Source organism: Staurois parvus, unplaced genomic scaffold (assembly GCF_062004578.1).
Source record: "Staurois parvus isolate SC_StPar_1 unplaced genomic scaffold, SC_StPar_1.0 ptg000232l, whole genome shotgun sequence".
Classification (NCBI taxonomy): Eukaryota; Metazoa; Chordata; class Amphibia; order Anura; family Ranidae; genus Staurois; species Staurois parvus.
In genome coordinates this window covers 7,756,865-7,828,953 of record NW_028318028.1, presented here as the reverse complement: position 1 = coordinate 7,828,953, position 72,089 = coordinate 7,756,865, and the positions used below count along the sequence as shown (strand labels likewise).

Below are 72,089 nucleotides of genomic sequence, written 5' to 3'. Positions count from 1 at the left end.
TTGGGACTGGTCTACACTCACCAGAACAAAAGTATTAATGTGCATGGGTTATACACATCGCACATCTGGGGGTGCAGCGGTATGCTGGCAGCTATGGGTTAGTCATCCAGCTCCATCCATCCATCCATCCATCAGGGTGGGTGCCCAAATGGTCCTGGGGAGGAATTAGCTCAGCCACAGGAGCCAGAAAGGTGCTCAATAGTGTAGTACACTATCACAGGGGTGGATGACCTTTCACGAGTTCATGCACTACTGTTCGTGGTTATATTTATCTTGTGTAATACCATTTTACTAGTCTATATCATTTGACCAGCGCTCGCTTTATCAGTTTTAAACAATGTAACTATTCTACATATTCTAACTCAAACTGTGTCTCCCACAGTGGTTTAGTGGTTAGAGCTCAGAACTTACAGCACTTGGGTCATGGGTTCTAATCCCAGTCTTGGCAACATCCCAAAAAAATGGAGATCACTTTTCTGGGTTGTGGCAGGAATATTGATCAATCAATTATGATTTTGCCTAATGACTAGAAAGTGGATGAATGTTACTTGCGTACTGTTCTTCTGCCAATTAGGTCATGTGCAAGTTTCATGCCGTGTATATTTCATTGTAACTTTTTTCTCTTTTAAATCTGTCTCCTTATACAACTTGACCCCCTCCCCCACCTCATCATCACCTGTCCCATATGCAAATCTATGGATCACCGACCCACTCTTTAACTATCTATTTACTGATCAAGTGAATGTGTCTCATTTTCTATCAGCTACAGCTCAGATCTCACATTATTATACAATTGCTGATTGTATCTCACCACTAGTCTGATTGAATTCACAATTCCTGGTCAGTCCTGTTCCCTGACCTCTAATAACCTTTAGGGCCAGTTCACACTACATGTGTTTCAGTTGCTTTTTCAACATCACAAACGCACAGAAAGAAGGTTATATGGTTGTCAGTGTCATAGTTCACATCAGCGCTTGCATTTTCAATGCATTGCGGGTGCTGTAAACAAAGTTGACCACGCTGCATTGTTTCTGCACAGAACTGTACTGGAACACATTAAAACGTCCTTCAATGTACTAAAACGCACATGTCCCTAACTACATTGAATACAAAGAAAATAGAAAAAAATAAGTGGAAGGGATACAAAAATGCAATGTAAACATGTCCAAAACGCATCCAAAATGTACTGGAACACACTAAACATGCATGCCAAAAGGGCATGAAAAAAACCCATCAGGAACACATCTAGACTGTTTCTATAGTGTGAACCAGCCCTTAGGACTTGTTCACACCATTGGTGGTGCAGAAACGCATGCAAGAACACACATTTTCCAGCACAGCAAAGAAATGCAATGCCCTATGTAGATGTGCGCAGGTACCATGATGAAAACGTTGTTGCACCTACACACGTCTATTAAAAACAGCCCCATTCACAGCCACAAATACGCATGGCACCACACTACTGTGCGGTTAGGTGTGACACACTTGGAAAATAACATAAAAATAAGCCAACATGGCTAAAACATATCTTGAAAATATGGGGACTCTGATATCCGGCGACAGTCCGTTTACGAACGAGAAGCATTTCTGCACCCTAAAACCAACATAGAGGAAAGGGATGGTCAAATTGCTGTGCTGCTTCCAAACCACCTCTGGCATGCCAGGGTCATTATGCACTTCCTCGATGCCAGTTCTTGCCTGCGGCCACAAAATATCCACTGGCCACAAGTGAAGGTGAGTGGAGGACGTGAAGGTGGATTTCTACCAGCTTCAACCGCAAGCAGTACCACTCCTGAAAAATGAGAGCAAATAATCATTGACACGTCATCATGACAGTCAATTCTCAGTGCAGGCTATCTAGAGTGTCTTTCCTTTTTAACCATTTCAAGAGTTCAAGGAAACATTCTTGGAGCATCTACTGTGTTTGGAAAGGCCAAAGGTCCCCCCTTCCCCCAGGCACACTAATGCTTATGCAGGCCATAGACGGGGAGAAAAACAGCCGATTTTTCTTTTAAAAAATGAAAAATCGGTTGTTCAAGCGGCCGACGTTACCAGCAATGGTAAAAAAAAAAAAAAATCGGCCGATTTTCATCCCGTCTACAGCCGGCAAAAAGTGTCCCTGCAGAGAGCTCCGCTATTTCTTTGACAGTTCTTTGACATTTATAGCGGTTGCAACATTGTATTTGTATCCATTTCGGATACAGATGTTTTTATTCGGAAACAAATAGATACAATGTTGCAACCGCTGTAAATGTCAAGGAACTGTCAAAGAAATAGCAGAGCTCTCTGCAGGGACACTTTTTGCCATACTGGAATTCCTCTCATTTTTCATCCTTCTTCCTCTTCTTCTTCATCATCATCCTCTTCTTCTTCTTCATCATCATCCTCATCCTCTTCTTCTTCATCGTCTTCATCATCATCATCATCATCCTCTTCTTCATCATCATCCTCTTCTTCCTCTTCATCATCTTCTTCATCATCATCCTCTTCTTCCTCTTCATCATCATCCTCTTCTTCATCATCTTCTTCTTCATCATCATCTTCTTCATCATCTTCTTCTTCATCATCATCATCCTCTGCATCATCATCCTCTTCTTCATCATCATCCTCTTCTTCTTCATCATCATCATCATCCTCTTCTTCTTCTTCTTCTTCGTCATCATCCTCTTCTTCATCATCTTCATCTTCTTCTTCTTCATCATCTTCATCATCATCCTCTTCTTCTTCATCATCATCCTCTTCTTCTTCATCATCATCATCATCTTCATCATCATCCTCTTCTTCTTCTTCATCATCCTCTTCTTCTTCTTCATCATCATCCTCTTCTTCATCATCATCTTCTTCATCATCCTCATCATCCTCTTCTTCTTCATCATCCTCATCTTCTTCTTCATCATCTTCTTCATCATCATCATCATCCTCTTCTTCCTCTTCTTCTTCTTCATCATCCTCTTCTTCCTCTTCATCATCATCCTCTTCTTCCTCTTCATCATCATCATCATCCTCTTCTTCTTTTTCTTCTTTTTGTCTTCCTCTTGCAGGTCACTGCTCATGTGCAGATTTTTTATCAGTAAAAAATCGACCGATTTGCCCATCATTGCCGCGAAAATCGGCCGATCGGCAAATTCGGCCGTTTTTTCCAACTTTACCGAAAAAAAAAATCTGCCAAAATACCGAAAAACGGCTGAACAAATAGCCCACTAACGATCCGAAAATCGGCCGATTTTATTTTCGGCCGAAAAATCGGCCGATTTTCGACCCATCTATGGCCTGCAAAAGATATGGTGTGGCCCTAGGGTCAATGTGTGTTTAGAATACTTCCAAAATGCACATACAAAAACACTCCATCCAAATGCATGTTGCATTTCTATAGCATGTTAAACAGAAGAATAACGCACTTCCATAATGTTAACATGCGCAAGTAAAAATAGACAAAATCCACATCCTTTTATTCTGGCTTCACATACATGCATTGTGGTCTAACACCGCACTCCTGGGCAAATCACATGCAATTTGTGTGCGTTGCAATTAGAGACAAACATTTTGCACACCTCAAATTGCACCGCATCCGGGCCAAAAATGTGCAGGACCCTTTTTCAGGGTATGCACATGGGTGTGAATAGGCATGCCATCCAATTTGGCAAATCGCAATACGCTTTGTGTACCAATATTGGTGTGTTGGTAACTTCACCTAGAAAGCCGTAGCAGGTGGCATGAAGGGGTTGCGGTTGTATTGGGGTGCAGGGCTTGCACAGAAAACACTGCAAATTTCACATCGCATCTGTGTGACACCAGAATGTGCCAATATGTGGCTTGACAAAACACAGTGGTCAGTGCAGATTATTTTCAATCCATGTTTTTTTACACTTTTCATTCACTGGTTTAACTCAGGTGATCGTTAATCACAATTATCTCCGGAGATCACATGCAGCCCCTCAACCATCTACACATATCTCTGGAAATCTATACAGATCTCCTTGAAAAAAAGTCTCCTCTCTTCTTCGGAAAACAATTGTCCTCCACCTCATAAACAGGGGGACAGAGAAGACTTCTCCTTGATAACTAAAATCAGATGAATTATCTGTGCTTAATAAACATACACCAATACTGCAAATGCATTGTACTGTCCAAGGCATTGCACACTAACGCATTGCACACTAGAAATGTCAAATGCGTTAGTGTGTACAGTGCATGAGTGTAAAATGCTTTAGTGCACACTGCAGTGTACAACACATTGCGCACTATAATACACTGTACAATGTAATACCGTGTACACCCACACATTGTAGACTGTAATGCACTGTACTCTGTCATGCAGGATGGAGCAACGCATTGCACACTGTGATACCGTGTACACCCACACATTGTAGACTGTAATGCACTGTACACTGTCATGCAGGCTGGAGCTACGCATTGCACACTGTGATACGCTGTCCACTGTCATGCAGAATCCAGCAACGCATTGCACACTGTAATACCATGTACACCAACACATTGTAGAATGTAATGCATTATACGCAGTATACATGTCCAGATATTCAAAGATTAGCCATGAAGGCCTAGCTGGTTACCTATTTGGCGACCGCAGATAGCCGAATAACGCTACACTGCATCCAGGCAGCTCTGGGAGGGTGTCATATGACATCCTGGCAGAACGCGTTCTCCGTGATTGCTGTGTCTTAAGGACAGAGCTGATCACGTGATGTGGTAAAGACCAATCACAGCGGCTTTTTACCATGTGATCAGCCATGTCCAATGACACGCTGATCACCGGGAAATGCATTTGCCGGGTCTTGGCTGCACTTTCATCACGCTGTCAGAATGTGTGGAAAGTACTGCCGAGAACCAGCAGTTATCAAAGCAGGGGTCGGCCCCGATGATCAGTGCCCACCAGTGCCACCCAACAGTTCCGCCCACCTGTGGCCAGCAGTGCCACCCACCAGTGCTGCCTCATCAACGCACATCAGTGTTGCTAAATTACCAGTTTACCAAATGTTATAATATAAACAGACTTTTATTCATTATGAGCTATTTTGTGGTTTATCGAGCAAAAAGTAAAACTCACAGCAGCAAGTCAATACCACCCAAAGAAAGCTCTATTTGTCTGAAAAAACTGATACAAATTTAAGATGGGTACAATGTGGCATGACCGCACAATTGTCATTCAAAGTGTAACAGTGCAGAAAGATGAAAATTGGCCAGGACAGGAAGGGGGTATGAGTACCCAGTAGGCAAGTGGTTAATATCATTGACCCATCAATACCCAGGAGCTAATGTACAGATAAGTAGCATGTGCACCAAGTGAGATTCTGCTAGGCCCCACCCACAAAATTGCAATTACCTGTCCCTCACATGTTATGAACATATTTGCAATGGCCACAGTTACTTTACATATAAGGATCATCTCCTCAGTTGAGAACTGTGCTCTCGCCATGTCCAAATGCCAATAAAGTTATCAAAATTTTCAACCAACACAAAACCTCCAACCACTTCTCATCCACTTACACTCCCCACAACCACTTCCGGGTGCGCGCGCACCAGATGACGGACTTCCGGGAGGATAGCTGCTCGTGCGCCATGGGGGACACCTGTTTGGCGTTTATTTGTGCACGATCGCGCATATCTATGCACGATCGCTCATTTCTATGCACGGCTATGATAGCTTTCGCGAATGTGTGTTTCTTAGTGATTTTTTTTTTTTTTTAAACCTTGGCTAATATATATTTGTTGCCAAAGGCCAAAAATCAACATACAGTGGGGACTATTTTATTACTGTAAATCAAATTGTAGAAAACCTGTAGCTGGCTGCACAGTGAATGTGACATTCATTAGTACATAACAATATTGTGGTGCAAGCAGGTTTTTTATTTTTTTTTTTGGTTTTGAAAAAGCCAGTTTGCACACACTTGCATATTCACACTCTTACAAGCTACATTTGAGCAGATTATATAAGTATACAAAGTAACTATTAAGGTTGTTCATATATTGAACATAAAATAAACACAAAAACATTGGTGAAACATTTATTGATCAAATATATCTTCATTTATTTGGTCAGCAGGAACAAGTAGGTACAGTCAATATCTTGGTGAGTCACAAAAATAGGATTGATGTGGCAAAAATAAAACACTCCTGCTCAGAAGAGCTTACAATCTAAAGATACTTCTACTGAACTGTGTGTGCTCAGGTTATAGCAGGAAACAAAGGGGAAGATGAATCAAGTAACATTTTCGTGCACATAAGGTTTACTTAAACAATCACTTAGTATAAAGATCCATTCACAAAAAAAGTCTACACATCAAAATATCAAGAAAACAAGACATATGTGAAAACCCCTCCCACCTCTACAAATCCCCTCCCACCTCTACAAATCCCCTACACATACATTTGTCAGCAGGTTTGTAAGAAAAATGCATTGGAGTCTAAATAAGCAAGCAAAATTAAAACAAGGGCAGATTTTAAACAAAACGATTGACATGTGTGAGGCTTTCAATGCAAAGAGAAAAAACACAATCATTGTGCAATAACACACAAACACTTTACAAGGCCAAAAATATGCAAACATTTCCAGCCCACTTCAAAACACAGCCTGAGTGGTTCCTGGGGCAATTCAGCACAAAATCTCTTCCTCCCCCAAACCACTACAAGCAAGGACTTAGTCACAAACCACCCGGCCTAGTAACAGGCCAACTCACTCCCTACTGCACATCTTTATATAAGCTAGGTTGTATTTGGAGCGCGCCAAACAAGGCCCCACACCCAATGAAGCCACACCCACCACTGACCTTAGTTTGGTCAGTGAAAGTGTTTTCACCTGATGAATCCTCTTCCTACCTGCATTAACCCTTGGTATACAGGCCCCACAAATCAGAAAGATATATACAGTGAAATGTACGTGTGCAGCATACCACAGAACATTGAGCAGGGATGTGAAAGGGAACCCCAATTGGAACCGTTATTGCTACTATGGTCACAATTCCCTCCAGATTCTCGCATGAGTTAAGACAGTCACATGACCACATCTTGTATGCAATACTGAAAATGACAAATCGATTTGACTAGTATGGTGAATTTCCCATCAATTGGTAAAACACTCCAGAAATCAAACATCACCAAACATTACACTCTGGGCAAAGCTGATTTACAAATCATGCGACTTACAGTAAAGTTGACCATTTCAATGCAATTTTCAAGACATCTGACACAGATCTCTATGCAAATTGCCACTAAAGTAGTACATGTACTACTATAGAAATCAGTGTTTGAAACGCACCCATGTGGTCACTCTAATAGCAGACAATAGGGTGCGACTTTGCAGATGATTTACAGCTTGCATGTTGTGCAAATCACATGCCAAGTCCCACTCAATGTGCACGCTATTGGAGCGTTCATACTGTTGTGGTTCAAACTTGGTAGGAGCCGCAAGTAATAATAGAGTAATGAATACACTACTTTTCATGCAATTTGCTGAGAGATCGATGTCGAATGTCTTGCAAATTGCACTTGAAATCACCATGTACCCCGACTTTGAAATCATGCAACTTCTATGCAAGTCACATGATGTGACTGTGGTGTCAATAACACCACTTAGAAATCTGCTTTAATGTGACCGGGTAGCCCCCAGTAACATTGTTTGCGATTGCCATGCAATTGGCATGACAGGCGACTTGCAAATCGTAGACCAAGTCGCACCCTATTGGCCACTGTAGGCTCTGTTCACATCCAATTGGATTGTGAACTCGTGCAACTTCACTGTAAGTTGGACAATTGCCGCATCGGATTAGATGTGACAGTGGTGTTGGCCCCCAGTAACATTGGGTGCAATTTGCCATGCAAAGAGCAAGCTGCTGGCCATGCCAATCACATGACAAGTCACATCCAGGGTGTGCAATTTCAGGTGCGATTTGTGCATTGACATCGTACCTGATATTGGATATAATGAATGTGAGTGTATTAACATACACCATTTGTTGCAGCGAGAGTTCAAAAGGTATTTGAGAATTGTGGCCATTTATTAGCAATTTAACATCTAGACTCAAATAGAAATCGCAATGCTACACACAATTGAAAACACAACTAGTTAGTAATTCTCTAGAAAACACAGTAAAATTGGCAACTTAAAGAGTAATTTTCAATTGCATATAGTGTGAGCGAAGCAGGAAAATCAACAAAGGAAATAAATCTTTGAAGGCGTGCGGTACCTGCCTGCTGGGATAAGGGTCTGCTATGCATTTGGGGGAAAAATGCACGCCAGGATTTGTGACAAGTTTGATGTGTGGATTCACCAACCAAGTCTTTTCTCTCTCGTTCACTCTTCTGAATGTCTCTCTTTATCACTCTTCAGTATGTATCTCTTGCTCACTCTTCTTTGTCTCACTGGCTCGCTCTTCTCTCTCGCTCGCTCTTCTCTCTCGCTCACTCTTCTGAATGTCTCTCTTTATCACTCTTCATATGTATCTCTCGCTCACTCTTCTTCGTCTCACTCTTCTCTCTCTCTGTCAGCTCTTTGCTTGCCAAATCCTTCACAAAAGTGGGTGGAGTGTAAACCATCATTATCAAATCTATTAGTGATTCAGGCCCTTATCTTATCCCATTGTATGACATTCACATAAGGTGCAGCTTTGAAGGTGTTTCAACAGACAAGGCCTCATTCTAATTCACATTTTAGGGATCATTTAGACAGAAAGCAAAGATGTTGCCAGAATATGTATGTGAAGACAGCCACACACGGAGATCATGCTACTACCTCGCCGGGGTTGGGATTCAAACCGACAATCCTAGAGTTATGAGGCAGTAGTGCTAACCACTAATCCACGGAGCTACATTGCTAACCCAGCCTGTATTTCTGTGCTGTGAATCAATCCTAGGTCCCTGGGCATGGTCAGTATAACTAGCCAGATATCTCCAATGTGACACAAATGTTGTGCTATATTGCCAATTCAGATGTATGATGGTTCTATGTATCCCAATACAAAGGATTGCAATACTAATACAGGCGTACCTCGGTTTACCAATGCCTCAGGGAACGTCATATTTGGGGTACAAATGTCAAACCATTTCAGTTAATTGGTCTGTTTACAAATGTTTGAATAATTTGGTATGGGCATGTGGCCTGGTATGGTTCAGGAGGGGGGGGAGGCGCTCGCTCGTCGTCGTCCCCCCTTTCCTGACCTGCCGGGCTGCATACTCGGATAAGTATGTGTTATGGATTTAGGGGGGTACCCCATGCTGTTTTTTATTTAATTTCAGCGTGGAGTTACCCCTTAACATCCATACGAGACCCGAAGGGCTTAGTATGGATGGGAGGGGGGACCCCACGCCAGTTATTTAAAGAACTGTTTATAAATCACTGCAATACTTTGACATTCAACTGTCAGTGGGGAAATCCGCCGACAGCTGAAACATGAGCGCTGCATTGGTTTTCATTACTAAAACGCCGCATGAGTTGATAACATAACTCATGCGGGATTGTAGGAGCGACAGCCATGAGTTAATGTTTCAGCTGTCAGCGGGGTTCCCCACTGACAGCTGAATGTAAAATAATTCCCTTTATTGCATAAATAATAAAAAAAAAAGCGTGGGGTCCCCCCTCCCATCTGTAAAAAAAACACAGTACAGGGTCTTTGACAAGTCCTTTATTAGAGCAATGTCCCCCGAAGTAGATCCAACGTCAATCGCGGCGGCGGCGACCCGAAAAAAGGAAAAAAAAAAAAAAAGTTCCACTCCCGTCCAAGGCTTCCAGCCTAGTGAAGAAAAGCCTAGCTGACATTTCTTATATAGGTATGGGGCGGGGCCAGCCGGGAACAGCAAGCATGTGACATGGGGCGGGTCACTGGGATGATGTCCCCGGCTGGCCCCGCCCATACCTATATAAGAACTGTCAGCTAGGCTTTTCTTCACTAGGCTGGAAGCCTCGGACGGGAGCAGAACCTTTTTTTTTTTCCTTTTTTCGGGTCGCCGCCGCCGCGATTGACGTTGGATCTACTTTGGGGGACATTGTTTTAATAAAGGACTTGTCAAAGACCCTGTACTGTGTTTTTTTTACACCACACTTAGTTTTTTTGTGAATGAGTCTGCGGACCGTGTACCGCAGAATCATTCACGTAGGGGGGGGGACCGGGATCTGGGGGCCCCCTTGTTAAAGGGGGCTTCCAGATTCTGATAAGCCCCCCGCCCGCAGACCCCCACAACCACCAGCCAGGGTTGTGGGGAAGAGGCCCTTGTCCTCATTAACATGGGGACAAGGTGCTTTGGGGGGGGGAGCCCCCCCTGCCCCAAAGCACCCCCCCATGTTGAGGGCATGTGGCCTGGTATGGTTCAGGAGGGGGGGGGGCGCTCGCTCGTCCCCCCCCTTTCCTGACCTGCCGGGCTGCATGCTCGGATAAAGGTCTGGTATGGATATTGAGGGGGACCCACGCTGTTTTTTTTTTTAAAATTTCAGCATGGAGTTCCCCCTTAATATCCATACCAGACCTGAAGGGCTTGGTATGGATGAGAGGGGGGACCCACGCTGTTTTTTTTTTTTTTTTTTTATTGCGGACCTTTATTTTTACATTCAGCTTTCAAAATAAATATTATCTAGACCTTCAAAATAAGTAAAATCATAACAGAAATAATTATAAAGGATAAGAAACAAAAATAGAATCACTAGAACTAAGGAAATCTAGCTAGATTACATGAAGATATGCCGAGTGCTGTTTATTGAACACAGTAGTCACGACCGAGTGCCGGCTGTCAGAGGAATCCACAATCAGATTCACTATTAGTCAGTGGCTAAAAAGCAAACGCCCATGGCAGAGGTCTAAAAGGTGTTCTGCACATGCTCAGTTCTATCTGCCAAAGACACTGCACGGGCATCTAGATTTTTACTGTGTCGATTTCCTTGAAAAAAAACATTTTTAACACATTCTTAATTTTTTTGGAAATAGCAGATATTGTTTAAAGTGAAGTCCTGATATTTGGCAGAGCAAATTTCTAAGTGAACATGTCTCTACAGTGATTTTTCATGGTGTTAGACTTGCTTCTTAGCAAGTCTGCTTTTGTGAGTCTGATTCCGGGCGTGTGTCTTTTTGTGAATTAGATTGGGCGTCTGCTTATGGGCTCTGCTCAATAGTGAATTAGGTTGCAGGGTAAAAAATGGACGGACGCCCATGAAAATTGGGCTTAAGCCCATAAATATGCGCCCACGCCCAATAGTGAATCAAGGCCATAGTGTCTACACCTGCTAAGATTTGCCCTATCAACTTGTAAGGTACGGAACTGTGAGCTGGGTGCAGACCAAGTTCCAAGAGGAGTATCCATAAATGAGGAAAAAAGAGAGAGATGAGGGAGAAAAACACATGGGCTCTACAGGGATGATGGGACCTCACAGTCTAGGAACCTAAACAGTTACTTAATGCAAATTCTAACATATATTGTTCACAAGTACCAGGCTTACAGAAAGGGTGAAAAACAAAATTGTTCATTTAGACCAGGTTTATGTGTCGCACATTTGCAATTCACCTATCCTTGACATGAAGAATTTTCAGGTCGCAGTCAATTGATATTGATAATAGTATGCAAAATACCTGGCTACCTAGCCTTTCAGATCGTCTGTTGAAATATCATATACTGTAGGTGGTCATATATTTTTTTCAACCAACACTGTTTTGTTTTACCCACCTCAAGTTTGGTGCCACTACATGCGGGGATGACAAAAATAGCAAAATATCATCTACAAATAAGCAGATTTTGTGATGACAACCACCCATTTCAATGCTGGTGACAGTGTGGTCAGCTCTTATTCACTGCACCAAAGGTTCAATTAAGAAGAGCAAATAATAGTAGAGAGAGTGGCAGGGGCGGACTGACAACAGGGCAGTAAGAGATAATGGGGCCTCCTGTGCCCCTGCCTACACTCAAGGCACACCCACACAACACCCTACCTAAATATTGCAGCTCAGCTGCATAGAAGGGGCATTTAAATATTTACTGCAGCAAAGCCTGCATGAATGTTCCTGGCTTATTTCTGTAGAAGCCACTGGGCACTTCCAGGTTTAAAGATGGCTGCCATATGGGGGAAGTGGAAGAGAGATGGGAGTGAGAGGGTGAAAAAGAGGAGGGGTGTGGGAGAGAGAGAGAGAGAGATGAGGAAGAGGAATGAGAGAGAAAGGAAGGGATGAGAGAGGAGGGGTGTGTTTTAAATTGCGCTAAAAATTGGACATGGCTTAAAAGGGGTGTGGTTAAATAGTGTCTGAGATGACTTATATAGTGCAGAATGAGTTAATGTTAAATAGGGAATGTACAGCGTGGTGTGTATGACAGTGGGTAGTATGTACAGGGAGAGGAGTGTGGAGTGTATGGCTGTGGGTAGTATGTGTAGGATGGTGTCAGTAGGCGGTGTCAGTAGTTCTTCATTTTTATTAGTATTATTTTATGATTTTTTTTTTACAAATGTATATTTTATTATTTTTATCATTTTTTTCAAAATGCTTTTGGGTGGCCAGTGGATGGTGTCAGTAGAGCAATGGTGTGGGTGTCAGCATTTTTTCATTTTTATTATCTAATTTTTAATTATGTTTTACAATTTATTTTTGTATTATTTTTTTCACAATGATTTTGTGGGGGCAGTGGACAGTGTCAGTAGAGAGTGAACAGGAAGCACTAGTATATGTTGGGCTGTCATTAGATTGGGATGAATAAACAGAACATGTACCCCCTTATATCCCGGGGATGACTGGATCTGATGACAGTGTTACAACTGGGCTCCACTGACGACAACACAGGGAGCTAAAGAAAAGAAACTCATGAACCTGAGCCATCTACTTCAGCAGATACTGTGCAGGGCATACCTGCTACCTCACTGGCCAAACTAGGGAAGTTTATAGAGTCATAGAGGAGTGACAAGTGGCATACAGTATGCTTCAATGGATGGCATAGTGTAGACCCTGTCCCAATTGGCTCAAACCCAAACCGTGATTCAACAGTCCTTTTGCAAGGTTCACAAGACAGTAGGTCAAGTCATGGAGGCTCATGTTGCTATGCAGAAGGCATGTCAGAAATAGGGCAAACTTAATTGAACAAGCTGAAGTTAGAAGCTGATTGACTCCCATGCACAGATGCACCAGATTTTGCACTCTCCTGTTTTATTAAATAAATCCTGTTATATCCTCAATGGAGAATAAAGAGACAAGAGGTTCCTTAATGCTTTTGCTGCTTTACCTTCTAGAATGAGATAAAGGTGGTCATTTAATGGTTTTGGTTTGGGGACCATTGACACATAATTATGGCATCATTAATAGCAGCCCTTTGTTATGTTGGTTTAACTTGATGGATAATTAGATATTTGTCTTTATGCAGCCTAAATCAGTCTAAATGATTGCAGGTAAAAGTGAATCAGTAAGACTTCAGAGAAAAAGAGAGAGAGACCTCATCCCATACATATACCTGCATGCGTCCTAATGTAACAGTAGCATTATAAATGACCAATGGCAACATTGTCCCTACTCAGGACACATGCAGTTTGGATATGGAAATAAAACATTCATTTATTTATACATTATTTTAAAAAAAAGATTAGCATCCATTCTATTATTTAAACCAAAAAGGGACCCTAGTATTAAGTGTATGGATCCACCACACTTCACGCTTAAGTAGGGTGCGGTATACATCACCTCCTCTTATAGGGTTTTACATGTTCTAAGCCAAAGAAAGAGAAGAAGTCAAGGTTCCCACCATACTTCTCACTGAAATGTTTAGAGACATTAGAAATATTTTTAGCATGTGAATTGTTAGTATCATTGCAGTGTTCAGTTATTCTAACTCGTAATGAATAAATAGTAGATCCAGGGGCAGACTGACCATTTGGAAACTCGGGCACTGCCCGAGGTCCCGGGGTCAGTAGGGGGCCCCATGAGATGCCCCTGGTACCATTTTCATAGGATTTTTTGAGTTTGGGCCAGGACACAGGGCTCCATGATCCCCTATTGCCCGGGGGCCCCATGAGATGTCAGTCCGCCCCTGAGTACATTCCACATATTGAAGACTAAAAACACTACATGCTATAGTGTAAACAACCATTTTAGAACTGCAGTTAATACAACCTTTCAAAGCATATATTTGCCCTGTAGAGAAGGAAGTAACTGCAGTCCTTTTTTTTTATGTCTTTTGCATTGTCTACATGTGTTTGTGCCACATGGATAAGAACTCTTAGTTCTTAACCATTCACTGCCTTGACGATGAGTTCCTGAACAAAACAAACTTGGTGATAATAAGGTACCTAAAGTGGGAGCTCTCCTACTGGAGAAATTGCATCCATTTTTTTTAAATCTCATACAACACCTTATCAGCATAAAGAATTGGTAAACATTTATTGAAATGCCGACAATTTGATTGTATTGCATAGAATACGTGGTGACAAAATAAACTTTATGACATGATTTGCATTTACAAGATTCACCTTTCTTTAGGGATTCTATGATTAAATTTTCCCAATGTTTTTCTTGAGCTGCAATCCTTCCCTAATCTACCAGATATTTACTATAGCTCTCTAAGTCTATTTTAAACTATATAACATTCTTTTAGAAAATCAGATTCAGTGGAACAATTCCTTCTCGCCCTCACAAACTCACCTATAGGTAGTGCTTTGATGGCATGTGTTGGATGACAGCTTGAGGTGAGTAATAGGGAATTGTCCATGCACTGTTTTCTATAAGTTTTAGTAGTGACTTTTCCACTATCCACATGTCCTGTTAAAGTCAGATCCAAATAATCAATAGTGGTCGGATGACAGTTGTATGTTAATTTCCAAATTGAAATTATTATTATTCAAATATGTAATAAAATGTTTTAAGTCCGAAACTGTACCAGTCCAGACCAAAATCAGGTCGTCAATGAAATTACTGTAACAAGCAATATAACATCTATATATGTTGTGAGAAAATAAAAAGTCCTCCCACCATCCCATGTATAGATTCGCTAATGATGGCGAGAACCTAGCTCCCATGGATGCCCCTTGACATTGAATATAATATTTCAAATCAAATATGAAAAAATTCCACCAAAAAGGGGGAAGTTCCGCTTTAAGCCTTTGTCCCCTGCTCCCTATTAAGGATTGGCACCTTTGGGGAGCGAGGGGGGAGCGGGTACCTGAATTTGACAGGTACCCACTCCCACTTCTGCTGCAATCTCCTGGGCAATCGTAAGCGGAAGTTGTTCTCCCCCCTCCCTCCCCGTAATATTCTGGGACACATGACAGGTCCCAGAAGACAACGGGGCAATTCACAAAGTGCAGCACTTGTCGTGCATGCGCAGTGGGCACCCGGCTGTGAAGCTGCAAGCTGTCACAACCCGGTGCCTACACTGAAGATGCTGGAGCCAGGGAGAGAAGATGGCTGGTGAAACCAGCGGTGGTGAATACACCGGTGGACCGAGGGACAGGTAAGTGACTATTTTAAAAGTCAGCAGCTACAGTTTTTGTAGCTGCTGACTTTTATTTTTTTTTTTCTAGGTGGAACTCCACTTTAAGCAAAAATTCAACTGCCATGCACAAAAATTCCCTTAATTGCACACTACATGTACTATAACATGTCAAGTAGTGTTCAATAGCTAATAGGGCTAGGTGATGTGGTATGCTTGAATACAGTGCTCTAACATCTATGGTGAGCCAATTTTTTGGGGTGTGTGTGGGTTAAAAGATGGCCTGTGTCCCTCAAATATCCTGGTAACTGGGTAACTAGGGGTTGGAGATGTTCATCAACCCCTTCACTGAGCCTTTCCAATAAAGATCCTATTCCTGCCACTATGGGATGTCCCTGGACAGGAGGAAGCTTTTTGTGTATTTTTGGGAAATGATGGAAGATTGGAATGATCGGATTATCAACGATCAAAAAATCCATCTTTTTTGATCATAACTCCCATTTCTTTACCTGTGTTCAGAAGATATCACATCTTTTCTTTGAAGAGCAGGGTAGGGTTGTAATCAAGTACACAATAAGTGCTTATATCATTAAGCCGCCTTTAAGCTTCTGATATATAGCTATTTGAATCAAGGACTACTACTGAACCCACCTTGTCTGCCCGATGAATAATAATGCCAGTTCTTGCTTTTAATTGCTTAAGCGCCAAGTATTCATCCTTATTTAGATTAAATTTACCATGAAGATCTTGTAATTTTAAAGACTCCTTCAGTTTGTTCAATTCTATTTCTAAAATGTGTTGAAATGAATCTGCAGCTTTACTCTGAGCCTGGACAGGATAGAAGTATTTATCTCCTATAGAGACAGAACTTTTAGCAATGCCACATTGGCCTATACCAGACTCAGACTGAAAGCTGTCCAAAGTAGAGACCATAAACAAGTGCTCAAAAGAAAAAGATGATAAACTATCTTCAAGCTGCATAGTATGTGGTGTACTATCTATATCAAACACATCTTCATTAAAATGTTTTCTCAACATAAGAGTTCTCACAAATCGATTTCTAACAAACAGGAAAAAACATCAAATTGACAAATCGGAGCAAAGGATAGTCCTTTAGACAAAAGGGAAAGCTCATAATCAGACAATGGTGTAGATAGTTTCAAATAGATTTAGAGAGCGGTGCTATAGTAAATATCTGGTAGATCAGGGAAGGATTGCAGCTCAAGAAAAACATTGGGACAATTTAATCATAGAACCCCTAAAGAAAGGCGAAACTCGTAAATGCAAATCATGTCATAAAGTTTATTTTGTCACCACATATTCTATGCAATACAATCAAATTGTCGGCATAGTCAAGAAATGTTTACGAATTCTTTATGCTGATAAGGTGTTGTATGATATTTAAAAAAATGGATGCAATTTCTCCAGTAGGAGAGCTTCCACTTTAGGTACCTTATTATCACCAAGATTGTTTTTTTCAGGAACTCATTGTCAAGCCAGTGAATGGTTAAGAACTAAGAGTTCTTATCCATGTGGCAGAAACACAAGTAGATAATGCAAGAGACATAAAAAAGGTACTGCAGTTACTTCCTTCTCTACAGGGAAAATATATGCTTTGAAAGGTTGTATTAACTGCAGTTCTAAAATGGTTGTTTACATTATAGAATGTAGTGTTTGTCATCTTCAATATGTGGGATGTACTATTCGTTCATTAGGAGTTAGAATATCTGAACACTACAAGGATACTAATAATCCACATGCTAAAATATTTCTAATGTCTCTAAGCGTTTTAGGGAGAAGCATGGTGGGAACCTTGACTTCCTCTCTTTTTTTGGCTTGGAACATGTAAGAAAACCTATAAGAGGAGGTGATGTATACCGCACCCTACTTAAGCATGAAGTGTAGTGGATCCATACACTTAATACTAGGGTCCCTTTTAGTTTAAATAATAGAATGGATGTTAATCTTTTCTTGAAATAATGTATAAATAAACAATAGTTTTATTTACATATCCCAACTGCATGCGTCCTGAGTAGGGATATTGTTGCCATTGGGCCTTTATAATGCTGCTTTTACATTAGAACGCATGCAGCTATATGTATGGGATGAGGTCTCTCTCTCTCTCTTTTTCTCTGAAGTCTCACTGATTCACTTTCAGCTGCAATCATTTAGACTGAATGATGATTTTAATTAAGTATGTACCAACCCTATTCATTGTGGACTGTTATGTTATATAAGTCTGTATTTTAGTCTTTTTTTTATATAAGCTTTGACAAAGGCTGTGGCCGAAACGTGTCAGCTTTTAAGGATTCCATATTTTCAACTGTGTGCCAATACAGTCGAAATGATAAGGATATGAGTTGCCAGCTACCCTGTCGTATATTTTGGATCTAATTATCAGCCTGAGCACCAGCACCCAACTCACTTTTTTTTTTTTTTGGATGAGCAGTAGAGCTTGGGTGAGTTTTTGTATATACCTTGAAAGATTTGATCATTGAAGCATACACCAAAAAACATTCAGAATAATATTATAACAATCTTTTTTTGTTCTTTATATTGAAGGATATTAGAAGCAATTGGATTAAACTATAAATGGGTAAAACTGACCTAACAGATCTGTAACACATATTCTGTGTGCCTGAAAAGATTTTAAATCAAATTGTAATGCTAATAATCAAAAGCTAACAAATGTTTCTCTTTGCAGGTTCAATATTTTCTCCAGTGTTGGTGACGGCTCAAGGTACGTAATACATACCTACAGTATAATACTCAGTCACATCTGTTCTTTCTACACTTTCTGACATCATATTATTTTCCATGTTTCACATACCATAAGATATAATATGAGCCAATCCCCAATGGTGAGACATGCAGGTGTGTGAACCTTATATGAATGGTCATCACTGACACCACCCATTGCGTTTTATTCTGCATAGTGCTGCAGAGAGAATACATGATTGGAGGAAGGACCTGTCACATGACTTTGGTGAGTCATGTGACCAGGCTTAGTACACAAGTTTAAAGCACACTGCTGTACATATATATACATATATATATATATATATATATATATATATATATATATATATAGTATGTATAATGTTATTTTTTTTTAAAACAGTGGTATGGCTGCAGTAAAGACAAGCTACATTATTATACATTGATCTTTTAGTGAATATAGTACATTTTCAGCCATGTTGAATACCCAGTCACTGAGTGTAACTTGAAGCACTAGGAGTAGCTTGGACTGCAGTATCCTGCTATAATGTGGGTTGCATTTTGGTAATAGAGACACAAGATGGCAGTGTCCAGAAATTCAGTGGCACTCACACTCTGTAGAACAGCCCCATGGACCTTGTATTCTGAACCGCAGGACTTTGCTGGGGAGCAATGCACCAGAGGACTACATTTCCCAGGGGAAGTTGGCATGTGGATGGGGGCATTTATATACATAAGCTCCAGAGACTGGACAGGAAGTGAGAGGGGAGAGAGCTGGAAAGCAGAAGCATAGAAAGTTGTGCTGATTGCCAGGGAACTGGACTAGAGCTAGAGAGAGGGGAGGAAAGGAAGAGTCTCTGACCGCTAGCCTTGCCACCCTGTTCGGAGAGACAGTATGCCAGCAGGTGACCCAGTGTGCAGTGACCGGATGGAATGCTGCAAGTGAGGCAAGAGAACCTGTCAAGGCCCCCCATCTGTTGACAAAGAAAGGCAGCCAGGGCCTGCTAGAAGCCAACGATCAGGTGAGATGGTCCCATGCACCAGTTAAACGAACTCTGACATTCTCCTCATATCTGCTACTTTTCCTGCACACAGTTGTGGACATTGCATTCAGTTAACACATGTTGCAGCCTAGTTTTCATAGTTGCTACTGTTGAACACATTTGGAGCATAGTCCAATCATCAGAGCTGATTACAGTACATGCCTTCTGCAGGCCGGATCACACCAGTGCTCCCTTAGCCATTGGCCTACCCTCTTAAAGGAACTTCTGCCACCATTGCCATTGGTTACTGCAGCCCAGAGTGGAGTTCCCCATTGCCAACAAGCCCTATTGCCAGTTTGACACCTTATTTGCAAAAGCTGCCCTTTTTCCCAATGCATTAAAGGGGACAACACCCAAGTCATGTTCCACTTAAAAGGGAAAGATTTTGCTCCTCTTTCTTCCTTTCTTTGCATTAATCCTTCGAGGGCCTCAGATTGGAGGTATTAGGTTAACGTCTGAAAAGCAGGCCTGCTAACACTAATTGAGTTTCTGCTGTATGTTTTGTTTCTTTGCTTAAAGTTGCCAAGGCTGACAATTGCTATTACACTCACCTATACTATTTTGTGCTGTTTAACCAAGCTTATATTGAAGTCTAATATAAACATCATACCAGTTTAATCTATTCTGTGTGTGAGTTTACTTTCTGGTGGTAATTTACACTGGTTAAAAGAGTTTTGTGGTGTCAGCAGGGGTTTGGATTTCATAGAGGGGTCCAGAACGTCAAGGATCCTGAAAATAATTCAGCGACTCCTAAGGGGGCAGTGCTACATGTAGGGCTCATCTGAGATATCCCTGTCCAGAGAATCTGTGAACTCCAAGAAGGAAGCATGGTGCCCTCTAAGATCATTGTGTGGTTCAAAGAGGAAAATGGAAGACCAGAGTGGTGTGTGGTGCTGAGCCTTCCCGGGGATGACTGGACTGAAGAGCAAGTTGAGCAGATGCTGATCACTTGTATCCCTGACCAGAGGGTGAGTGTCCTCGATATCAGAAGTAATCGAGATGTACCCAATGTGTTGGTACTGACTGAATGGAACAAAGGAATTCCTCTTTTGCTTGAAGGAGAGAGTATATACTTGTCTGACACAGTGATGGCACAGTGTTACAACTGGGCTCCACTGACGACAACACAGAGTTCAAGAAAAGGAACCCCTGAACCTGAGCCATCTACTTCAGCAGATACTGTGGGGGGCATACCTGCTACCTCACTGGCCAAACTAGGGAAGTTTATAGAGACTCTACTGAAGAACTCTATCTCTATCATCAGACATAACTACCGAAGACTGAGGTACTTCTCTGGTAAGGCCCTTACTTCCCTGGGGAGGATGACTTCAACACTTGGGTTGACCAAGCTCTACAGGCCATAGAGGAGTGCAAGTGGCATTTTCTGTGAAGAGACAGAGGGTAGTGGAGAGAATATGGTCTCCCACCTCTGACATTGTGCAAAATTTAAAATGGGATAAGCCAGGCTGTACTGCCCGCGAGTGCCTTGAAGCCCTATGGGAAGTACGTGGACAAGTCAAGAACTGTATAGAATTGACCTATTTATTTGAGCACACATATCAACAAGAAGGAGACACATTGTTCAACTGTGTACAAAGGCTGGATAAGATCTTGCACCATGTGGTTGTCCAGAGAGGAGTGAAACCAGAACGTGCCAGCAAGGCCCTCTGCAGAAGGGGATTCAACCACTTGATCAAATTGCGCAAAAGTTCAGGGGCAACTACTCCTATGGTTCTGTGACATATTCAAAGCTGTTGAAGACTATTAGAGAATAAGAAGCCTTGATGGCGGCCAAAGCCAGAAAGGCAGAAGTCCAGGATGGAATCCAGCTTAAAGCCTCCTCTTGTGTCACTCAAGCTATTCCGACCATGGAGGAAGTGCCCAAGGCACAGGCCATAGCTTCAATGGATAGCATAGTGTAGACCCTGTCCCAATTGGCTCAAGCCCAAACCCTGATTCAACAGTCCTTTTTCAAGGTTCAAAACACAGTAGGTCAAGTCAAGAAGGCTTATGTTGCTATGCAGAAGGCCATGTCAGAAATAGGGCAAACCTAATTGAACAAGCTGAAGCTAAAAGCTGATTGGCTACCATGCACAGCTGCACCAGGTTTTGCACTCTCCTGCTTTATTAAATCAACCCAGTTATATCCGAGATGGAGATAAGAGAGGCAAGAGGCTCCTTAATACTTTTGCTGCTATACCTTCTAGACTGAGTTATAGGAGACAAAGTGGTCATTTAATGGCTTTGGTTTGGGGACCATTTACACATAACTATGGCATCAATAATAGCAGCCCTTTGTTATGTTGGTTTAACTTAATGGATAATTGGATGTTTGTCTTTATGCAGCCTTATGTACTGTAACTATATATATGCAACTAGAAGACACTTTATGGCACCTGCATTTAACAATCAGCACTGGTTTATAAACTCTGCAAGCCTTGACAGATTTGATCATTGAAGCTTAAATCAAAAAACATTCAAAATAAAAGTGTAATAATGTATCTTTCTTGTGCAGTAAATGCATTGGAAATTTCACGAACACTGAATAATAAATATGCTTTAAAATGTGCACTGGAATATTCCCAATATATCAACTAACGCTTTTTTTGTTTATTTCTTTTGCAGCTTTAATTACAACTGTGGCTTTAACAACTGAAGTAGTACCCAATACTACTGCGGTCCCAACTATTACAGCAGCACCCAATACTACTTCAGCCCCAACTACTACAGCTGCACCAACTACAACTGGGGCAGCAACTACTACAACAGCACCCACTACTACTGCAGACCCAACCACTACAGCAGCACCAACTACCACTGCAGTCCCAACAACTACAGCAGCACCAACTACCACTGTAGCCCCAACCACTACAGCAGCACCAACTACCACAGCAGCCCCAACAACTACAGCACCACCAACTACCACTGCAGCCCCAACAACTACAGCAGCACCAACTACCACTGCAGTCCCAACTACCACAGCAGCCCCAACTACCACAGCAGCCCCAACTACCACAGCAGCCCCAACTACCACAGCAGCCCCAACTACCACAGCAGCACCAACTACCACAGCAGCACCAACAACCACAGCAGCACCAACAACCACAGCAGCACCAACAACCACAGCAGCACCAACAACCACAGCAGCACCAACAACCACAGCAGCACCAACAACCACAGCAGCACCAACTACCACAGCAGCACCAACTACTACAGCAGCACCAACTACCACAGCAGCACCAACTACTACAGCAGCACCAACTACCACAGCAGCACCAACTACTACAGCAGCACCAACTACTACAGCAGCACCAACTACTACAGCAGCACCAACTACCACTCTAGTCCCAAATACTACAGCAGCACCAACTACCACTGCAGTCCCAACAACTACAGCAGCACCAACTACCACTGCAGTCCCAACAACTACAGCACCACCAACTACCACTGTAGCCCCAACCACTACAGCAGCACCAACTACCACAGCAGCCCCAACCACTACAGCAGCACCAACTACCACTGCAGCACCAACAACTACAGCACCACCAACTACCACTGTAGCCCCAACCACTACAGCAGCACCAACTACCACAGCAGCCCCAACCACTACAGCAGCACCAACTACCACTGCAGCACCAACTACCACTGCAGCACCAACAACTACAGCAGCACCAACTACCACTACAGTCCTAACAACTACAGCAGCACCAACTACCACAGCAGCCCCAACTACCACAGCAGCCCCAACTACCACAGCAGCCCCAACTACCACAGCAGCACCAACAACCACAGCAGCACCAACAACCACAGCAGCACCAACAACCACAGCAGCACCAACAACCACAGCAGCACCAACAACCACAGCAGCACCAACAACCACAGCAGCACCAACAACCACAGCAGCACCAACAACCACAGCAGCACCAACTACCACAGCAGCACCAACTACCACAGCAGCACCAACTACCACAGCAGCACCAACTACCACAGCAGCACCAACTACCACAGCAGCACCAACTACTACAGCAGCACCAACTACCACAGCAGCACCAACTACTACAGCAGCACCAACTACCACTCTAGTCCCAACTACTACAGCAGCACCAACTACCACTGCAGTCCCAACAACTACAGCAGCACCAACTACCACTGCAGTCCCAACAACTACAGCACCACCAACTACCACTGTAGCCCCAACCACTACAGCAGCACCAACTACCACAGCAGCCCCAACCACTACAGCAGCACCAACTACCACTGCAGCACCAACAACTACAGCAGCACCAACTACCACTACAGTCCTAACAACTACAGCAGCACCAACTACCACTGTAGCCCAAACCACTACAGCAGCACCAACTACCACAGCAGCCCCAACTACTACAGCAGCACCAACTACCACTGTAGCTCCAACCACTAAAGCAGCACCAACTACCACAGCAGCCCCAACCACTACTACAGCAGCACCAACCACCACAGCAGCCCCAACAACTACAGCAGCACCAACCACCACAGCAGCCCCAACCACTACTGCAGCACCAACTACCACAGCAGCTCCAACCACTACAGCAGCACCAACTACCACAGCAGCCCCAACTACTACAGCAGCACAAACTACCACTGCAGTCCCAACAACTACAGCAGCACCAAGTACTACAGCAGCACGAAGTACCACTCTAGTCCCAACTACTACAGCAGCACCAACTACCACTCTAGTCCCAACAACTACAGCAGCCCCAACAACTGCAGCAGCACCAACTACCACTGCAGTCCCAACAACTACCACTGCAGTCCCAACAACTACCACTGTAGCCCCAACCACTACAGCAGCACCAACCACTACAGCAGCACCAACCACTACAGCAGCACCAACCACTACAGCAGCACCAACCACTACAGCAGCACCAACCACTACAGCAGCACCAACCACTACAGCAGCACCAACTACCACTGCAGTCCCAACAACTACAGCAGCACCAACTACCACTGCAGTCCCAACAACTACAGCAGCACCAACTACCACTGCAGTCCCAACAACTACAGCAGCACCAACTACCACTGCAGTCCCAACAACTACAGCAGCACCAACTACCACTGCAGTCCCAACAACAACAGCAGCACCAACTACCACTGCAGCACCAACAACTACAGCAGCACCAACTACCACAGCAGCCCCAACTACTAAAGCAGCACAAACTACCACTGCAGTCCCAACAACTGCAGCACCAACTACTACAGCAGCACCAAGTACTACAGCAGCACCAAGTACTACAGCAGCACCAAGTACTACAGCAGCACCAAGTACTACAGCAGCACCAACTACCACTCTAGTCCCAACTACTACAGCAGCACCAACTACTACAGCAGCACAAACCACCACTCTAGTCCCAACAACTACAGCAGCACCAACTACCACAGCAGCCCCAACAACTACAGCAGCACCAACTACCACTGCAGTCCCAACAACTACAGCAGCACCAACTACCACTGCAGTCCCAACAACTACAGCAGCACCAACTACCACTGTAGCCCCAACCACTACAGCAGCACCAACCACTACAGCAGCACCAACAACTACAGCAGCACCAACAACTACAGCAGCACCAACTACCACTGCAGTCCCAACTACCACTGCAGTCCCAACTACTACAGCAGCACCAACTACTACAGCAGCACCAACTACTACAGCAGCACCAACTACTACAGCAGCACCAACTACTACAGCAGCACCAACTACTACAGCAGCACCAACTACCACTCTAGTCCCAACAACTATAGCAGCATCAACTACCACAGCAGCCCCAACAACTACAGCAGCACCAACTACCACAGCAGCCCCAACAACTACAGCAGCACCAACTACCACTGCAGTCCCAAAAACTACAGCAGCACCAACTACCACTGCAGTCCCAACAACTACAGCAGCACCAACTACCACTGTAGCACCAACAACTACAGCAGCACCAACAACTACAGCAGCACCAACAACTACAGCAGCACCAACAACTACAGCAGCACCAACAACTACAGCAGCACCAACAACTACAGCAGCACCAACTACCACTCTAATCCCAACAACTACAGCAGCACCAACTACCACTGCAGTCCCAACAACTACAGCAGCACCAACTACCACTGCAGTCCCAACAACTACAGCAGCACCAACTACCACTGCAGTCCCAACAACTACAGCAGCACCAAGTACCACTGTAGCCCCAACCACTACAGCAGCACCAACTACTACAGCAGCACCAACAACTACAGCAGCACCAACAACTACAGCAGCACCAACAACTACAGCAGCACCAACAACTACAGCAGCACCAACAACTACAGCAGCACCAACAACTACAGCAGCACCAACAACTACAGCAGCACCAACTACTACAGCAGCACCAACAAATACAGCAGCACCAACAACTACAGCAGCACCAACAACTACAGTAGCACCAACTACCACTCTAGTCCCAACCACTACAGCAGCACCAACTACCACTCTAGTCCCAACTACTACAACAGCACCAACTACCACTCTAGTCCCAACAACTACAGCAGCACCAACTACCACTGCAGTCCCAACAACTACAGCAGCACCAACTACCACTGCAGTCCCAACAACTACAGCAGCACCAAGTACCACTGTAGCCCCAACCACTACAGCAGCACCAACTACTACAGCAGCACCAACAACTACAGCAGCACCAACAACTACAGCAGCACCAACAACTACAGCAGCACCAACAACTACAGCAGCACCAACAACTACAGCAGCACCAACAACTACAGCAGCACCAAATACCACTGCAGTCCCAACAACTACAGCAGCACCAACTACCACTGCAGTCCCAAGAACTACAGCAGCACCAAGTACCACTGTAGCCCCAACCACTACAGCAGCACCAACTACTACAGAAGCACCAACTACCACTGCAGTCCCAACAACTACAGCAGCACCAACTACCACTGCAGCACCAACTACCACTGCAGCACCAACTACCACTGCAGCACCAACTACCACTGCAGCACCAACTACCACTGCAGCACCAACTACCACTGCAGCACCAACTACCACTCTAAACCCAACAACTACAGCAGCACCAACTACCACAGCAGCACAAACTACCACTCTAGTCCCAACAACTACAGCAGCACCAACTACCACTGCAGTCCCAACAGCTACAGCAGCACCAACTACCACTGTAGCCCCAACCACTACAGCAGCACCAACTACTACAGCAGCACCAACTACTACAGCAGCACCAACTACTACAGCAGCACCAACTACCACTCTAGTCCCAAAAACTACAGCAGCACCAACTACCACTGCAGTCCCAACAACTACAGCAGCACCAACTACCACTGCAGTCCCAACAACTACAGCAGCACCAACTACCACTGCAGTCCCAACAACTACAGCAGCACCAACTACCACTGCAGTCCCAACAACTACAGCAGCACCAACTACCACTGCAGTCCCAACAACTACAGCAGCACCAACTACTACAGCAGCACCAACTACCACTCTAGTCCCAACAACTACAGCAGCACCAACTACCACAGCAGCCCCAACCACTACAGCAGCACCAACTACCACTCTAGCCCCAACAACTACAGCAGCACAAACTACCACTGCAGTCCTAACAACTACAGCAGCACCAACAACTACAGCAGCACCAACAACTACAGCAGCACCAACAACTACAGCAGCACCAACAACTACAGCAGCACCATCAACTACAGCAGCACCATCAACTACAGCAGCACCATCAACTACAGCAGCACCATCAACTACAGCAGCACCAACAACTACTGCAGCACCAACTACCACTGCAGCACCAACTACCACTGCAGCACCAACTACCACTGCAGCACCAACTACCACTGCAGCACCAACTACCACTGCAGCACCAACTACCACTGCAGCACCAACTACCACTGCAGCACCAACTACCACTGCAGCACCAACTACCACTGCAGCACCAACTACCACTGCAGCACCAACTACCACTGCAGCACCAACTACCACTGCAGTCCTAACAACTACAGCAGCACCAACAACTACAGCAGCACCAACAACTACAGCAGCACCAACAACTACAGCAGCACCAACAACTACAGCAGCACCAACAACTACAGCAGCACCAACAACTACAGCAGCACCAACAACTACAGCAGCACCAACTACCACTGCAGTCCCAACAACTACAGCAGCACCAACTACCACTGCAGTCCCAACAACTACAGCAGCACCAACTACCACTGCAGTCCCAACAACTACAGCAGCACCAACTACCACTGCAGTCCCAACAACTACAGCAGCACCAAGTACCACTGTAGCCCCAACCACTACAGCAGCACCAACTACTACAGAAGCACCAACAACTACAGCAGCACCAACAACTACAGCAGCACCAACAACTACAGCAGCACCAACAACTACAGCAGCACCAACTACCACTGCAGCACCAACAACTACAGCAGCACCAACTACCACTCTAGTCCCAACAACTACAGCAGCACCAACTACCACTGTAGCCCCAACCACTACAGCAGCACCAACTACCACTGCAGCACCAACTACCACTGCAGCACCAACTACCACTGCAGCACCAACTACTACAGCAGCACCAACTACTACAGCAGCACCAACTACTACAGCAGCACAAACTACTACAGCAGCACAAACTACTACAGCAGCACAAACTACTACAGCAGCACCAACTACCACTGCAGCACCAACTACCACTGCAGCACCAACTACCACTGCAGCACCAACTACCACTGCAGTCCTAACAACTACAGCAGCACCAACAACTACAGCAGCACCAACAACTACAGCAGCACCAACAACTACAGCAGCACCAACAACTACAGCAGCACCAACAACTACAGCAGCACCAACAACTACAGCAGCACCAACTACCACTGCAGTCCCAACAACTACAGCAGCACCAACTACCACTGCAGTCCCAACAACTACAGCAGCACCAACAACTACAGCAGCACCAACAACTACAGCAGCACCAACAACTACAGCAGCACCAACAACTACAGCAGCACCAACAACTACAGCAGCACCAACAACTACAGCAGCACCAACAACTACAGCAGCACCAACTACCACTGCAGTCCCAACAACTACAGCAGCACCAACTACCACTGCAGTCCCAACAACTACAGCAGCACCAAGTACCACTGTAGCCCCAACCACTACAGCAGCACCAACTACTACAGAAGCACCAACAACTACAGCAGCACCAACAACTACAGCAGCACCAACAACTACAGCAGCACCAACTACCACTGCAGTCCCAACAACTACAGCAGCACCAACTACCACTGCAGTCCCAACAACTACAGCAGCACCAACTACCACTGCAGTCCTAACAACTACAGCAGCACCAACTACCACTGTAGCCCCAACCACTACAGCAGCACCAACTACCACTGCAGCACCAACTACCACTGCAGCACCAACTACTACAGCAGCACCAACTACTACAGCAGCACCAACTACTACAGCAGCACCAACTACCACTCTAAACCCAACAACTACAGCAGAACCAACTACTACAGCAGCACAAACTACCACTCTAGTCCCAACTACTACAGCAGCACCAACTACCACTCTAGTCCCAACAACTACAGCAGCACCAACTACCACAGCAGCCCCAACCACTACAGCAGCACCAACTACCACTCTAGTCACAACAACTACAGCAGCACCAACTACCACTGCAGTCCCAACAACTACAGCAGCCCCAACTACTACAGCAGCACCAACTACAACTCTAGTCCCAACTACTACAGCAGCACCAACTACCACTGCAGTCCCAACAACTACAGCAGCACCAACTACCACTGTAGCCCCAACCACTACAGCAGCACCAACAACTACAGCATCCCCAACAACTACAGCAGCCCCAACTATTACAGCAGCACCAACTACAACTCTAGTCCCAAAAACTACAGCAGCACCAACTACCACTGCAGTCCCAACAACTACAGCAGCACCAACTACCACAGCAGCCCCAACAACTACAGCAGCACCAACTACCACTGCAGTCCCAACAACTACAGCAGCACCAACTACCACTGCAGTCCTAACAACTACAGCAGCACCAACTACCACTGTAGCCCCAACCACTACAGCAGCACCAACTACCACTGCAGCCCCCACTACTACAGCAGCACCAACTACCACTGCAGTCCCAACAACTACAGCAGCACCAACTACCACTGCAGCACCAACTACTACAGCAGCACAAACTACCACTCTAGTCCCAACAACTACAGCAGCACCAACTACCACTGCAGTCCCAACAACTACAGCAGCCCCAACAACTACAGCAGCACCAACTACCACTCTAGCCCCAACAACTACAGCAGCACCAACTACCACTCTAGCCCCAACAACTACAGCAGCACCAACTACTACAGCAGCACCAACTACTACAGCAGCACCAACTACTACAGCAGCACCAACTACCACTGCAGTTCCAACAACTACAGCTGCACCAACTACCACTGCAGTTCCAACAACTACAGCAGCACCAACTACCATAGCAGCCCCAACTACTACAGCAGCACCAACTACCACTCTAGTCCCAAATACAGCAGCACCAACTACCACTGTAGCCCCAACCACTACAGCAGCACCAACTACCACCACAGCACCAACTACCACTCTAGTCCCAACAACTACAGCAGCACCAACTACCACTGCAGTCCCAACAACTACAGCAGCCCCAACAACTACAGCAGCCCCAACAACTACAGCAGCACCAACTACCACTCTAGCCCCAACAACTACAGCAGCACCAACTACCACTCTAGCCCCAACAACTACAGCAGCACCAACTACTACAGCAGCACCAACTACTACAGCAGCACCAACTACTACAGCAGCACCAACTACCACTGCAGTTCCAACAACTACAGCTGCACCAACTACCACTGCAGTTCCAACAACTACAGCAGCACCAACTACCATAGCAGCCCCAACTACTACAGCAGCACCAACTACCACTCTAGTCCCAAATACAGCAGCACCAACTACCACTGTAGCCCCAACCACTACAGCAGCACCAACTACCACCACAGCACCAACTACCACTCTAGTCCCAACAACAGTAGCAACAACTACCACTGCAGTTCCAACAACTACAGCAGCACCAACTACCACTGCAGTCCCAATAACTACAGCAGCAGCAGCAAGTATCACTGTAGCCCCAACCAATACAGCAGCACCAACTACCACAGCAGCCGCAACTATTACAGCAGCCCCAACTACCACTGCAGTCCCAACAACTACAGCAGCACCAATTACCACTGTAGCCCAAACCACTACAGTAGCACCAACTACCACAGCAGCCCCAATTATTACAGCAGCACCAACTACCACTGCAGTTCCAACAACTACAGCTGCACCAACTACCACTCTAGTACCAACAACTACAGCAGCACCAACTACCACTGCAGTCCCAACAATGACAGCAGCACCAACTACCACTGTAGCCCCAACTACTACAGCAGCAACAACTACCACTGTAGCCCCAACCACTACAGCAGCACCAACTACCACTGTATCCCCAACCACTACAGCAGCACCAACTACCACTGCAGTCCCAACAACTACAGCAGCACCAGCTACCACTGCAGTCCCAACTACTACAGCAGCAACAACTACCACTCTAATCCCAACAACTACAGCAGCACCAACTACCACTGCAGTTCCAACAACTACAGCTGCACCAACTTCCACTGTAGCTCCAACCACTACAGCAGCACCAACTACCACTACAGTCCCAACTACAGCAGAACCAACTACCACTGCAGTCCCAACAACTACAGAAGCACCAACTACCATTGCAGTCCCAACAACTACAGCTGCAACAACTACCACTCTAGTCCCAACAACTACAGCAGCACCAACTACCACTGCAGTTCCAACAACTACAGTTGCACCAACTACCACAGCAGCCCCAACTACTACAGCAGCACCAACCACCACTCTAGTCCCAAATACAGCAGCACCAACTACCACTGCAGTCCCAACAACTACAGCAGCACCAACTACTACAGCAGCACCAACTACTACAGCAGCACCAACTACTACAGCAGCACCAACTACTACAGCAGCACCAACTACTACAGCAGCATCAACTACTACTGCAGTCCCAACAACTACAGCAGCACCAACTACTACAGCAGCACCAACTACTACAGCAGCACCAACTACCACTCTAGTCCCAACAACAGTAGCAACAACTACCACTGCAGTTCCAACAACTACAGCAGCACAAACTACCACTGCAGTCCCAATAACTACAGCAGCAGCAGCAGCAAGTACCACTTTAGGCCCAACCAATACAGCAGCACCAACTACCACAGCAGCACCAACTACTACAGCAGCACCAACTACCACTGTAGCCCAAACGACTACAGCAGCACCAACTACCACAGCAGCCCCAACTATTACAGCAGCACCAACTACCACTCTAGTCCCAACAACAGCAGCACCAACTACCACTGCAATTCCAACAACTACAGCTGCACCAACTACCACAGCAGCCCCAACTACTACAGCAGCAACAACTACCACTGTAGCCCCAACTACTACAGCAGCAACAACTACCACTGTAGCCCCAACTACTACAGCAGCACCAACTACCACTGCAGTCCCAACAACTACAGCAGCACCAACTACCACTGCAGTCCCAACAACTACAGCAGCACCAACTACCACAGCAGCCCCAACTACTACAGCAGCACCAACTACCACTGTAGCCCCAACTACTACAGCAGCAACAACTACCACTGTAGCCCCAACTACTACAGCAGCACCAACTACCACTGCAGTCCCAGCAATTACAGCTGCACCAACTACCACTCCAGTCCCAACAACTACAGTAACTTCAAGGACAACTGGGGCTTCAACTACTGCAATTGCACCCACTAGTACTGCAGCCCCAACATCTACAGCAACACCAACTACCACTGCAGCCTCAACAACTACAGCAGCACCAACTACCACTGTAATCCCAGCCACTATAGCAGCACCAACTACCACTGTAGCCCCAACCACTACTGCAGCACCAACTACCACTCTAGTCTCAACTACTACAGCAGCACCAACTACCACTGCAGTCCCAACTACTACAGTAGCCCAAACTACCACATCAGTTCCAACTAGTACAGCAGAATCAGTTACCACTGCAGCTCCAACTACTACATTAGCATCCGCTAATACTGCAGTCCCAAGTACTACAGCAGCACCAACTTCCACAGCAGCCTTAACAACTACAGCAGAACTGATTACCACTGCAGTCTCAACAACTACAGGAGCTCCAACTACAACTGAAGTCCTAACAAGTACAGCAGAACCATCTACAACTGTGGCTTCAACAGCTACAGCAACACCAACTACCAATGCAATCCCAGCAACTACACCTGCGGCTCCAACATCAACAGCAACACAATCTACCACTGCAGTTCCAACAACTACAGAAGAGTCAACTACAACTGCAGCTTCAGCATCCACAGCAGTACCAACTACTTCTGCAGTCCAAGCAACTACAGCAACACCAACTACCACAGCAGCCCTAACTACTGTAACAGCACCACTTAGCCCTGAAGCCCAAATAACTACAGCAGCACCCACTACCACTGCAGTCCCAACAACTACAAAAGCTCCAACTCCAACTGGGGCTCCAACTACTACAGTAACCGCTAGTGCTGCAGCCCTAAAAACTACAGCAGCATCATCCACCAATGCAGTTCCAGCAACCACAGAATCTCCATCTACAACTGGGGCTCCAACATCTACAGCAGAACCAACTACCACTACAGTCCCAACAAATACAGCATCACCTACTACCACAGCAGCCCTAAGTTCTACGGCAGCAACATCCACCACTGCAGTTCCTGCAACTACATCAACTCCAACTACCACTGCAGTCCAAACAACTACAGCTCCAACTACTACTGGAGAACCAACAACTACAGCATCACCAAAAACTACAGCAGCCCCAAGCACTACAACAGCCCCAACCACAAAAGCATCAACCGCTACAGCAATCCCAACTCCCACAACAGCCAAAATTAATACAGCAATCCCAAATACTTCTGGATCCCTAACTACTACAGCTGCTCCACCAACTACAGGAGTCCCTTTTGTAGTACCACCAAGCACAGCAGTCTCAACTACAGCATCCACGTCAGTGTCCTCGAATACAGCTACAGGCACAGGTACTAATATATAACCATCTCTTACATCAGAATGTACATTTATTACACCTCAGATTGCGAATGCAGAAAACTGTGCTCAAACATCTGCAGTCACTACCACCACTTGTGCAGCAATCAGGGGCGGACTGACCATTTGGAAACTCGGGCACTGCCCGAAGGCCCGGGGTCAGTAGGGGGCCCCATGAGATGCCCCTGGTACCTTTTTCATAGGCTTTTTTGAGTTTGGGCAAGGACACAGGGGCCCCATGATCCCCTATTGCCCGGGGGCCCCATGAGTTGTCAGTCCGCCCCTGGCAGTAATAACCACTCTTTACTACTTACTTATCCTGACTATCACTTTAAATCATGTATATATGTGATTTTGCACTGCTGCCATAGGGGGGCAAGTGCGCCATTGGTGGATCTCTTCTGCTGGGAACACTCACAGCAGAAGCCAATTTGCGAGTTCCAGTGATGTCCACCGGCATATATATATATATATATACACATACACACACACACACACACACACACACACACACACACATACATATATACATACACACACATACATACACACACACTGTATGTTGAAATGCGTTTTTTATATATTAAAAAATATATGAAAAATATTTTCAAAAATACATTTTAACATGTATCTCTTTAAAAATACATTTAATCTACATTTTTGGAATGCATTTATATGTAAAAATGTAAATTTAATTTTTTTGATAATACATGTTAAAAGATATTAGCGTAGGCCAATGTATTGTAAATATATGTCACCTATATAATTTTTTTCTAAATATATTGGAAATATATTTCTCTTCCATGTGGGTTAATAGAGCTCTGCCTAGCTAAACAAGGTAGAGTTCTGTTTTGAAAGAGGGGAAAGAGTAGGGTCCCCTAGTAAAAGCACCACCTAGTGTACACCAAGCACATAGCTAGGTACACAGTTAACCCTTTGATCACCCTAGATGTTTAACCCCTTCCTAGCCAGTGTCATTAGTACAGTATCAGTGCATATTTTTAGAACTAATCACAGTATTAGTGTCACTAGATCTCACATGTCAGTTAGTGTAAAAATGTCTGCCACAATATCGCAGATCTTTATCGTCGCCATTACTAGTATAAAAAAATTCCAGTATATGTCCATTTGTTTGTAGACGCTATAGCTTTTGCGCAAACTACTCAATATATGCTTACTGGGATTTTTTTTATCAAAAAATATGTAGCTTCATCGCTCACTTTCATGACTTCTGCACCATTTGCCACTTCTATTGCTCATTTCTAATTTGCAGAATGCATCTATTCTAATGCCACTTCTGATGAACACCCAACTTTTAATACACCCTCAACTTCTGGTGTACTGGGTACTTCTAGCATACCTCACTACATCTCTACCTATGGAATCTGCTACTTCCAACTTTTTTCTGCATTAAGCAGTTCTAATACCCCCCAAAGTTCTGCAGAACTGATCATTTTCAGTGCTTTTCCACTTTTGCTTCATCTACTATTTCCAACACTTTTATAATTTCTGCTGCTCTCAGCACTTCTGAAGACTCTGCTACTAATGCCACACTGGACTCTTCTGTGTTTCCTCTTTTTCTGTATCCTACAGCAGTGTTTCTCAACCTTTTATCAGTCAAGGCACCCTCTAAAATTAAGGACACTCCTGAGGCAACCTTTAAAATTATGAACAGTCTGGAGGCACTCTATTCTAAAATGTCAAAAACTATTTTAATAGTTTTATTTAACGCAACAACATCCACACACGTAGAACACCCAACGTTAGAGGTGATTTATTCTTCCAAAGTAAATGCACTTTTGCACACTGGTACTGACTTATATTCCAATGTTTCTCTTCTCCATCAGTTTTTCTCCATCACTGAGCTAATGTGACCCCAGCACTGATGGAGAGGGGCAGGGGAGGGTCAAACAAGCATGCTGTGCAAATGGAGAAAATGACAGTGAGCGCACAGGGAAGGATTAAGCAAGAACAGCCAATAGCACAAAAAGGACAACCCTCTATATCTCCAATAACAGTAAATCAGAAAAAAGTGCAGCGCTAAACAGATATCATGGAGGAAAATGACTCTCTACACTTTCACGTTATACAAAATGACAATAAATAATGAGTGGCTAAAATGAACAAACAGCAATGGATAATGCAATCAGTGAAGCGCTCTATGGCGGCTGTTCTGTCTCTCCAATCTAAGCATTGAAAGTGTGATCTCTATAACTTACAGTTGTGATGAGATAGCGATAACTCCAATCTTAGTTGAATATCACAGGCAGTGACTCAATACAGAAAACATCTAGTAGATCTTGTGAAGTTTATTCCATAAACTGAGAGAATCTTTCAACAAAGAACATCTGATAGGTCAAAAGATCATAATGTGACCTGCTTCATGACATGAGGCTAGAAGCTGCAAGGCCTTACTGGGAAAAGGGTCGGGCTATCTATACAGCATTAACTAAAGCAAAGGAAAGGGAGGAGCAGAGACAAAATATAGAGAACACTTAAAGGCATATGACAGTCATGTGAAACATGACAGCGGCACTATAGTGAAGTAAAAACCATTAATATGCAAAAATATATTGTGGCCTTTAGATTGCAGCGTAATGGTGACAAATATTGTGACTGTAGTGATGCAAATCAACAAATGAAGCAAGATTAAGCAAATCTGAAACAAATTACAAAACCAATAATCAATAGTGTAAATAAAGTCCAAAAGAAGATCGTGACATCCAGTGATAAGTGAATCTGTAATAAATTCTTCTTTATGATGCACTCACCAGAAGCGCATAAAAAATGCGCATAGAAAGCAATGGTAATAATATCCTCCAAAACAGGTCAGCCTATTTCACCATCAGGTACAGGTATGAAGCTGTCATACATTTGAAATGGGAGATGCCTCCAAAAGAACATTTGTACTCGGCATTAGAATTAGCCACACCTTGAAGGGAAAAGCTCACAAAAGAACCCAGAGATAAACCTCTGATGGTGTAGTATTTTTATTAAGATAATAAAAGCATCCACGTGGAGCATAAAACAATGGTAAAATCACTTACAAAGATGGCCGCCGGACCATCGTATGGATACAGAGGTGTAACATCAGCACATAGGCTCCTTCCTGACATGTTTCGTGCACACGCACGTTATCAAAGGGATCCGCCTCCTGACGCCATTAACATACAGCCTTTAAATAGCCCCGTTTGTGTTCCCGAGGCTATATAAAGGCACGTCCCCTACCCGGAAATGCAAAATCACGTATATATATATATATATATATATATATATATGTGTGATTTTGCGCACAGCTGCCCCTTGTAGCCGTATTTCGGCCATGGCACGGAGCTGAAGCAGTTTTGCAGCCTGACAGCTTAACAATAGTAACATGCAAACTTCCAAGGGGCTTTGGGTTTAGTAGGCACATACAGAGATTTTTTTCATGCAAATTTGTGCCCATGCAGCAAAAAGAGAACTTGTGAGGTCAGGTATTGATGTTGGGCAAGAAGACCTGGCTCACAATCAGCATTCCAATTTATTCCAAATATTGTTCAGTAGGTTAGAGGGGCTCTGTGCAGGCCAGTCCACACCAAATATGACAAACTCACCAGCAGTCTTATTAATGTTGAAGATGACATACCTAAGTTGGGCTCTAAAATACTGATCCAACTTTTGTGTGAACAGCGGGATTCATATGTTTACACTGTTTCATTTTGTGAAAAGAGATTAACTGCCAACATTCATCTTCCCATGTGATGCTAGGTTTACACTGATGCGTTGCAAATTTGATGCAATTTCACAGTGCGATTTTACAATGCAATTTCTGTTGTGAGAGGTGCAATTCTAATGCAAATTACATGCGATTTCAAAGAGGATTTGGCATAGCCAGAGACAGAATTTACACCAAACCCGCACTAAACTCGCACAGAACCCTTTCTTTTTTTTCAAAATCGATCAAAATAGCACTGCATAGATGTGGGAGGACTTCATTGAAAACAAGGTGTTATCTGATGACATACAAATCTGTGCTATTCAGATTGGATCAATTCTGCATAGAATTCACATCAGTGTTAAAGGGACTGAATCCAAACAGTAGTGTTATAGCACCATCTTGTGAGCACTTCATCAAAATGATCTATCTATCTATCTATCTATCTATCTATCTAGGCCATCAAATGCTAACTGCTACTTGTAAACATCATGGTTGCTTTATTGTCATGCTAATTCAATAACTCCAGTTCAGAGTAAGGGTCCATGCACACTGGCACTCTCCTAAACGCTCCTCTAGCATGAGAAAAGCAGCTGAAAAAAACACCTGTGTCACGTTTTTGTCAATGTGTTCAGGAGCATTTATGCACTTCAAATGCTTGGACATTTCTTTGGCCAGTATATAAATTTATTCTAAACAGTAAAATGAAAAAATATCCAAGCACTAAAGGCACCTAGCGTTAACACAAGTTTATACACTTTTTGTGCTGCATTTACACCCTTTTTGCTGTGTTGGAGTTTTTTTGGCATTTTTTATGCCAAAACTCTTTTCATCTGAATTGTAAAAGTAAAAGGTTCTTTTATTGCCTCTAAACTCAACTGCGTCTAAGCTGCTCAAAACAACTATATGCCAACGTGGAGGTGCATTTATAGGCAGAAAAAAAAATGCAGAATGCTTCTAACAGAGGCATTTTATATGCCCACTGTGCATGGAGCCTTACTGTGAGGGGGCATGTGGGGTCCTACTACTGGAGATAGAGCTTTTTGCATAGAGCTGCAGCAATCTCAGGTTAAAAAAAAAAAAAAAAAAAGTACAAAACACTATTTTACTTTTTAATTAACCTGTCTATAAAATACAGTAAAAAAATAAAGGTAAAATTGGACCATACCCAAAAATTACCAGTTCTGTCTAAAAGAATGCATTACCTTCACAAGAAAATCAGCAATGGTGGTTTAATAAATTCTCTCAGTGCAGATCTCCTACAGGTTTTGGTTTTCCAACTCAAGTTCTTCATTAATTATTTAACCTAAACTACAGTACCTCAACAATCCTTAAGCAATCCTTAGACATATATACTGTATATATATATATATACTGTATATATATATATATATATATATATATATATATATATATATATACACACACACACACATACACATACACACACACACACACGTGTACTTTGGGGGGGTAGATGATTGGCCCAGAAGAGTGACAGCTTCCTGGCAGGATCACTTAGGTGGGTTCACACTAGGATCCAAACATGCTGGAGCTCACCCTTAATGTATATAAGGTACAAGAGGAAACTTATTCTTGCACTGGAACACTACTGGGCTGTGCTGTTTCCAATAAGTTCTTAAAACTCCTCACACCTTTTCTATAGCATAGCTAGATAATTCCAAGCTGTCATCAGTTTACACAATGAATTGGATTGCACCAAAATGAATTCTGTTTATGTTTCATTTGCAGGAGCTGGTGGCGGAGGACTTCCATACTACAGCACATTTTTCATTGCTTTAGGTAGCGCTGGAGGGGCAATTCTAGCTGTATTGGGTATATTTGGGGTAAGTTGCAACCTAACTTTGCATTCTTTATTTAGTGGCATATGTATCTGTGTAGAGTGTGTTAATGCCATCCCTTCCTTCTCTTGGTTTCTTTATGTATGGTTCTGATTGACACTTCAATGTGGGGCAGATTGTCTGAATGGAAATACTGCAACTGCTGCTGTAATATCTTTTTAGTAAACCTGTATGTAACGGAAGCGTAGGCAGGACAGAACTTACAAAGAAGATGGGGAACACACAAAGCTTTATTGAACTATAAAAGGCACTCAATCAGGACAGTTCATGGCACTCCGCGACATGCGGTTTGTAGGGACACCCACGGTAAGCAGGCTCACGGGGACTCAACGGGACCTTGGCGATGGGGTCTGACCTCAGCACAGCTCCCACACAGCTTACTAGGGACAACATCAGGCTCACGGGGACTCAGCGGGACCTTGGCTGTGGAGTCTGCTCTCAGCACAGCTCCCACACAGCTTACTAGGGACAACATCAGGCTCACGGGGACTCAGCAGGACCTTGGCTATGGAGTCTGGTCTCAGCACAGCTCCCACACCGCTTACTAGGGACAACATTAGGCTCACGGGGGCTCAACAGGGTTTCTAGGGACAACAGCAGTCTTACACTCAAACACTCAGGGGGGCAGTCCAGGTAGAACATACTCCGGGCACGCCATGGGGCAGTTCAAACAAGGGTGGTCTGAGCACACCATAAAGACAGTTCATGACAAGGGTGGTCTGGGCACACAATAGGGGCAGTTCATGTCTTCTACGGACACTCACGATAGGCATCTTGCAGATGCTCAGCAGCAGGCGGCTTCCAGGGGGGGTAGGCGACTTGTGGACGCTCAGCAGCAGGCGGCTTCCAGGGAGGTAAGCGACTTGCAGACACTCAGCCGCAGGTGCCTTCCAGGGACAAAGCGGTCAACAGACAGGGCGGCTTCCCAGGGCCCCAGCCATCAGCAGACAGGGCGGCTTCCCAGGGCCCCAGCCATCAGCAGACAGGGCGGCTTCCCAGGGCCCCAGCCATCAGCAGACAGGGCGGCTTCCCAGGGCCCCAGCCATCAGCAGACAGGGCGGCTTCCCAGGGCCCCAGCCATCAGCAGACAGGGCGGCTTCCCAGGGCCCCAGCCATCAGCAGACAGGGCGGCTTCCCAGGGCCCCAGCCATCAGCAGACAGGGCGGCTTCCCAGGGCCCCAGCCATCAGCAGACAGGGCGGCTTCCCAGGGCCCCAGCCATCAGCAGACAGGGCGGCTTCCCAGGGCCCCAGCCATCAGCAGACAGGGCGGCTTCCCAGGGCCCCAGCCATCAGCAGACAGGGCGGCTTCCCAGGGCCCCAGCCATCAGCAGACAGGGCGGCTTCCCAGGGCCCCAGCCATCAGCAGACAGGGCGGCTTCCCAAGGTCCCAGCAATCAGCAGACAGGGGCGGCTTCCCAGGGACCCAGCGATCAGCAGACAGGGCGTCTTCCCAGGGGCCCAGCAATCAGCAGACAGGGGCGGCTTTCCAGGGACCCAGCGATCAGCCGGTAGGGACACAGCAGGCTTCAGCAGGTAGGGACCCAGCAGGCTTGCAGGGGCTCGGGAGGGTCTTTGGTCTGCGGGGTCTGTGCCTGGGATGGTACTCACCTTTGGCGGAGTCTCCTGCAGAGTGCTCAGCGGGGATGGCTGCGGAGGCCCGGTCCTCACCCGGACCTCCCAACGGAACAGCTGCGGCGGACAGCACAGGAGGGAGAGAGAGCGGCCTGGTCCCGTGCCGGCCTTTTTAAAGCCGCGCGGAGCGCTTCCAGGTTGCCTGGCAATGGCCAGCCCAGCGCCGCGTTGCTGGGACAATGAGGCACGCCCCCTTGACTCGGGCCACGCTCTCGTGAGCGTGGCCTTAGTCACTGGTGAACGCAGAGCGCAGGAAGCCCCGTGCCCACGCTGCATCCACCAGGGTACCGCTGGGGTCTCCTGGCTGGGGGTCACAGCTCTTCTGCCTAGATTGCTGGATGAGCTGTGATCCTCGCCGCAGGGGTCCCCTCCCCCCATCCTGCACAGCCTAGCTTCAGAGGTTGTGTGCAGGATGAGGCCGTGGCAGGGGGAGGAGGGTGAAGGGATGACAGGGCACAACGTGACACTGTAATTCTCTGGAAATAATTATTATGAAAGACTAGACAACTGATGTATCAGGACAAGCAACTGATGTATCTGGACAGTCAAAATTTTGGAAGTGCATGATTCTGTGACAATCTGATAGATTTGCTTAGAAATAGTTAAAAAAAAATTAAAAAACATAATAAATCATTGATTCTTCTTGTTCGATACTTATGGCCAACCGTGAGAACCTACACTATCCATTATCAGTGTCACATTAAGGTGCAAGATCTGCAAAACTTTAGTGATTGTTTTACTATGAGAACATTAATATTATTGAATGTATTGGCTTTGAGATGGCATATGCCTGGATGTGACCTTGTTGCCTAAATTATAAAATAAATCCTAGATAGTATGGAAATAATAGTATTTTAAATCACAGGAATGTTTCTGAAAATTAGGTTGTCTGGAGGAAATACATGTACTTTATAATGTTATATAAGTTTTAACAAAATATAAATGTTAATATTTGTCCTTTCTCAGGTTCTGGCATTGCTAAACTCTTTAGGATTTCTTAGCTTTGGCGCTGCTGCTGCACCTGTTGCTGTGGCTGCACCTGTTGCCGTGATCCCCAGCACCGTGGGAGCTACTACAAGTGTTCTACCTGCTGCTCATATGCCTGTCTCAAGCTATCCATTATACCATCCTCATAATGTAACATACAATATCCCACGGGTTAATGTAGTACCACGGGAAATACCACTTCAACCAAGACATGCAGCAATTCAGCCACCACGGCAGCCACTGCATCATCCAACTCATGAACCACTGCATCGCCCACCACATCACCCAGCGCATCATACACCACGTCAACCAACACATCAACCACCACGTCATCCACCACGTCAACCAACACATCAACCACCACGTCATCCACCACGTCAACCAACAAATCAACCACCGCGTCAACCACATCAACCACCACATAATTACCCAGCTCACCCTACAACTTCCAACCACCCAGGAAGAGGAAACTACGAAGTATAAGCTTCAACATGGGCTTCAAAGGCTATTTTGGATTATTTTTTGTTTTAATGATTGGTTAAAAATGAACTATGGTCTACTTTTCCAATCAACAACCAAACCAAGCAGTGTTACTCACATCCGGTGCCAAGGAGCCAATCATTTTTTCTTTCATCTGAACTAATTAAATTGCTGGTTAGCCCAAGGGTCATCTTGGTGCTTCCCTTGACAGAATTGTTCTGTGAAAAAATAACCTAATTACTTTTCTTTTAAAATATCTAACCAATCAGCTTGTTAATGGTCTTGGACTGTAGAACAGCACATCAGATGTACACTATTTTTTGATGTTTTTGTATCTGTTTTGGTCAGATTGGGCAAGGGCTAGAACCTTGCCCAATTATTATTGCTGTCCTTGTCCCCATTGAATAAGCTTATCTTCATTTCCTGTCCCAATGACAAGTTTTTGAAAATGAAAGGATGTTACACTCAAATCACAGTTACTGAGCAGAGCTGGACACCAACATTCAGAGACTGCTCTGCCAGTGTGCTCTGATTGCTGACAGGTGATTCATTCTATTGTGACCCACACCACACCTCGAACTGACTTGTCAATGCCTAAATCTCCTTTTAAAACAGTTGTATGTTTATTAAAATGTCCTTAACTATACATATATAGGACCTTTGAATCTTGTAGTTACTTATACAGCATGATCTAGATTGGCAGAGAAAAAGACAACACTCTAAGCCAATCAGACTTTCCTTCTCTGCACATAAAGCAGGCTGATGGGAATGCATGGTGTTGACTTTATCTGTATGCCGCCCTTTCACTCTCCATTCACATGCTGAGGTAGTCCTTGATTAAGCTGTATTGTTGTATCTGTAGCAGAACAAAGTGAGGTCATATACTGGCAGTGCTGCCGACAGGGATGTGTCAGGAATGGACTCGCCAATGGTGGTGGGACTCACCTGCCTTCTGGGCTGCAGTACCGGGGCTGGCCAGCGAGTGCTCTTGGCAGTCTGATGCTCACTCCTGCAATCAAGCCATCACCTGAGGCTGATTGCAGGAGGTGTATTTAAGGAATGGCCAGGCCTGCAGTCAGGGCCTTGGTGTATACTTCCCATGAGCCCCTGTACCTGCATCCTGTCTGCTTCCTGCTTGATCCTGACTCTGCTTGATCCTGACTCTGCTTGATCCTGACCAATCTTCTGCCTACTCCTTGTACCTTGTCTGCCCGTTTGCTACCGTCCCGGCCCGCCTGACTACGTTGTGCTTCATATTTATTTATTTATATATATATATATATATAATCAGTTAAGGTTTGGGTTTGTTGCACCTTGTTGTACGTATTTGTGTTAGTTTTGGGTTTGGTTTGTTGCACTGCGTTTATGTCTGTGTTGCCTTAATAAATTATCTTGTTTTACACACTATAGCTGAAGTCTGTTTCCCTGTGTCGGGCCACTCACCTCTGGTCATACCCGGAGCCCTGACAGGATGTCACAATTAGAAAATCTGGCTGAACAATTACAATTTTTTGGCAGGAAAGATAGTTCAAACTTACATGATGTCGACTGTAAGGTTTGCTGGGCCTTTATTTTATAATGTCACCTTCCATTCCTCCTTTAATATGCTCTAAAATGTACTATGGAATCCAGCAGTGCTGGCTTCTGCTTATGTGACTATCTACACAACGTATTCACAATTGTGGAATAATTTTGATGTTCTGTGTAATTTTTTACAATTGTGTTTTTTACTAAAATGAAACAACTTGTATTAATTTTTTTCCCTGGAAGTGAAACATTTATTTACATTACTGCATAGTAGATACGATTCGTAGCTTATTATGTTATGCTTAAATAATAAAGAATAGAGAAAATGATAAATGGGTGAAATCAATGTGTAATATAATCAAACATAACATTAAAGCTGAATAAATGCTTGGCTTTAAAAGATAGTTGCATGAGATAACATCGTATGTTCGTAAGTAATAAAAAAAAAAATACATTTTGGGCAGGGCTGCTACTGAAAATACCAAAAACTTTTCTTCTACCACCTTCATAAGGAATTCCACAGTCAATGTCTTTGGGAGCAAACTGCTAATACCCAATGACCTAAAACATACATTTTTGAGCATACTTTGCCTCTTTAAATAGAATTTAGTGTTTCAAATTACTTTAAATAGTTTGCTTGGGCCAAGCTGGCCCAAACAAACTACGAGGTGCATCCAAGTCAAACCAGGACTTTTGAGTTTATATAATAAAATAACAAATTTCAAGGAGTGGAAAATGCATTTATTTTTCGAAATACTCCCATGCTACATTTATACACTTATCCCAGCATTTAACTAATGCCTGGAAAGCTGCAGCATAGAAAGATTTAGCAGTACACCTGAAACATCCTAGGACATAGTTAGCCTAGCTTAAAAAAGACAAAAGTCCATCCAGTTCAACCATTAAAAAAAAAAAAAAGTTAATCCTACACCCACAGTTGATCCAGAGGAAAGCAAAAAAAACCCAGGAAAGCATGATCCAATTTGCTCCTGCAGGGGAAAAAATTTTGGATATTCCCCGGATCAACTTTACCTATAAATGTTAGTATCCAGTTATATTCTGTGCAGCTAGGAAAGAATCCAGGCTTTTTTAAAGCATCCCACTGAGCTGGCCAGAACCAACTCTTGAGGGAGTCTATTCCACATTTTCAAAGCTCACACTGAGGAAACCTTTCAGTGTTTGGAGATTAAATTTCTTTTCCTCCAGACTTAGAGTGCCCCCTATCCTCTGCGATGACCTCAGGGTGAATAACTCTACACTGAGTTCCAGGGGTGGACTGACCATTCGAGCACTCAGGCCCTGCCCGAGGGCCCGGGGTCAGTAGGGGGCCCCATGAAATGCCCCTGGTACCTTTTTTATAGGCTTTTTTGGGTGTGCTTTGAGTGTGGGCAAGGACAAAGGGGCCCCATGATCCCCTATTGCCTGGGGGCCCTATGAGTTGTCAGTCCACCCCTACTGAGTTCACTATATGAACCACTGATGTATTTATACATGTTCATCATATCCTCTCTTAATCTCCTCTTCTCAAGAGAGAATAAATTCAGTTCCTCTAATCTTTCCTCATAGCTGAGCTCCTCCATGCCTCTTATCAGTTTGGTTGCCATTCTCTGTACTTTCTCCAGTTCCCCAATGTTCTTTTTGTGAATTGGTGCCCAAAACTGAACTGCATATTCCAGATGAGGTGTTACTAATGATTTGAACAGGGATAATATGATATCTCTCTCTCTGGAATCTATACCTCTTTTAATACAAGATATGATTTTTCTCGCTTTAGAAACCGCAGCTTGGCATTGCATGCCTGTATTAAGCTTGTGATCTACCAGAACTCCCAGATCCTTCTCCACCATTGATTCCCCCAGTTGTACTCCCCCTAGTATGTATGATGCATGCATATTCTTAGCATCCAAGTGCATAACCTTACATTTATCAACATTAAACATCATTTGCCACATAGCTGCCCAATTAAACAGTGCATTGAGGTCGGCTTGTAAGTTGAAGACATCCTGTAAGGACGTTATTCCATGGCACAGCTTGGTGTCATCTGCAAAGACTGAAATGGTATTTTTAATCCCAGACCCTATATCATATATAAATATATTAAAAAGTAAGGGTCCCAACACTGAACCTTGGGGTACACCACTGACAACCCTAGACCATTCAGAGTATGAACCATTAACCACTACTCTCTGAATACGATCTTTTAGCCAGTTTTCTATCCATTTACATACAGACTTTTCCAAGCCCATAGACTTTACCTTACACATTAGCCGTGTGTGGGGAACTGTGGCAAACGCTTTTGCAAAATCCAAGTATACCGCGTCCACCGCCACCCCTCTGTCCAAGTATACCACGTCCACCGCCACCCCCGTTTTTGGTTTTGCTCACCTCCTCGTAAAAAGAAATCAGGTTTGTTTGACAACTTCTGTCTTTCATGAATCCATGCTGTCTGTTGCTTAAAATATTTTTTTCCAGCAAGAACTCATCTATGTGGTCTTTTATTAAACTCTTCAGTATCTTCCCAACTATAGAAGTTAAACTAACAGGTCTATAATTACTTGGTAAAGATTTTGACCCCTTTTTAAATACTGGCACCACATTGGCGTAATGCCAATTCAGTGGTACTATGCCAGTCATTAAAGAGTCCCTAGAAATTAGAAACAATGGCTTTGAAATGACAGAGCTCAATTCTTCAAGGACCCATGGGTGTATGCTATCTAGACCTGGTGCTTTATTCACCTTTATTCTGTCTAAATATTTTTGGATCATATCAATTGTGAGCCAATGTGGATCATCTGCGGCTGTATCAATACCATGCCCATTATGGAAAAGAGCTCCCCATGCTCCTTTGTATACACAGAGCTGAAGAAGGTATTCAATAACTTTGCATTCTCTTTGTCCCCAGTCACCCACTCTAGATTATTTTGTAAAGGGCCTACATGCTCGGACTGGACCTTTTTACTATTAATATATTGGAAGAATTTTTGGGGGTTGGTCCTGCTGTCTTTTGCAATCTGTCATTCATTTTAAATTTTTACGGCCTTTATTTCCTTTTTGCATACTCCGTTATATTCTTTGTAATGTGTAAACAATGATAGTGTTCCTTCATATTATATTTAACAAAAGCTCTTTTCTTATTATTTATAGTTTTTTTAACTTTGGCCGTAAGCCACATAAGTTTGATTTTTAGCCTTTTAAACTTGTTGCCCATGGAAATATATTTTGCAGTCTGTTCACATACAATATTTTTGAAGAACTCCCATTTCTGTGTTGTGTTCATTGATGCCAATATTCCCTCCCAGTCTAAGTCTTGGAGAGAAGCTCTCAGCCTTGGAAAATTAGCTCTTTTAAAATCAAGCGTTTTTATTTTTCTCCTATTTGATCGCTGTTTACAACTAACAATAAATGAAATCATGTTATGGTCACTGCTACCCAGATGTTCTTTTATTTGGACATTTGTAATAAGCTCTGCATGGTTTTAGATTACCAGGTCCAGCAGAGCATCATTCCTAGTGGGGGCCTCTATGAACTGAAATTGTCCTGTATTAGGTTTAAACATTTTTGCTTTTTAACTGTTCCTACAGTACCATCACTCCAGTCAATTTCCAGGTAGTTAAAATCCCCCATTATTATCAATGTCCCAGCCCTTGCAGCCCTTTCCATCTGTGCAAGGAGCTGAGTCTCCACCTCCTCATTAACACTGGGAGGCCAATAACAAACTCCAATTGTAGTATGCACCCCCATGTGCAGTTCCACCCATAATACTTCAGCCTCATCGCACTCGCCATCAACTAGGTCCTCTTTCACACTCGCTCTGAGATCGCTTCTCACATAGAGACAGTCACCACCACCTTTCCTATTTACCCTGTCTCTCCGAAAGAGAACATAGCCAGGAATATTAATGGCCCAGTCATGTGAAGAATGAAGCCAAGATTTAGCAATATCAATTAAATCATAATTCTCTTCATGCACCAAAGCTTTCAACTCACCTATTTTGCTTGGCAGACTTCTGACATTGGTTAACAAACACTTTAATCCATTGACACCTTGTTCACACGTATTTTGCATATTTTTTATTTTCATACAAATGGTACCAATTCCACTGGTTGCTTGTAACACTGGAACCTTCTTATCATCTGCCATAGCCTTCCCCCCATCTTTCCTCATTCCACCAACCAATAAGTACTGACCCCTGTCAATCTGTCTACCCCGTTATAATCCAATTCTCCCTCCCCCCTCAATCCTAGTTTAAATACTCCTCCAGCCTTCCCATAAACCTCTCCCCTAGCACAGCAGACCCCCTTCCTTTTAGGTGCAAACCATCTCTAGCAGATAGGTTGCGCCCCAATGAAAAGCCAGCCCAGTGCTCTAGAAACCCAAATCCTTCCCTCTAACACCCGGTCTTCAGCCACGCATTGAGTCCTGTAATCTCCCCGTCTTTCCTGAGTTGCGCATGGCACAGGTAATATTTTAGAGAATATCATCTTGGAGGTCCTTCCCTTCAACTTGCAGCCTAGTTCTTTAAATTTATTTTTAGGGAGCATCCACCTTCAATGTATTCTGTCATTGGTTCCAACATGAACCAACACAGCTGGGTCATGCCCAGCCCCTTCCAGTAATTTATCAACCCTGTCCACCACATGCCGAACCCTTGCACCAGGGAGACAGCAAACCATTCGGTTGCATTGATCCTGGCAACAAATTATTCTATCAGTCCTTCTATTTATAGAATTCCCTACTACCACCAGCTATCTAGGCCTTCCTGCACTACCCTCACCACCCATCCCAGATGGTCTGCCCTCTGGCTGTTAGGGATAGCAGTAACATCGAGGGCTGCCACCCCTGAGCTTGCCATCCCCACATCTTCACCCAACTTGGCAAATCTGTTTGGGTGCACAAACCCAGGGCCGTCCTTCCATTTCTGTGAGCCTCTACCACTCCCTCTCATTACAGTAACCCATCTTCCTACCTGATAATCCTGATTAGCCCCTACTCCCTCCACATCAATCCCATTAGCTACCTGCTCAGAGAGCAGAAGACCCCTTTCAAGGTTGTCGGTTTTGCCCAGTGTTGCAATTGGCTCCTCCAGATCTCTAACGTGAGTTTCCAGAAGGGCAAGCTGCTCATATCTGTCACAGCAGTATCCATCCTGGAGCTGTTGCTCCATTGCTGCATACATGCAGCACACTGTGCACTGCACAAAACCTTCCACCCTGCTAGCACACATTATCCCAGTTACAGTATTAACAGGAAATATCAGATGTCACTTACAGATTAGTAGACTCCTGTTATAATCTCCTGTTTTCCACTCCGGTTTTTTAACTCCACTTATCAACTGTCCACTTGGTCAAAGGTCCAGCAAGCAAAATACAGGCAAGCTCAGAGTGAGCTCTACAGCAAGTTATATAGGACCTGTATCACCTGTGACCAATTAACCCCTTCCCTTAATTAGCAGACTGAAGGAAGAGAAGGAAAGGAAGAAAAAAATGCTGTTTAAAAAGTGACAGAAAAAGTGATTTAAAAAAGTAAAAGCTTTTAGCAAGACCCAAAGAAGAAAATAAAACAACTACAAGCACCAGCAATCACCAGCAGTCAAAAGTAAAACTTTTTCACTCCACTCAAATTTCCACTCTTTTTAGCTATCAGCCAGCAAAAAATGACAGCCTGCTTCACTTTGTCATCGTTGTGTTCACTGATCCCACAGAGAGATTTGTCTCTTGTGCAATATGATGGCAGGTTATTCGTTGATTATCCAGAATCAGACGTTCCATGCGCTGAATGTTCACAGGAATGACTACTGTGGTCTGAGAACCACCACGGCCTGGATTGTCACTTATGGACTTACGGCCGTCTTTGGAATGTTTAGACCACTCAAATGTTTTACTGCTGCTGAGCGTCTCATCATCGGAATGTGCTTGAAGTCTTCTGTAGATAATCGCAGGTTTTACGGCTTCATTCACAAAAAACTTTATCACCTCAGGTTGTTCCATGCATTCACTAACACTGTTGTCTGCCATCTTGGACTGGCCCTCGACATGTGCACTGCCTATCAGTAATAGGACACACTTGCTGCTGCTTTTAGTGCCACCACGCTAGCATTCCTTTTTAAACCTGTTAAATTAAAAGTCCCAGTTTGACTTGAATGCCCCTCGTATTTCCACTATTAAATGATGCAGCCGCTGTGTGTGCTGTAAAGCACTGCAGTAGCATACAGTAGCTACATGCTAGATGTAGTAGTAGCTACATGCAGTAAGCGGCATTGTCTTCTGGCAGCAATATAGGTAGCTTCCCATCTGCTGCCAACATTAAAGAGAGTAGAGCTGAGTGCTTCTCCACCATTCATGGGAAGACTTGTATTTATATCAGTGAATACACAACTTCCTCTTATTGGCTAAGATGAAAATTGTGACATCAGCTGCCCGCCTTTCCACCTCAGCCAACCAGAGGAAGTCATTTACTTGATAAACATACAAGACTTCTCCTGAATGGTGGAGAAGCACTAAGCCCCAATTCTATTGTTTGTGTGTGTGTGTGGGGTCCATTATTAACATCTATATCGGACCTTAATCTATGAGAACTGTCTGGCATAGCTGAAGGAAATCCCCAGTCATTTGACTACATATAAAGTGGCTGAAGCTGTCTTTTGTCAATAACTCAAGCTGTGTTTTTTTCTTTGTGAATTTGAGTTTTGCTGTGTGGGTTGTATACATAGTACAGGCAGATTAAGGGCATCGCCTAGGTGTGGTATTTAAAGGAATTTAGAATTTTTAATGTTGACATTAAAGCAATATTAAAATTGTTGCTTCCTGCCAAACATAATGTTTAAAAAAGTAGTTTTACTTTTGCACACGTCCCCCAGGGCAAGTGCCCAGCCCCCCATGTCATTTGTTTGACAATCCCTTGCCTATTAGCTTTGCCATTTTAAAATGTAATTTTCATTGACTTTAGTGGGGTTTGGATTTGGCACCCAAATTTTAATCATGTTCTGCCAACCTACCTTGAACCATATCTAGGTACATTTGTCTCATTCCTACCTTGATGTCAATGTTTGGTGAAAGCCACATTCACTACTTTATACTGTAAATATGTCATTCAGTGTTCCTGGGGGCTTCAGCTTGGGATTAATTCTGCAGCAAAGTCATCACCCCTTGCAGGAGGAGAATACCAGACAGCTTCTCATGTTTTGTGCCTCAGTCTTCCACCAAGTGTGGCAGCCCCAAGAAATCCAATTGGATCCCCTTTGCAGCATCATTCCCAGCTGCCAATATTTTTCCCATTTTGTATTGTCATTCCTTCCTGTGTTTGCTTATGAGGAAAAGCAAAATAAATAAATTATAATATATAGTTTATTTATTTAATAAAAATAAATCTAAAAAAATAATTTTTATCAAAAATAAAAAATGTGATGGTGGGAAGAATTATGTTAATGTGGGACCTCCCAGGCTATGAACTGGAGGAAGTGGGCTGTATTTACAAGTGCTTCATCATGTATGAATCAGGGGCACTATTCTCTTTGTTTACCTCAGTGTCTTATGCCATGGAGTAGACTACAGGGGGTTTCTGCAAACTCCAAAAACAAAGCAATTTTAAAAACTTGCAGAAAAATGTGACCCCTGTAATATGTTCCATGGCATGAGATGCTAGGGTAAGAAAAGAGAATAGTGCCCCTGACTCATATGTACATAGTAAAGAACTAATGAAAACAGACCCCTCCCTGAAAGTTTATAGCTTCCTCAACATTAACACTAGAGATGAGCGAATCGAACCAGGCGAAGTGGAATTCGATACGAATTTCAGGAAAAATTCGATTCGCGTCGAATCCGAATATTTGCCTACTTCGGGTGCGCGAATCGGATTTTTCCCGATCAGCCGGCAAAAGTGTCCCTGCAGAGAGCTCCGCTATTTCTGACAGTTCTCTGACAGTTCCTTCACATGTACAGCGGTTGAAACATTGTATCTATTTGTTTCCATTTAGGATACAGATGTTTTTATTCGGAAACAGATGTTTCAACCGCTGTACATGTGAAGGAGCTGTCAGAGAACTGTCAGAAATAGAGGAACTCTGCAGATACACTTTTTGCCAGTTTGGAATTCTTATTTTCATCCTACTTCTTCTTCTTCATCCTCATCCTCATCATCATCAGAAGAAGAAGAGGATGAGGATGAGGATGAAGAAGAAGTAGGATGAAAATAAGAATAATTCCAAGCCGGCAAAAAGTGTATCTGCAGAGCTCCTCTAAGTGTATCTGCAGAATAGAGGAGCTCTGCAGATACACTTTTTGCCGGCTTGGAATTATTCTTATTTTCATCCTACTTCTTCTTCTTCTTCTTCTTCCTCTTCATCCTCATCCTCATCCTCTTCTTCTTCTTCTGAGGATGAGGATGAAGAAGAAGAAGAAGTAGGATGAAAATAAGAATAATTCCAAGCCGGCAAAAAGTGTATCTGCAGAGCTCCTCTATTCTGCAGATACACTTAGAGGAGCTCTGCAGATACACTTTTTGCCAGCTTGGAATTAATCTTATTTTCATCCTACTTCTTCTTCTTCTTCATCCTCACCCTCATCCTCAGAAGAAGAAGAAGAGGATGAGGATGAGGATGAAGAAGAAGAAGAAGAAGTAGGATGAAAATAAGAATAATTCCAAGCCGGCAAAAAGTGTATCTGCAGAGCTCCTCTATTCTGCAGATACACTTAGAGGAGCTCTGCAGATACACTTTTTGCCGGCTTGGAATTAATCTTATTTTCATCCTACTTCTTCTTCTTCTTCATCCTCATCCTCAGAAGAAGAAGAAGAGGATGAGGATGAGGATGAAGAAGAAGAAGAAGAAGAAGAAGAAGAAGTAGGATGAAAATAAGAATAATTCCAAGCCGGCAAAAAGTGTATCTGCAGAGCTCCTCTAAGTGTATCTGCAGAATAGAGGAGCTCTGCAGATACACTTTTTGCCGGCTTGGAATTCTTCTTATTTTCATCCTACTTCTTCTTCTTCTTCTTCTTCCTCTTCATCCTCATCCTCATCCTCTTCTTCTTCTTCTGAGGATGAGGATGAAGAAGAAGAAGAAGTAGGATGAAAATAAGAATAATTCCAAGCCAGCAAAAGTGTATCTGCAGAGCTCCTCTATTCTGCAGATACACTTAGAGGAGCTCTGCAGATACACTTTTTGCCGGCTTGGAATTATTCATATTTTCATCCTACTTCTTCTTCTTCATCCTCATCCTCAGAAGAAGAGGATGAGGATGAGGATGAAGAAGAAGTGGAAGAAGAAGAAGTAGGATGAAAATAAGAAGAATTCCAAGCTGGCAAAAAGTGTATCTGCAGAGCTCCGCTAAGTGTATCTGCAGAGCTCCGCTATTTCTGACAGTTCTGTGACATTCACTCCATACAGCGGTTGAAACATTGTATCTATTTGTTTCCATGTATGGAAACAAATAGATACAATGTTTCAACCGCTGTATGGAGTGAATGTTGTTGAAACCGCTGTATGGAGTGAATGTCACAGAACTGTCATAAATAGCCTATTTCTGACAGTTCTGTGACATTCACTCCATACAGCGGTTGAAACATTGTATCTATTTGTTTCCATTTATGGAAACAAATAGATACAATGTTTCAACCGCTGTATGGAGTGAATGTCACAGAACTGTCAGAAATAGCCTATTTCTGACAGTTCTGTGACATTCACTCCATACAGCGGTTGAAACATTGTATCTATTTGTTTCCATAAATGGAAACAAATAGATACAATGTTTCAACCGCTGTATGGAGTGAATGTCACAGAACTGTCAGAAATAGGCTATTTCTGACAGTTCTGTGACATTCACTCCATACAGCGGTTGAAACATTGTATCTATTTGTTTCCATTTATGGAAACAAATAGATACAATGTTTCAACCGCTGTATGGAGTGAATGTGACAGAACTGTCAGAAATAGCGGAGCTCTGCAGATACACTTAGCGGAGCTCTGCAGATACACTTTTTGCCGGCTTGGAATTCTTATTTTCATCCTACTTCTTCTTCTTCTTCTTCTTCTTCTTCATCCTCATCCTCATCCTCTTCTTCTTCTTCTGAGGATGAGGATGAAGAAGAAGAAGTAGGATGAAAATAAGAATAATTCCAAGCCGGCAAAAAGTGTATCTGCAGAGCTCCTCTAAGTGTATCTGCAGAATAGAGGAGCTCTGCAGATACACTTTTTGCCGGCTTGGAATTATTCTTATTTTCATCCTTCTTCTTCTTCTTCTTCTTCTTCTTCTTCTTCCTCATCCTTAGAAGAAGAAGAAGAGGATGAGGATGAAGAGGAAGAAGAAGAAGAAGAAGAAGTAGGATGAAAATAAGAATAATTCCAAGCCGGCAAAAAGTGTATCTGCAGAGCTCCTCTATTCTGCAGATACACTTAGAGGAGCTCTGCAGATACACTTTTTGCCGGCTTGGAATTATTCTTATTTTCATCCTACTTCTTCTTCTTCTTCTTCTTCATCCTCATCCTCAGAAGAAGAAGAAGAGGATGAGGATGAGGATGAAGAGGAAGAAGAAGAAGAAGTAGGATGAAAATAAGAAGAATTCCAAGCCGGCAAAAAGTGTATCTGCAGAGCTCCTCTATTCTGCAGATACACTTAGAGGAGCTCTGCAGATACACTTTTTGCCGGCTTGGAATTCTTCTTATTTTCATCCTACTTCTTCTTCTTCTTCTTCTTCATCCTCATCCTCATCCTCAGAAGAAGAAGAAGAGGATGAGGATGAGGATGAAGAAGAAGAAGAAGAAGTAGGATGAAAATAAGAAGAATTCCAAGCCGGCAAAAAGTGTATCTGCAGAGCTCCGCTAAGTGTATCTGCAGAGCTCCGCTAAGAAATAGCGGAGCTCTGCAGATACACTTTTTGCCGGCTTGGAATTCTCCTTCTTCTCATCTTTCTTCTTCTTCTCATCCTTCTTCTTCTTCTCATCCTTCTTCTTCTCATCCTTCTCCTTCTTCTCATCCTTCTCCTTCTTCTCATCCTTCTTCTTCTTCTCATCCTTCTCCTTCTTCTCATCCTTCTTCTTCTCATCCTTCTCCTTCTTCTCATCCTTCTTCTCATCCTTCTCCTTCTTCTCATCCTTCTTCTCATCCTTCTTCTCATCCTTCTCCTTCTTCTCATCCTTCTCCTTCTTCTCATTCTTCTCCTTCTCCTTCTTCTCATCCTTCTCCTTCTTCTCATCCTTCTCCTTCTCCTTATTCTCATCCTTCTCCTTCTTCTCATCCTTCTCCTTATTCTCATCCTTCTCCTTCTTCTCATCCTTCTCCTTATTCTCATCCTTCTCCTTCTTCTCATCCTTCTCCTTCTCCTTCTTCTCATCCTTCTCCTTCTCCTTCTTCTCATCCTTCTCCTTCTCCATCTTCTCATCCTTCTCCTTCTTCTCATCCTTCTCCTTCTTCTCATCCTTCTCCTTCTTCTCATCCTTCTTCTCATCCTTCTCCTTCTTCTCATCCTTCTTCTCATCCTTCTCCTTCTTCTCATCCTTCTCCTTCTTCTCATCCTTCTTCTTCTCATCCTTCTCCTTCTTCTCATCCTTCTCCTTCTTCTCATCCTTCTTCTCATCCTTCTTCTCATCCTTCTCCTTCTTCTCATCCTTCTCCTTCTTCTCATCCTTCTCCTTCTTCTCATCCTTCTCCTTCTCCTTCTTCTCATCCTTCTCCTTCTTCTCATCCTTCTCCTTCTCCATATTCTCATCCTTCTCCTTCTTCTCATCCTTCTCCTTCTCCTTCTTCTCATCCTTCTCCTTCTTCTCATCCTTCTCCTTCTCCTTCTTCTCATCCTTCTCCTTCTTCTCATCCTTCTCCTTCTTCTCAGCCTTCTCCTTCTCCTTCTCCTTCCTCATCTCCAAGGGCATTTAAATTAAAGGTACAGTGTTCTGCACTAATTTAAAGGCTCTCTGAAGCCTAGAAACCCTTTTTATAAGTTAACTTCGTAGCGAATTAATTCGCATCAAATCGAATTTCTTCCTGAAATTCGGCGAATCAGCCGAATCGAATTTTTGAATAATTCGCTCATCTCTAATTAACACATTTCTACCCATCATTAGTGGTGAGCTGAACATACCTGGGTTTGATTTGAGCAGGGTTCTGCAAACATTAGATATATTTGGATTACAAATCTGAAACCCATTGAAACCAGTGAAATCATTTTATGGCTATTAGGCTAAGAATAGTCAAACCTATGACATGGAGGACTGGGTATTGACCTGGGACACTTGTAATAATGTAAAAACTGTTTAAAATGTAAATTCATCCAGGAGACGTAAATTTTAATAATGAAGATGAAGCATTAAAAATACCCAATTTCATTAAAAAACATTTACAGAAAAAAATGCTTGTAAATGACAGCTCCCTGCCAGCTTGTTTTTCCTTGCAACAAAGGGCATGGAACACCACCAAATTACATAAAAGACCCTTGAAAATTATTTCGGGGACTGGTGGATGGGGCTCGGTAATTCCTTTTTTTAAATAAATTCTCTTATTTATGCAAGATGCAAGAGAAAGGGAAATGTGTACAATGTTTGCAGTGCGTATTACATAAAAGACTACATTGTCTTGAATACACATTTGAACAGACACTCAGATATTTCACAATCATTGAAGTGAACAATAACATAGAATACACATATGAAGACTGTAGCATAAAAACACTCTTTAGTCTCAGAACTTGTTTTTTATTTTTATATAGAGAAGGGTTCAAGTGTAGAAAGAAAGAAAGGGAAATACTGTAGTCTGAGTTGGTGTTAAAAAGGGAGATGACAGTCATGAATAAAAAGATGGAGGAAAAAAAAGGGAGGTGGGAAATAGGAGGGATGGGGGAAAGGAAAAATAGAGACCGGAGAGTCTGAGCCTCTTTTGTGGTAAGTGTCAGTTGGGCTCAGCTGAAGAATTTAATTTGGTAGGCCTGGTCATCTTGTGAGGTTTGGAAATCAACTGAATAATACCAGGTATTTCTGAATCTCTCCTCCTGATGGTGAAGTGAGAAGGTTACATCATTATTTTTTATGTGAACCACTTGCCATGTTTACTAGGTAGATCAGTAATGATTTTTTTATATTGTTTCACAGAAAAAAAGTTACATGGGACTGGAAGGCTAGGGGGTTGAGATTATGACTTAGGCCCCATTTCATACAAAGGGTCCAATCAGGTTGTCAGGAATGGACTGGCCAGCAATGGGGGAACTCACCTGCCTTATGGGCTGCAGTACCAGGGCTGGCCAGCGGGTGCTCCCAGCAATCAGAGACTCAACCCTGCAGCCAGCCAAACACCTGAAACTGCTTATGCAGGTGTATTTAAGGGATGGCCAGACCTGCAGACTCTGCCTTGGTGTGTGTGTTTTTCCTGGGCCCTGTATCTTGTTCCTGCATCCTGTTCCTGTCTTGTTGCTGACCCTGCTTGATCTGGACCTCTGCTGACTTCTCCTGTTCTGATCCCTGGCTTGTGACCCCGACCATTCTCTGCCTGACCCCCCTGTACCTACCTGCCTGTTAGTTGCTGTACCCGGCTCGTGACCTGACTACTCTCTGCCTGCTCCTCCTGCTCCTACCTGCCCGTTTGTTATTGACCCGGCCTGCCTGACGACGCTTGCATTGTATGTATTGTTATCTGTGGGTGGTTTGGTTCGTTTGCACTGTGTTATGTTTTAGTATTGCACTGCGTTTATGTTTGTATTGTTAGTCTTGAATAAATTATATTGTTTATAACTTATCTGAAGCCTGCATTTCCCTGCGTCAGTCACATACCTCTGGTCACACCCCGGAGCCCTGACATTACACCAAGGCCAATCCTGACCAGAAGTGGCTGCACAGGGAAGCCATCTTGGTTTGTTGATGGGAAGGATGGATCTTGATGAGGTTGTGTATTTATATCTGCTAGTGTTTGATGACAGAGAATATGCTTATCAGACTCTGAAGGAGTATCCCCGGGATGAACTGCTAGAATGTATACAGCTCGCTCATGTTCTAGTAGATCAGGGCACAGAGTTCTCTGAGGTGCAGCCATTGATTCAGGTTTGTGCGGAGTTGGTTTCATCTGGTACCCCCGAATGCAGGGATGAATTTTTGCCACCATTTAGTGCAGACCAGGTAGAGTCCCTGGTATGGTTATTAGAGGATGATGTGGATTACTTTCTGGAGCGTTATTCTGCATGTTCACCACAGGTATTAAGGGATTGTATAAACGCAGTGCAGTCTTTGGTCAGACAGGCTTTGTGTAAGCTCAGCTTTGTTCAACCCATACTGCAGACATGGACAGATTTGTTACACCCAGCCTCAGTCAGCTTACAAAAACCCAGTCCTGCTTCTAATCTATTTCCTCAAAGCTCTCTTCCTGCATTCCCAACAGCACCTCCAGTTACAGCCCAGTATACTTGGCTATCTACCGCATGTCAGTACCCTGTTTCCACTCGCTGCACCTATCCTGCCTTTAACCCTGTAAAGAAGCCCTCTGTAGCAACTGTTCCCTCCCCGGTTCCATCCTCCAGCTCTTCTCTGTCTCCAGCTGCTCCATTCGTTTGCAGACCTACGTTTACTTGCAGTGCTCCAGTAGTTAAAACCAGAAAAAAGCGAAAATTCTTTCCAACCAGTACCATCTTGCCAGACGACTCGGAGCCCGCGGTCTTGCCAGACGACTCGGTGCCCGCAGTCTTGCCAGACGACTCGGTGCCCGCAGTCTTGCCAGATGACTCGATGCCCGCTGTTCCGCCAGTTGACTCGGTGCCCGCAGTCTTGCCAGTTGACTCGGTGCCCGCAGTCTTGCCAGACGACTCAGTGCCCGCAGTCTTGCCAGACGACTCAGTGCCCGCAGTCTTGCCAGACGACTCGGAGCCCGCAGTCTTGCCAGACGACTCGGAGCCCGCGATCTTGCCAGATGACTCGGTGCCCGCAGTCTTACCAGGTGACTCGATGCCCGCTGTTCCGCCAGTTGACTCGGTGCCCGCAGTCTTGCCAGACGACTCGGTGCCCGCAGTCTTGCCAGACGACTCGAAGCCCGCTGTTCCACCAGTTGACTCGTTGCCCGCAGTCTTGCCAGACGACTCGGTGCCCGCAGTCTTGCCAGATGACTCGGAGCCCGCAGTCTTGCCAGACGACTCGGAGCCCGCGATCTTACCAGGTGACTCGATGCCCGCTGTTCCGCCAGTTGACTCGGTGCCCGCAGTCTTGCCAGACGACTCGAAGCCCGCTGTTCCACCAGTTGACTTGGTGCCCGCAGTCTTGCCAGACGACTCGGAGCCCGCAGTCTTGCCAGACGACTCGGAGCCCACGATCTTGCCAGACGACTCGGTGCCCGCAGTCTTGCCAGACGACTCGGTGCCCGCTGTTCCGCCAGTTGACTCGATGCCCGCTGTTCCGCCAGACGACTCGGTGCCCGCAGTCTTGCCAGATGACTCGGTGCTCGCAGTCTTACCAGGTGACTCGATGCCCGCTGTTCCGCCAGTTGACTCAGTGCCCGCAGTCTTGCCAGACGACTCGGTGCCCGCAGTCTTGCCAGACGACTCGGAGCCCGCAGTCTTGCCAGACGACTCGGAGCCCGCGGTCTTGCCAGACGACTCGGTGCCCGCGGTCTTACCAGGTGACTCGATGCCCGCTGTTCCGCCAGTTGACTCAGTGCCCGCAGTCTTGCCAGACGACTCGGTGCCCGCAGTCTTGCCAGTTGACTCGGAGCCCACTGTCGTGCCTGGTGACTCGGTGCCAGATGACGTGGTGCCCGCTGGCGAGCCAAATGACCTGATGCCTGGTGACCCAGTGCCCGCTGTCATACCTGGTGACCCGATGCCCGCTGTCGAGCCAGACAACCCCATGCCTGATGACCCAGTGCCCGCTGGCATGCCTGGTGACCCGATGCCCGCTGTCGGGCCAGACGATCCAATGTCTGACCCAGTTCCCGCGGTCATGCCAATTGACTCAGAGCCCACTGTCGTGCCTGGTGACTCGGTGCCCACTGCCTTGCCAGATGACTCGGTGCCCGCTGTCGAGCCAAATGACCTGATGCCTGGTGACCCGATGCCCGCTGTCCAGCCAGACGATCCAATGTCTGACCCAGTGGCCGCGGTCATGCCAGTTGACTCGGAGCCCACTATCGTGCCTGGTGACTCGTGCCTGTCACTCCGCCTGGGGGCCCGAGACCTGTCGCTCCGCCTGGAGGTCCGGCGCCCGCCGCTCCGCCTGGGGGCCCGAGACCTGTCGCTCCGCCTGGGGGTCCGGCGCCCGCCGCTCCGCCTGGGGGCCCAAGACCTGTCGCTCTGCCTGGGGGTCCTGCGCCCGCCGCTTTGCCTGGGGCCCCGAGACCTGTTGCTCCACCTGGGGGCCCGAGACCTGTCGCTTCGCCTGGGGGCCCGAGACCTGTTGCCACGCCTGGGGGTCTGGCGCCCGCCGCTCCGCCTGGGGGCCCGATGCCTGTTGCACCTCCTGGGGGCCCGGCGCCCGCCGCTCTGCCTGGGGGCCCAGCGCCCGGCGCCCCGCCTCGGGACCCGGCGCCCGCCGCTCCGCCTGGGGGCCCGGCGCACGCCGCTCCGCCTGGTGGCCCAGGGCCCGCTGCTCCACCTGGTGATTCGGAGTCCAGCCCGATGTGCCTCTGCCCGGAGTCCAGCCCGATGTGCCTCTGCCCGGAGTCCAGCCCGATGTGCCGCTGCCCGGAATCCTGCCCGATGTGCCGCTGCCCAGAGTCCTGCCCGATGTGCCGCTGCCCGGAGTCCTGCCCGATGTGTCTCTGCCCGATGTGCCCGTCCTGAGGCCGCTCCTTGAGGGGGGGGGTACTGTCAGGAATGGACTGGCCAGCAATGGTGGGACACACCTGCCTTATGGGCTGCAGTACCAGGGCTGGCCAGCGGGTGCTCCCAGCAATCAGAGACTCAACCCTGCAGCCAGCCAAACACCTGAAACTGCTTATGCAGGTGTATTTAAGGGATGGCCAGACCTGCAGACTCTGCCTTGGTGTGTGTGTTTTTCCTGGGCCCTGTATCTTGTTCCTGCATCCTGTTCCTGTTCCTGTCTTGTTGCTGACCCTGCTTGATCTGGACCTCTGCTGACTTCTCCTGTTCTGATCCCTGGCTTGTGACCCCGACCATTCTCTGCCTGACCCCCCTGTACCTACCTGCCTGTTAGTTGCTGTACCCGGCTCGTGACCTGACTACTCTCTGCCTGCTCCTCCTGCTCCTACCTGCCCGTTTGTTATTGACCCGGCCTGCCTGACGACGCTTGCATTGTATGTATTGTTATCTGTGGGTGGTTTGGTTCGTTTGCACTGTGTTATGTTTTAGTATTGCACTGCGTTTATGTTTGTATTGTTAGTCTTGAATAAATTATATTGTTTATAACTTATCTGAAGCCTGCATTTCCCTGCGTCAGTCACATACCTCTGGTCACACCCCGGAGCCCTGACACAGGTATGCTTGTCAGTTTTTCAGGCAGATCTCATTGGACCCTCCATTCACCCCAAGGACCAGTGCATGTAAATAGACATGTGTCCGTTTACATCCAGGTACCTCCAATCCGATCTGGTCTATTAGAAAAAAGAAAAAAGGGGGGGGGGTTCCATTCCCCTCTGTTTAGGTGGATAGGATCGGAGGGCAGTTGAGTGTAAATGGGTCGCAGAGGTGGCTGGGAATCAGCGGTGGGAAGCAGAGGATGATACTCTCCAGTTTCTCTGCAGCAGAATTGCAGGTGCTGTGATGTGGGCAGTGCTGCTCTCGCCCCCCGGTGTCCTCACTCCCAGTCTTAGGCTCAGATCTCCGATGGTATTGTCTCCCACTGAAAGGTGAATATCCAGACAGAGGTGCTCTCTTTCTCTCGCTCCCTCAGTGCCGAGATGAAGAACTTTCCTGGGCAGTTTAAAAAAAATCATCTCTCCCACTCCTGCTGCACAGTGCCTATTGGGATCTGTAGTGTAAGGAGTGTATTCGGCCCATTATATGGCTGTTATCTCAAACTACAACTCCCAGGATTCTCATCACTCTGCATAGAAATCTATTGGCTTGCTTGGCATTAGTTCTCCCCCCCCCGGCTGCAGGAGAATGGTGCAGCATAACATCAGTGTCTTAGTAGAGGGAGAGAATAATAAATAGCAATGTGGGAACATCCAACTTCTTTTGCAATTACCTTTTGAGGCTTTCCCTCCTTATGAAGGGTGTCAATGATGGTTTTCTGCACAACTGTCAGGTCAGCAGTGTTTCCCATGATTGTGATTCCTACCAGGGACGGACTGATCATTTGGAAACTCGGCACTGCCCGAGGGCCCGGGGTCAGTAGGGGGCCCCATGAGATGCCCCTGGTACCTTTTTCATAGGCTTTTTTAAGTTTGGGCAAGGACACAGGGGCCCCATGATCCCCTATTGCCCCAGGGGCCCCATGAGTTGTCAGTCCGCCCCTGATTCCTACTATACCAGACTGCGAGACCATTTAAAGGCTCAGGAACCCTTTGCAGGTGTTGTGGCTTAATTAGTTGATTATAGTGGGACACTTTGACAATATTCTAATTTTCTGAGATTGTGGATTTGGGGTTTTCATGAGCTGTAAGCCATAATCATCACAATTGTGACAAATCACGGCTTGAACTATCTTGCTTTGCATGTAATGAGTCTATCTCATATATTGGTTTCACCTTTTAAGTTGCATTACTGAAATAAATGAACTTTTGCACAATATTCTAATTTTTCAAGTTTCACCTGTATGTTCTCTTTACTAAGTTGACAATCTGTGTACATGAACTGTTTGAAATTAAAATATTTGAGGCATTTTGAGGTTTATTTTTCATACATGGGCAATGGTAGTTGTTAAAAACCTTGGAGCACTAGCTGACTTTTGGTTCCTTACTTTTACAGTTGCTTTCCCCTACCCCTCATAAAACGGGTGTAACGTGCTCTTGCTTTTGTATTCATGTGAATCCCTAAGTTTATCTGATCTCTAGGTGTTTTTACACCCTAACTTTTGATCACAGCTGTGCAGCATAATAGGTTGGCACATTTTTCAGATCCTTCCTTTGCATATCTATTTTGTCTTTTCAATCTATATATCACATATACCCCCTACTTTTATATCTGTTTCTTGGCCATCCTGACCCACCCTAACTACCCCCATCCAAAAGAGCAAATAAAAGGAGCACACAATTCCTTGATAGATGCATATGAGACACAATCACAAGAAATCATAAAAATTGAAGAAAAAATTGCTAACACGGAGGACAGTGCAAGGAGAAATAATGTAAAATTCAGGGGGATCCCTGAATCAGTCACCCCACCTGAGTTATCCATATAAGTATATGAGGGAGACTACTGAAAACACTTCTACCAACTATGTCACCATCTGAGCTCATTAAAGATAGAGCCCATAGATTGCTGAAACTTAAACAACTGCTAGATACCGTCCCCAGAGATGTTATCGCCAGAATACATTTTTTCCATGCCAAGCGCTCATGATAGCTATGAGAAAACCTAAACCCCTTCCGGCTCCATACGAAAGATTTGAGATATTTTCAGGTATATCAGCCTATACTGCACAAAAACGTGAAGAATTTAAAAGCGGCTTTACTAAACCATAAAATAAAATACCAATGGGGATACCCCACAAAAATCTTAGCCAATTATCAAGGAAAATTAATCCCAATCCTGACTCCCAATGACGGGCTAAAAGTCCTGGCATCATGGAACATCTCTGTACCAGGAGAACCGCAACATGTACGTAAAGAAAGGCATACCAAAATTTCTTCAGAATGGGATACAAGCTCATCTACTTGAACATTGGTTCCTTTGTTGGTTTTTTTATTTTTTACTGCCTAACTCCTTCTTTAGCAGGGAAGAGATGGCCCCTACATCTCAGGTATATTACACACTCCATGGAATAATGAGTCTGCTATGCGCACTCATACCGGTTTTAGTTTTATTATTGTTGTCTTCTACTTGTTACTTTTCCACGTTATTACTATGTTTATTACATTTTCCTTCTCTTGATATGCAATTAATCCTTCTATTGATGGATATATCTCAGAAACCAGATACCCTCTCGGACGTAGGAGGGGATGATCAGTGCTGTGCTTGGTACGTACAATACATAGACACATCACTAGCCACCTCAGAGAAAATACATAAAACCCAAAATGGTCATCATAACAACCTTTAATGTTAAGGGACTTAATAACCCTTACAAATGTCATCTCTATGGAGAGAATCCTTAAACATTAGATGTGATATCCTGTGCATACAGGAAACACACTTTAATAAGGCCAACCCACCTACATGCAAACTCTGGAAGTTCACACAATATTTGTTTGCAAACGCTAATAAAAAAAACAAAGGAGTAATGATTGCACAGTAGCCGTACAAACTCATTAAATTTCTTCAGACCCACAAGGTAGATATGTTATATTAGTTGCAAATATTGACAATATTTGAATGACATTAGTAAATGTATATGCTCCAAATAAGGGGCATAAAGCCTTTAACTACAACTAGTTAAACTACAAAGAGAAGGAGCTTTAGTCATTTGCAGAGATTTTAATGAGGTAATTATTACACACTTAGACTCCACTAATAAATTACGCAGACAATCCCAAACTCTATCTTCCTTCATAGAATCAGAAGATTTTTACAATGCATGGAGATGTCTCCATGGCGGAGAAAAAGATTATACATACTTCTCTCATTCCCAAAACTCATATTCACGGATTGATTTACTATTAACAGATAAAAGATCTTTGCAACAAGTATCTAGAATCAAAGTTGGCTCCATCACATGGTCAGACCATGCCCCGCTCACCTCAGAACTCTTTACAACACCATGCTCCAATAACATTTCTGTATGGAGACTAAATTCAGCCCTACTTACAAATCAAGATTATAAATCCCAAATAGACAAGGAACTACTTTCCTACTTCCAAATCAATGATAATAAAGAGGTAGATGATTTTGTTTTATGGAATGCACACAAAGCATACATGAGAGGAATACTAATCAAACTAGGTTCTTACGAAAAAAAAGGAAAGCTAAAAAAATTACAGATATATTATCAAAAATTAAATCACAAATTAAACTCATGGAATCACAACACAAACAAAACCCAGAACAAACGACATTATCTCAACTACGCTCCCTATAAAAGAAACTTAGGCTTCAACTCAATCAAAATCTAAAATTGCATACCTAAACAACCCATCTAAGAGGAAACTTAAAAATCCACTAGACATAGCCAATGCATTTAGTAGATATTATGCAACATTATATAACAAAAAACTCCCAAGAATGTATCCCCCCTACTAACTCTCAATTCAATACATTTCTGGAATCATTACAACTCCCTAGGATCTCCACAGAACAACTAGATTCACTATCACGACCCTTCACCACCTCTGAAATTAATAAGGTAATTCATAATCTTCCATCTCATTAATCACCGGGACCAGACGGTTAAACCAACGAGTATTATAAAACATTTACTCCAACCCTCATCCAATATCTATATAAATTTGTTCATAAATTTACAACATTTGAAGCTATTCCAAAAGAAACATTAGAAGCTCTCATTATCACATTTTCAAAAACCTGGTAAACCTCCCACATCACCAGCTAATTTCAGACTTATATCACTCTTGAATACTGACATAAAGATATATGCCAAATTACTAGCAAACCGACTTCAATCACTAATGCCAAAGTTAATTAATCCAGATCAAGTTGGTTTTATCAATGGGCGTCAAGCACCAGATCGTAGATGCAAATTTATAAATCTAGCTCAAATGGCAAACCACACACAAACATCTTCTCTGCTTGTCTCATTAGATGCAGAGAAGGCATTTGACAGGATCTATTGGCGATACTTGCAATTGGTTCTGGAAAAATTTGGAATATCAGGAACTTTTGGAAAAGCGATTATGGCTCTATATACATGCCCCAGTGCCAGAGTATGGTCATCTGGTATACTCTCTGACCCATTTCAGATATCAAATGGCACAAGACAGGGGTGTCCCTTATCACCCATGATCTTTGCCTTATGCATAGACCACTAGCAGAAGCAATCCATATACAACCTGACATAGGGGGTATCAAAATAGGACACGTAACACACAAAATAGGATTATACGCCGACGACATCATAATCGCTATGACTGACCCTCTCATATCGATAACAGCATTGCAAAAAGTTATTTCGCAATTTAGCTCACTATCCCTATACAAAGTAAATGAAGCCAAATCCTTTATGTTACCTATAGCTATCAGCCGGGTGCCCACACTAAGGGGAGGACAACTGTCAAATTCAGGTCCCCCTCCTTCCCCAAAGGTCTGCAGTCTCTTAGTCATCCCCAGTACTGTCTGCTGTGTCTGGTCATCCCCTGTACTGTCTGCATTCTCCGGTCATCCCCTGTACTGTCCACAGTCTCTGGTCATCCCCTGTACTGTCCGCAGTCTCTTGGCCATCCCCTGTACTGTCTGCAGTCTCTGGACATTCCCTGTGCTGTCAGTAGTCTCTGGTCATCCCCTGTACTGTCCGCAGTCTCTGGTCATCCCCTGTACTGTCCGCAGTCTCTGGTCATCCCCTGTACTGTCCGCAGTCTCTTGGTCATCCCCTGTACTATCCTCAGTCTCCGGTCATCCCTTGTACTGTCTGCAGTCTCTGGTCATCTCCTGTACTGTCTGCAGTCTCTGGTCATCTCCTGTACTGTGTCTGTAGTCTCTGGTCATCTCCTGTACTGTCCGCAGTCTCTGGTCATCTCCTGTACTGTGTCCACAGTCTCTGGTCACCTTCTGTACTATGACCGCAGTCTCTGGTCATCTCCTGTACTATGTTTGCAGTCTCTGGTCATCTCCTGTACTATGTCCGCAGTCTCTGTTCATCTCCTGTACTGTGTCCGTAGTCTCTGGTCATCTCCTGCACTGTCCGCAGTCTCTGGTCATCTCCTGTACTGTCTGCAGTCTCTGATCATCTCCTGTACTGTGTCCATAGTCTCTGGTCATCTCCTGTACTGTCCGCAGTCTCTGGTCATCTCCTGTACTGTGTCCACAGTCTCTGGTCATCACCTGTATTATGACAGCAGTCTCTGGTCATCTCCTGTACTATGACCACAGTTTCTGGTCATCTCCTGTACTGTGTCCGCAGTCTCTGGTCACCTTCTGTACTATGACCGCAGTCTCTGGTCATCTCCTGTACTATGTTCGCAGTCTCTGGTCATCTCCTGTACTGTGTTCGCAGTCTCTGATCATCTCCTGTACTGTGTCCGCAGTCTCTGGTCATCACCTGTAGTATGTCTGCAGTCTCTGGTCATCTCCTGTATCTCCTGTAGTACGTCCGCAGTCTCTAGTCATCTCCTGTAGTATGTCCGCAGTCTCTGGTCATCTCCTGTACTATGTCTGCAGCCTCTGGTCATTTCCTGTACTGTGTCTGCAGTCCATTGGTTCAGAATATTTTTTTTCTTGTTTTTCACCTCTAAAACCTAGGTGCGTCTTATGGTCAGGTGCGTCTTATGGAGCAAAAAATACGGTACATACCCTTTTCAGATTTCATATATATAATCGGTCTATGAGGAATTCCAAGTGCTGCTAGATCCTTATTGGACCCCCCTGCTGCCTTGCTTGACATGTTTTTGATCCATGTGACAATATCATCCATCCTGACACACATTCTGCTTTGCTACCAATACCTCAAGGTATTTTTACAATCTTATGTTTACCAATAATTCTATATCATTTGATATTATGTTATACTTATATTCATCATTTTTTTCTCTATATAGTAACTCCTGAAGAAGCGATAATATCGCGAAACATGTCGAGTAACTACTATGTGATTACCCATATCGATTTATGTCTTGTGATATCTTTACCGAGATACGGTACATGTGTGTCAATTTTAATAAGAAAATACATTTTGAAGAATTGTATAACCAGCATAGAATACCTTACCCCCCTACATGGGAGTCTTGTATTCTTCAGCAGAACAATATGTATGTAATTCATGTGTGTGGTATACATTGCTATAATAAAGTGTTTTTTTTTTTAAATAATGTTTTTTGTTGCAGTGCCTCTAAAGTCCGCAATTGTCCTTTGTTTTATGTGCTTGCATCATTATATCTTCCTGCTATGAGGGTGTATAAGCACATTATAATATGTTTTGTTATTTATTGGAAAGCCAGGTTAAGGGTTAAATCTGTAATATTTTAAAAGCTGGTTCTGTTCCCACTGAGAATATTTTTCTGTCTTCCTTTCCTATTCTCTGTGACAGTGAAGGAAACAACCTGGGTATGACGTCTGCCTGGGGGGGGGGGGGGGTAATTACAAGACTCTCTGAACAGAATAATCATATCTTTTAGCAGGTAAAATGGCTCATAGATGGAAATTTCAGTAGTGTATTTTATTGTTTACCAAGAGTTCAGCTTATTGGAGCTTTCCTTCAAGTACTCAAAACTAAGGCTTCATTCACACTGTATCTCTAGATGTTTTTTTCTCTTACAGGGGTTTAGCAACAGAAAATTGTGCACATGTCAGATGTTAATACATTGGACAGATTTAATTTATTCTGTCCATTAGAATAAATTAATGCTTAGCACTACTGTGTGTTTATGAGCATTTAGATGCTTTGGAGAATTTTTTAAGCTCAAAAGCTCCTCTACTGAATGCAACTTTGGTGAGTTATGTTTCTGCCTCTAAACACCTCCAGTACATGTACACATAGGTTAACATGGTGGGGCATTTTTTAGACAGTAAAAAGCTAAAATGCTTATAAAGCAGCGTTGTTGAGCTCAAGTGGGGCCCTAATTAACAGAAATCTTTTAGCTATGCAAGCAGGCAGACATAGGTCACATAAAAATTTATATATCCTAAAAAAATACATAAAGGGAAATTACACTGCTCAAAAAAATGAAAGAAACACTTAGTCAGAGTATAGCATCAACTCAGTTAAACTCCTGGGATATTGATCTGGTCAGTTAAGTAGCAGAGGGGGTTGTTAATCAGTTTCAGCTGCTTTGGTGTTAATGAAATTAACAACAGGTGCACTAGATGGGCAACAATGAGTAGACACCCAAAAGAGAAACAGTTTTACAGGTGGAGGCCACTGACAATTTTTCCCTACTCATCTTTTCTGACTGTTTTTCAGTAGTTTTGCATTTGGCTAGGGTCAATGTCGCTACTGGTAGCATGAGGCAAAGGCAGTCCAACTCTTCCAGGATGGCACACCAATACGTGCCATTGCCAAAAGGTTTGCTGTGTCTCCCAGCACAGTCTCAAGAGTATGGAGGAGATTCCAGGAGACAGGCAATTACTCTAGGAGAGCTGGACAGGACCGAAGAAGGTCCTTAAGCCATCATCAGGACTGGTATCTACTCCTTTTTTTGCAAGGAGGAACAGGATGAGCATTGCCAGAGCCCTACAAAATTACCTCCAGCAGGCCACTGATGTGAATGTCTCTGAGCAAACAATCAGAAACAGACTTCATTACGGTGGCCTGAGGGTCCGATGTCCTCTAGTGGGCCCTGTTCTCACTGCCTGGCACCATAGAACTCAATTGGCATTTGCCATTGAACACCAGAATTGGCAGACCCGCCGCTGGCACCCTGTGCTTTTCACAGATGAGAGCAGGTTCACCCTGAGCACATGTGACAGACGTGAAAGGGTCTGGAGAAGCCAAAGAGAACATTATGCTGCCTGCAACATCATTCAGCATGACCATTGTGGTGGTGAGTCAGTGATTATCTGGGGAGGCATATCCATGGAGGGACGCACAGACCTTTACAGGCTATACAATAGCATCCTGACTACCATTAGGTATTGGGATGAAATCCTTGGACCCATTGTCAGACCTCACACTGGTGCAGTGGGTCCTGGGTTCCTCCTGGTGCACGAAAATGCCCAGCCTCATGTGGCAAGAGTATGCAGGCAGTTCCTAGAGGATGAAGGAATTGATACCATTAAATGGCCTGTCTTTGATTTCAGTCCTCTGTAGGTTGATCATTTTCATTTCCATCAAACGATGGGGCATTCTTACATTCCTAACACATTACCCAGTCCATGTTAGTATAAATATCCAGCATGATATTTTTCCCCATTGAGGTCTGATGTGTTTTCAAAGTGTTCCTTAATTTTTTTTGAGCAGTGTAGTTGACATTTATTAATCAGAGGTCAGGCGAGACTGAATAATAATAATAATAACTGTTATTTATTTTTCAAAAAACAATCTTTTAGCTATGCAAGTAGGGAGACAAATTTAAATATCCTAAAAAATTAAATAAATCAAAAATAGTTGTTAAAAGTTTATTAATCAGATGGCATGTAAGACTGAAGGATAATAATAGTGTTGTTAAATACAAAAATTAAATAGAAGATTGTCTTGACACAGAAAATGCCTTAGCTATGCAAGAAGGCAGACACAGGGCACATGCAAATGTATATAGTCTAAAAAAGTCAAATAAAATAGTTGGCATTTATACTCTGATGTCAAGGGAGAATGAGAGATAATAATAATGACAATATTACTAATCATAAATAATTAAATAAAATATTTTCATTTACAAAAATGGAACAGAAAATTATGTTGGCACATTCCATGGGTTTAAGAAAATGAGTCACATTTAAGTTCAGTTATTTCAATCTATATATGGTTGATAATAGCTGAGATGTCTCACTAGTCCCTTGTCAAAGGAACAGGAGACCAATTTACTAATTGTAATAGGTTGTCCAACACAGAGATTTATGTTTAGTGACATATCTAACATTGTTTATAGAAGGGTCATGTGCTAACAAAGGATATATAAAGAAGTTATTTGGTTTAATCAAGTGTTCAGAGAACTGTTGTCCTGAAGACGTGGAGTTGGATAAAAAGCACAATGGAGAGAAGATCTGGGTTTAAAATGAAAGGGCTTTGTATATTTCTCATATTCTTGCTAAAACCAGGTATGTTTGCAAATCACCATATTACTACATACATTAGACACTAATAGCTTGTCAAAAACCATTTATAGCTTTTCAAAAAACATTCATACTGTTGTTATTGTTTATAGAAATGTGTTGTGCTGAATAATTTGTAGGTAAAGTTCATAGCCAACAGATATAAGTCAATGTCATCTAAAATTCTTGAATTAATATTGTTTACAATACAATAATTTCATAGAAACTTAAGCTCCAAAAACGAAGGAGCAGTTACAATGTGATTAAGGCTTATATTTCTAAAGAGCAATTAAGAATGCTTGGCTGCTTTGTAGGATATCAGTGTATAAGAATCAAGGATTAGAAGGATTAGAAAATAATTTAAACATGTTATTTATTTTTTTATCTAATTATGTCTAGTTGACTCTCTTTTTGGCTAAGGCAATGGAATGATGGTTAGCTGTGGCTACAAATTGTCAGCATTGCTGAGCATGCTAATGGTCAACTTTTTAATTGGAAAATTCTATAAAAGCAGTATTAAGGAATTTGTGTAAAAGGTTTTTATTAATACCAGGGTTATTAGGGCTACAAATTGTGAATCAACATTGGATCACCGTTGGGCACATCTACCTCTACATCTACCTGTACATATTTTTTCACTCTAAATCTCTACTGGTGAACATATTTGAAAGACCAACTCAACCCAAAACTAGTACCCCAGCCTTGTTTGCTTGCTGCCAAGCTAAATCACACACTTCCTTCTTATATATTCATTGGACTCCAGTGGCAAGATACAGGAGTCCCAGTTCCCTGCAAACACATAACAAAAAAGCTGAACCCTCATGGTTTAGAAGGCAAAGCTGCTTCTTAAAATTGACTTGATTGCTGACTTTTCTCAGGGTTAAAAAAAAATCCAGCCAGAAAGGCAGTGGGGTGATTTACTTAAACTGGAGAGTGCAAACTCTGATGCATCTGTGCATGGTAGCCAATCACCTTTTAACTCCAGCTTGTTCAACTAAAGTGGAAGTAAAGACAAAACCTAACTAACTCTAAACCTACTCTCAGTCAGATTCTAAGCCTAATCTATCTAGCCATGTAAAGACAAAAATCACTATACTTACCAGTTCTGCAGCCGCTCTGGTCTGGTACTACACTGAGCTGCCAGCTGCAGCTTCAGCTTGTAGGAGTGTGCAATAGAGGCAGCTGGCAATGAAGCCGCTTTAGTAACTCTATGGGTGATGTGACTTTCCAGGCATTTCCCAGCTGTTGTGGGCTTTCTCCAACACACAGAGGGCTCCATTGGAGACCGTACCAGAGCGCCTGCAGAACAAGTGTGTATAGCTTTTTTTTCTATACAGGGCAAGATAGAATGGGCTTAGAATGTGGCTGAGAGTAGGTTTAGAGTTAGTTAGCTTTTGCCTTTACTTCCACTTTAAGCTTTGACAAAAAAACAAAACTGGAAGCCGATTGGTTTTTATGCAGTACTGCACCAAATTTTGCACTCCAGTTTAGTAAATCAACCCCAGTGTCAAGCTTGTGCAATGGGCTCTCCATTATGCAGAATAGGCAAGTGATTGAGCAGTACAGCTGTCAGGGACCAGGTGTTCTGCCGCGATGCGCCGGGCGGCGCATGCGCAGAACACTGAC

General features: G+C 44.1%; 2 protein-coding genes across 2 annotated transcripts; one reads left to right on the top strand and one right to left on the bottom strand.

Annotated features, from left to right (window-relative positions):
- The first annotated feature begins 19,984 nt into the window (after nucleotides 1-19,984).
- On the top strand, nucleotides 19,985-43,477 carry LOC149460334 (uncharacterized). The gene is given in 12 exon segments (XM_089679909.1): nucleotides 19,985-20,453; nucleotides 22,518-22,714; nucleotides 23,303-24,049; nucleotides 24,305-24,784; nucleotides 25,130-25,174; nucleotides 25,490-25,693; nucleotides 25,889-26,206; nucleotides 26,759-28,423; nucleotides 28,532-33,407; nucleotides 38,861-38,955; nucleotides 41,570-41,935; nucleotides 41,938-43,477. Coding segments are annotated over 12 exon segments (9,540 nt in total). The 3' UTR covers nucleotides 42,016-43,477.
- A 5,786-nt stretch (nucleotides 43,478-49,263) lies between these two features.
- LOC149460333 (protein GVQW3-like) lies at nucleotides 49,264-49,611 on the bottom strand. The gene has a single exon (XM_089679908.1). The coding sequence runs from the start codon at nucleotides 49,609-49,611 to the stop codon at nucleotides 49,264-49,266; it is 348 nt and encodes a 115-aa protein (XP_089536034.1).
- Nucleotides 49,612-72,089: the final 22,478 nt, after the last annotated feature.

Coding starts and splice junctions, on each gene's coding strand:
- LOC149460333 (XM_089679908.1), bottom strand. CDS start 49,611: ATGGCAGACAACAGTGTTAGTGAATGCATGGAACAACCTGAGGTGATA.